Source organism: Heterocephalus glaber, unplaced genomic scaffold, assembly GCF_053883595.1.
Source record: "Heterocephalus glaber isolate CG9 unplaced genomic scaffold, H.glaber_assembly_v1.0 deba00000122, whole genome shotgun sequence".
In the NCBI taxonomy this organism is placed as follows: Eukaryota; Metazoa; Chordata; class Mammalia; order Rodentia; family Bathyergidae; genus Heterocephalus; species Heterocephalus glaber.
The window spans coordinates 15582677-15654765 of record NW_028258138.1 but is presented as its reverse complement, the minus strand read 5'-3'; the positions used below and the strand labels follow the sequence as shown (position 1 = coordinate 15654765).

The following is a 72089-nucleotide window of genomic DNA, read 5'->3' as shown; positions in this document are numbered from 1 at the left end:
TATGACAGTCCTAGAAGCAGACAGGAGAAATGCTTCAAGAACTTGGAATGGTCAACAATTTTTTGGAGGTGACCCCACAAGCATAGGAAATAAACAGAAAAGTAGAAAGGATTAGATAGGATTTTTTTTTTTTTTTTTTTTTTTTTGCAGAAACATGTACTTTAATATACATTTTCTGGAGTCTAATGGTACAGTAGCAAATTACTTGGAATTCTGTTCACAAAATCAAAGCTGCACCCATAGATGTTACTGAAATAGAATATGGATATATCTGTTGGGCTTTGATGCACCTAACTTGTCTTTTGGTGAGCAGCTATGGTTTCTGCAGGTACTTGAGTTTCTGAACTGCTGGGAGGCTTACTATGAACTGTGCTCAAGTTTTTGGTTTTTTTTTTCCAAATAAAAATGCCCTGCACAACAAATGAAACCATCAACAGGCTTCAGAGACAACCTACCTATGCAATGTGAGAAAATGTTTGCAAACTATGTATCAGATAAGGAGATAATACCCAAGATATGATGAAATCAAACAACTCAATAGCAGTCAAACATGATGTCATAAACCTGTGATCACAGCATTCTCAGAAGCTTAGGCAGGAGGATCACAGGCTTGAGACCACTGAGAAGTGTAGTGACTGAGATTGTGTCTCAAAATAAAAAAATAAAAAGGGTGAAATTAGAGACATTTATAGCTAAGTGGATGCACATTGAGGCCATACTCTTAAGTGAAATAAATAGGACACACATGTATAAATATCGAATAGTTTCTCTGGTGTGAGAAACTGAAAGTGTAAATAAGGACTAAAAGGTATAATAGGTAATGTGAAATAGGAAGAAAAGGGGCAAAGGGGAAGGAAGTGGGAGGGCTAGGGGAAAGGATAGAAGGGAATAGGATTAATATGAGAAAATGGAAAAATAGGAACAAAATCTTTGCAAGTAGAGAGGAATGGAGGGGTTGAAGAGAGGGCTGGGCAAGGGTGAAAAATAAGAACCAAGAGAGATTATGTAAAGGTGCAAATTTCCAATGATGAATGTCATTATATTGTATACCCAAAATGTACCGATGATTAGAATGAATAATCGATAATGCAAAATAGGAAGAAAAGGTCCAAAGGGGTAGGGGTAGTGGGAGGGGCAGGGGAAAGGAAAGAAGGCAAAGGAAAAATGATGAGAAATGAAAAAAGTGGAAATAAAGTCTTTGTAAATAGGGAAGGGTGGAGGGGGTGAAGGGAGGGCTAGGAACGGGAAAAAATAAGAACCAAGATGCATTATGTAAAGGTACAATTCCCAATGAGAAATGTAATTGTGTTGTATACCTACAATGCACCAATAAAAGAATTTAATAAAGTGCAAAAAAACATTCACTAGAAAATGGATAATGAACATAAAAAATAATTCACCAAAAGAGAGCACACAAATTTCTAATAGGTATAGTAAAACATACTTAGCATCACTAATCAACAAAGAAATGCCAATGAAAACCAAATTGTGAAACCACTTCATTCAGGTAGAAATGTTTATTATCAAAAAGACAAAACATGACAAATACTCCCATACTGTTGCTTGGAATGTGAATTAATATAATCATTTCAAAAAACAGTATGAATTTTCTTTAAAAAAATTAAAAATAAAACTACCATATCAGTCATCAGTTCTACTTTTAGGTATATACACAAAGGAAATGAAACCGATATGTCAAAGTTATATTTTTCTGTTTCTTTTCTTTGTCATTTCTATTGTTCAATTAAACTATTCAGTAAAATTTATTTTGATTACTATATTTTTTATTTATAAAATTTCCATTTGGATATTTATACTTTCTATTGCTTTTAAATTTTGTATTTGTTTCCAACTATATACATAATTGCTATTTGGAACATTTTTATGATACCTTCTTTAAAACCCTTGTCCATTAACTCTAACATTTATACCATATTGATATGAAATCCTACTGACTGTCATTTCTCATTTGATTTGAAATTTTCCAAGTCACTGCTATATAGTGACTTTGAACTATAACTTGAACATTTTAAGTGTTGTGTTGTGAGAGTAAACATCCTACTTAAATCTTTTATATAAGCAAGTTTTTTCTCTGTTTAGACTTAAAATATGTGTTCTCTCCTGCTTTTGTGAGCTGATGTCAAATTTCAACTCAGTTAATAAATTCCCTATAATACAGTCTGGTTTTTCCTAGCGTTCTATCAATGAATTACTCAAGTGACAGGATTCTTACTGTCTCCTCAGCATAGGCTGGTGAGAAAGAGAAATCATCACACTACCAGAGGGGCATGGTGGAATTCAAAGTATCCCCATGTCCAAGGGGAAAGGCACCTCGTCATTAGTACAGGTCAGTCATGGGTACCAGAATTCCTCCACAGACTCCAGCAAGTAGAAGTGCCTCTAGTTACTGCAAAGGAGTAAGTGATATTCTTCTGCCGGCTGCTGCTGAGTAGAGTAGGTGCCATCTCATTACTGTTGGGAAGCAGAATGGAAGTCAGAGTTCCACAGGGAGAGGGATGTCTTGGTGACTGCTGCAGGAGGCTGGAAGTCAGAGTTAATGGGGGGATGATGGCATCTCCTCTCTCTGAAAGGTGGATGGGTGTCAGAGCTCTCCCCACAGCTTCCAGGCTGACTCCACGCTGGCAGAAGAGGGTAAAAGACAAGATTCTACCCCCAGGCTGTTGCCATAGCAACTGCTGGGATCAGGAAGGATGTTACTTTTTCATGATATTAATCTCAAGGAATGACAAATATAGTTTAAAGGTTTCAGTTAAGTTGGCTTGTTCTTCTCCTGGTAATTCAGCTAGAGATATAATAAATTGGGGGGAGGGAGAGAGGGAGGGAGATAGAAAGAGAGAAGGAAAGAGAGAGAGAGAGAGAGAATTCTAAAGGAGAGTTGGATAGTGCCAGGTAATATCAGAGGAGATTAGTGATCAAGACCTACTTTTTACATTTACTGCATGGCATAAATGAAGATAGATAGGGGTTATTTCTAATAAAAAAAAAAAAAAACCTAACTGCTAATTGTGTACTACTACGTGGATAATTTTATCCTTAACATTACTGTTTAACTTTAAGGGGTTCTAAGTATATTTTTAAGAAGAGATTAATTAACATATTTCTCCCTAAGTTCATAGAATGGAGTACAATATCATTTAATAATTAAAGGATAATTTAAACTTTTTTATTAACTGCTTCTTTCAAATTATCTGAGGATGAAAATGGACATGGAATTTGGAACATTATTCAGGACTAATTAATGTGCTACATTTGTGCACTATATGGGCAATGGTAGGGAAATCTGAGGAGACATAAGTCATTAGAAAGGCACAGAATTCTTAGAGAGGTGTTTACAGAAGATAGATGTTGTTATTGTTCCACTTTTTCATTTTACTAGGATTGACCACTGGTCTGAATGTTTGCATCCTTCTAAATTCCTATGTTGAAATCTGATTTCCAAAAGTGACTGGGGTTTGAGAAGGTGATTAGGTTGTGAGATCTGTGCCTTCATAATGGGATCACCACCTTTAAAAGGGTCTAAATATACCAGAGCTCTTCCCTTCTGCCACATGAGGACACAGTGAGAAAGCAGTGGTGTGCACACCAACACAAAGACCTTACCAGAACTCCACCATGTTAGCACGTTGACCTTGAACTTCTACTCTCCAGAACTCTGAGAAATAAATTTCTATTACTTAAAAACCACTTAGTTTATGTTTTTTTGTTTCAGTAGCCCAAGCTATGACACCCATAAAGGCAAAATTGTCAGTTCTCTACTGGATGGCCTTGGAGTATTAAACAAATGATAAATAATGTGCTGAAGACCAAATAATGATAAATGATAATACCCAGCTCTAAATACTCATACTCCTCTTATAGTAACAGGAACTTTATCTGTACTCAGATACCATAAATGAATTCTGCATTCCAAACATTTGCAAGCCCATGTGGCTAAGTCTCAGATGTATTGTTGTGCCCAGATTGTGAAGTCCTCAAAGACCACCAAGGAGCCCATTCCAATGCAAACACACGAGGGTCGTTTATTCAAGCTCGAGCAGGGACTCTCAACCACTGTCGCCAATGCAGCGGGTCGGGATTGAGAGCCCTGAATTTCAAATCAGCAGGGTTTTTATCATGGTTACAGCAAGGTTTGGGGATTTTCCACTTAGTAGTTACATGATTGGTTGACATTTAGCAAGTATGGGGTGTACACTTTTGATTGGCCAGGCCCATCGGGCCAAGACCGCAAACGACTGGGCGGGGGGGGTTGGGGGCGGTTACATGTCGATCTTACGGGAAGAAGGAACAAAGGTTAGTGGTCGACTGTTACTTACTGATGGTCAGCAAACACACTGATAGATTATTTTACAGATAGTGGGCCCAGGAATGTTCATTTTCCGGGCAGAGGGTTGAGTAATTTACTTAGGAACTTTGTTTCGTGCCCAGATTTTATCTATTGACCTAGAGTGAGCACATTTTAACCATTAATTTATGAGTATAAGGGAGACTAGGGGAAGAATAGCTGATCTTAGTGGAATGGAGTTGCTCTGGTCCTATATTCCCCCCTTTTCATGAGGCTATAGAGGACCAATCATGGGCCTCTGGGGGTCAACTCTACTAGGTCTTCAGAAACTGGTTGATATTGGGACCAGAGCACCATCAGCTGTACTGTGCTGATGCGCTCTCTAATAAACGAGACCAATCTATTAAGAATGTATGGCCCAAAAGTCAATAAGAGCAACAAAATAAGCAAGGGACCCAAAAGAGTAGAGATTAGAGTGGTCAACCTGGGAGAGGAATTAAACCAGGACTCAAACCAATTTTGATTCTGTTCTCATTCTTGTTTTCACCTAGCAATACCCTCTCTGACTTTGGCCATAGATTCTTTGACCACTCCTGAGTGGTCTACATAAAAACAACATTCTTCACCTAAGGCAGCACAGAGCCCTTCTTGTTGCAGAAAAATTAAATCTAGGCCTCTTCGGTTCTGGAGAACTACTTCTGCCAGGGAGGTTAGTGACTCTTGTAGGTGGAAGATGGAGTTTTCTAGTCTTTCAATATCTATATCTAAGGCCACTCTCAAATCATTGTGATGTTTGTTTTGTAACACTAATGATGAGACCCCTGTTCCCGCCCCAGCTAATCCTAAACCTAGGAGAACTGTCAGAGTGATGGCTATTACAGGTTCTCATTTGACTCTACCTGGGGTCCTGATTAAGTAATTAAAAAATCTTCTTCTGGATGATATAATAGTCTAGGAACTAATTGTACTAGCACACAAAAGTCTCCAGTCTGGTTGAGCACCTTCCCATGTGCACAAGGGGTAAGCCCTGTGGAGCAAGCCCACCATCCATCAGAAGGGGGTATAAGGTATTTTTCTGAGCTAGACTGATAGGTTTGGCTGCAAAGGTGTTGATGAGTGGCTGGGACACTACCAACACAAACTCCCTGTCCAGTCACAGATTGTAGGGTTAGTCTAGCTGTCCCCTTCTGTTGCCATCTACATAACGTAGGACTGTCTGACTCAGTAAAGTTTTCTGGGAAAGCTATTCCCTCATAATAAGGGGGCTTAATGTCATAGCATAGCCAACAAGACTGGGTGAGGTCAGGTCTGGATGTATTTAGGGCTTTAAAAGTTCTAACCATAAGCTCCCAGAGAGGGTTGTCTGGGATTTGGCTTTGTCCTGAGTCTGTAGTAATTTTGGTGGTGTTCTGGGAAGGAGGTAGAGATGGGCTTAGTGTGTCCCAGGGAGAACTGGCAGGTTGAAGGGCTGGAGAGGCAGGTTTAGGGGCTGGATGGGCTAGTGCAGGGTTGGGTCCAATGGGACAAGTGGGCCCATTGGTGAGGGGTTCCATTTTTACCCTAGCATTGAACAAGAGGCCATTATCATAACCACTCTGGTATAGACGGAGTCCCCAAGTTTGGCCTGTCACCCATCCTGGGTATTTTTTCCCTCATCAGTAAATGAAAGACTCACTGGATTGCAAAGGAATCCCATGCAGGGTCCAGTAATCATAGAGCCCCTTGTATGTCCCCCTTGAAGGCCTGGTGGTGCCAGGACTCTTGCTAAAGAGATCAGATCAGTTTTGACAGGAAGGGTCCATGAAATGGTACCGGTGGATTCGCATCCCCAGTCCACACAATAGAATTTATCAGGACCTCCACATTTATTGGTCTGGGCTCGCTAGCGTCCTCCTCCTGGACAAAAGTAGAACAGGATGGTTCGTAAAGCAGCTCTCTGGAAGGGGTGACTGCACCTGGGGGCAGAGGAGGTTGATACTCTCATGTTACATCTATTGATACCCTCTCTGCATTCAGGTTTTCCTTTTGATTTTGTTTCCCAGTCTCCGATATCCCATGTTCCTGCTGCTAGTAAGCACAGGTCAAAGTTTATGGTAGGCCACCAGGTTAACGGGAGGGCGATTTTGGAAGAGCTATTTACAATTTCACCTGTGGAGGCACTAGTAATGATCCAAGTCATATTAAAGGGGATGTGTGGATTTTGTCCTCTTAACACCATTGGATAGAGAATCATTACCGTCATTAAGATGGTTGGTAACGTAATTTGAGTTTGAGGGGGTTGTCTCAGTCTCTGGACACTCGCCATGGTGGGGTGAAGTCATCTCGAACTGCGAAGGGGTCCGCTGGTCAAACATGTGTGTAGTGTACCCAAGTGGCTATCCCACTGACTTTAAGAGCTGTGGGCGTGGTCAGAATTATAACATATGGTCCTTTCCAGTGAGGCTCAAGGTTCTCTTGTCGATGTCTCCAAACATAGACCCAGTCCCCTAGTCGGTAGCGATGGGGCTCACACAGAGGTCCAGACTCGTACAGGGCTTTCAATTTAGGCCAGACATCCTCATGAACACGCTGGAGGCTTTTTAAGGAAAATAAGTTTTTGGTCATCAAATTCAGCAAGCACTTTTGACTGGATGTTAGGAACAATAGGAAGAAGTATCCCAAACATGATCTCGAAGGGAGTCAGTCCCATCTTATAGGGTGAATTGCATACCCTATAGAGGGCAAAGGGAAGGAGAGCCACCCAGTCGCTGCCAGTCTCTAAGGCTAATTTAGTTGAGGTCTCTTTTAAGGTCCTGTTCATTCTCTCTACCTGCCCTGAACTCTGGGGTCTGTATGCACAATGTAATTTCCAGTCTGCCCCCAGTACCTGCGCTAAACTTTGACTCACCTTGGAAATGAAGGCGGGTCCATTGTCTGATCCTAACATTACTGGGAAACCATACCTTGGCAAGATGTCTTCTAGCAGCTTTTTGGCCACAATCTGTGCTGTCTCATGTTTGGTAGGAAAAGCTTCTGTCCATCCTGAAAAAGTGTCTACAAAGAGTAGCAGGTATCTGTAACCATATCTTCCAGGTCTTACCTCAGTAAAGTCTAGCTCCCACTACATGCCAGGTCAGTCTCCTCTCAATCTGCTGCCAGGGTTAGCCTTATTTGAGGTAGCATTGGTCAGTTGGCAGGCCTTGCAAGCAGCAACAATGTGTTCTATTTTGGTTCTGGCATCTCGAATCTTGATTTCAGCGTGTCTTAGGAGGTCCTGCATCTTGCAGACACCCATGTGGGTGGATCGGTGCATTTTGGAGAGAACTTGTTCTCCCAAGGCCTCAGGTAGAATGATTGCAGTCAGATGATTTCCATCATCCTTTGAGGCATTGAGTCATGGGCAGTTGTTTTATCCATTTTAAGTCCGCCTCAATGTACTGAGGTTTTTTTGGCAAAGCAGCACCCCCTGGATTGGGCAGTTGAGTGGTCAGCACCAGATCAGCCTCTAGGGCTATTTTTCAAGCTGTCTGGTCAGTCAAATTATTTCCTTCGGCAATCGGAGTGTCGTTTTTTTGGTGCCCCTGACAGTGGACAATAGCCAATTTCTTTGGCAGCCATAGGGCCACCAATAGGGCGAGAATTTCCTTTTTGTTTTTAATAGTCTTTCCTTCAGCCATTAACAGTCCTCTTTCCCCGTATATGGCCCCATGTATGTGAGCGGTGGCAAAAGCATACCTGCTGTCTGTGTATATATTTAGCTTTTGGCCCTTTCCCAGAGTCAGTGCCTTGGTTAGTGCTATGAGCTCTGCTCACTGTGCTGACATTCCAGTGGGCAAGGGTTCAGCCCAAACGACCTCAGCCTCAGTGACCACAGCCACCCCAGCATACCTTCAGCCATCCTGAATAAAACTGCTCCCATCGGTGTACCAGATGTCTTCAGCATCTGGCCATGGTTGATCTTTCAGATCCTCTCGGGTCCTGTGTACCTGAGCCAAGATGTCAGTGCAGTCATGCAGCGGGGCCTCCAAGTCTGGATCAGGCAATAATGTAGCCAGGTTTAGGGCAGCTGGGGTCTGGAAGACAACTCGGGTTGGGTTTAAGAGTAGGCCCTGATAGTGGGTTAGGCGGGCATTGCTGAGCCATCTATCTGGAGGCTGTTTTAGAACCCCTTTAATGGCGTGGGGGGTGGTCACATACAGTTCTTGGCCTAAGGTCAACTTATCAGCATCTTTGACCATCAGGGCCACTGCAGTGATCATCCTCAGGCATGGGGGCCATCCAGCTGCAACAGGATCAAGTTTTTTGGACAGGTATGCTACTGGTCGGCACCATGGGCCCAGATATTGGACTAGGATGCCCTTGGCAACTCCTTTGTTTTCATCAATGTAAAGGTAGAAGGGCTTAGTGACATCAGGCAAGCCCAAGGCTGGCGCTGACAACAAGGCAGCTTTAATTTGATCAAAGGACTTTTGTAGTTTTTCTGTCCATTAAAAGGCCTGATTTTCTTTAGTTGTCTCATAAAGGGGCCTCGCAAGTTCTGCGAACCCCAGTATCCATAAGCGGCAGAAGCCAGCCAATCCCAAGAATTCTCTAACCTTTCAAGGGGAATCTGGTGAGGGTATCTTGAGAACTGTCTCTTTTCTAGCGTCAGACTGCCACTTCTGCCCTTCTTTGAGTATGTATCCTAGGTAGCTTACCTCAGGTTTACAGATTTGGGCCTTGTTGGCAGACGCCCTGTACCCCAGTTCCTCTATGACCATCAAGAGTTTCTTGGTTCCATCTAGGCAGGCCTCCCACATCTTAGCTGCTATAAGGAGATCATCTACATATTGTAACAGAGTCAGTTGGGGGTTTTGGAGGCAGAACTCACCCAGGTCTTCATGTAGGACCTCATCAAAGATGGTGGGGGAGTTTTTGAAGCCCTGAGGTAATCGGGTCCAGGTCAACTGTCTGTTGAGGCCTTGTTCTGGGTCACTCCATTCAAATGTGAAGATATGCTGGCTCTTGGGTGCCAGCGGAAAGCTAAAGAAAGCATCCTTGAGATCCAAGACCATGTACCATTGATGGCTCAGGGGAACTGAGCTCAGAAGGGTGTATGGGTTAGGCACCGTAGGGTGGATATCTATGACCCTTCTGTTTACCTCATGGAGGTCTTGCACTGGTCAATAGTCATTTGAGTGGGGTTTCCATACCGGCAACAAGGGGGTGTTCCAGGCCGATTGACAAGGCCTTAGAATACCCTGAGCAAGTAACCTCCTGATGTGTGGAGTTATTCCTTTGCGGGCCTCCAGGGACATGGGATATTGGCGAACTCATACAGGGTCCGCTCCTGGGTTTATTTCTATGAACACAGGTGTCCTGTGTGCAGCCAGCCCCATGCCCCCTGTCTCTGCCCATGCTTGCAGGAACATGGCAAGCCATTGTTCCACGTCAGGATTGGGGTGGGGGGGCTGCCCCTGGTGTAGCAGATACTCGTCCTCAAGGCTCATAGTTAACACTTGGATGGGTTTTCCCTCCTGGTTAAGGACCTCCGTGCCCCCGGGCTGAAAATGGATTTGGGTTCCTAACTTAGTGAGCAAGTCTCTTCCAAGTAGAGGATAGGGGCAATCAGGTATAATCATAAATTAGTGGGTTACCCAGCCCACTCCCAAGTCCACCATTCTTTGGGTAGTCCATGAATACATTTTCATGCCTGTGGCTCCTTGGACCCAGGAAGTTTTGTCAGATATATGGCCATGTGGTTTAAGCAGAACTGAATGTTGAGCTCTGGTGTCTACTAGGAACTCAATAGGTTTCCCCTCCACTTTAAGGGTTACCCTGGGCTCAGGGAGGGGTGTCGAGCCCCATCCCCCCAATCACTTATTTCATCCATGGCCAGGATGGGGGCCTTTGAGTGGCCTCCCTGCCTCTTTTGGGTCATTCCTTAGCCCAGTGACCTTCCTTTTTGCAGTAGACACATTGATTTTTCCCCAACCAGGGGCACTCCCTGTGTTCCTCCTTACCTTCTCCTTCTGCCGCAATTTTTCTCAGATGACGTTCATGTTCTCTCGGCTCTCCTGCAGTGGTAGCCAGAAGGATCTGAGGCAGGTTTTGGGTCTGGCAGCTGTCAGCCTTTACCTGTCTTTCCTCTGTGGTTTCCCTGTTGTTATACACTCTCTCTGCCACTGCCACTAAGTCCTGAATACTCTTTTCTCCTAATCTGTCTACTTTCTGTAACTTTCTTCTAATATCTGGTACCTCCTGGTTGACAAAATGCATTATTACAGCTGCCTTTGTCTGAGTTGCTTCTGGGTCCATAGGAGTATACCTATGGAAGGCTTCCTGAATTCTTTCTAGAAAGGCTGCAGGGCTTTCATTCGGTCCCTGTTGTACATCCCCTACCTTGACCAAATTGGTGGGCTTTCAATCAGCCGCTTTGAGACCTCCCAACAGAGCCTGGCGGTAAACCCAGAGCCTCTCCTTACCTTCTGCTGTGTTGAAGTCCCAGTTGGGCTGGGACAAAGGAAAAGAAGTGTTGATAGTGTCAACATTGGTGGTGGGTTGACCATTGTCACCAGGAACCAATTTCCTGGCTTCATTTTGGAATCTCTCTCGCTCCTCTGTGGTAAATAGGATCTGGAGGAGCTGTTGACAATCATCCCAGGTGGGCTGATGAGTGAACAAAACAGTTTCTAATAGGTTAGTTAAATCCCTAGGGTTGTCTGAGAATTTGGTGTGTTGAGTACGCCAGTTATAAAGGTCACTGGTGGTGAAGGGCCAGTAGTGATGAGGTTGGTTACCATGCTCATCAGGAGGCCCTGTCACTCTCAGCGGGAGAATAGTACAGTCTGCCGGTCCTGCCGGCGAGGCAGCATGCTGGTGGCGAGTGTTCTGGGCGGGGCCATCCCCACTGCCAGCGCCCGGGGCCGGCCCTCCCTGTCCAGCTCCGGCTGGGGCCGGGACTTCTCTCCCTGCCTGCTGTCATGGGGGAGTATAGAGAGAGTGGTAAGGGGGGGGAAAGAAGCTCTTCCTTGGTTCCTCTTTGGAAGACCAGGTAAAGCGGCGTGGTCGGCTTGGTTTTGGTTTGCCTTTTTCCATCGCATTCTCTGGGAATCTTTTCACAGGCTGTCAGGATTACCTCCGGTTGGTGTTTCTTTGGAGGCAAAAAGGGCTTGACCCATGAAGGGGGGTCACATATTAGATTTTCCCAAGTGACAATATAGGGAACCTGGTCAGGGTGTCTTCCTGGACTCTCCTCGTGGTCCCTAGATCAAAGATCCCCTTGGGTGCCCACCCTACTCCAAAGGTGGGCCACTCCAAGCTACAGAGGGTGATGAATTTAGTCTTTTTAATTTCTAGACTTAGGTTATGAGTGCGCTCCCTAACTTTTTTAAAATGGTCTGTCATGAGGGACAGGGGTGTGGTAGCAGTCTGTCCCATCGTCTCGGTCCAAGTCAAGTGATGAAAATACATGATAGACAGACAGACAAACACGACAGAAAAACAAAAAGCAAGACAAAACAGTCCTCCACCCGATCGGAGGCAAAACTGAAAGTGGGAGGATGGCCTCACGCTGTGCCGCGGGAGCGACCCGCACCATCCTTCCAGAAGTCTCAGAGACTCGCGAAGCACTCCATCCCCTCCAGAGGGGTCCAGAGCATCTTCCAGGACCCCAGGTCGGCGGTCCTCCAGCGTGTCCACCTAGACCATCTGCCGACCTGCTCAGAAAAAAATGGGCCCCAGACTTCACAGACATAGAGACACTTACTGGCCGGTGTCAACCCTCCGGTACGGGGATCCTGTTGGTCTTGGGGACCCCAAATGTTGTGCCCAGATCACGAAGTCCCCAAAGACCACCAAGGAGCCCATTCTGATGCAAACACACGAGGGTCGTTTATTCAAGCTCGAGCAGGGACTCTCAACCACCGTCGCAGATGCAGTGGGTCTGGATTGAGAGCCCCGTATTTCAAATCAACAGGTTTTTTATCATGGTTACAGCAATGTTTGGGGATTTTCCACTTAGTAGTTACATGATTGGTTGACATTTAGCAAGTATGGCGTGTACACTTTTGATTGGCCAGGCCCATTGGGCCAAGACTGCAAACGACTGGGGGGTGGTTTGGGGGCGGTTACATGTCGATCTTACAGGAAGAAGGAACAAAGGTTAGTGATCGACTGTCACTTACTGATGGTCAGCAGACACAATGATAGATTATTTTACAGATAGTGAGCCCAGGAATGTTCATTTTCTGGGCAGAGGGTTGAGTAATTTACTTAGGAACTTTGTTTCGTGCCCAGATTTTTATCTATTGACCTAGAGTGAGCACATTTTAACCATTAATTTATGAGTATAAGGGAGACTAGGGGAAGAATAGCTGATCTTAGAGAAATGGAGTCACTCTGGTCCTATAGTATCAGGACATGAGGGAAAGTTCAGCAGCCACCTTAGGAGAGGAACCCTTAGAGGAAAAAGTGTGCCATCTTCTTTCCCTCTTCTCTTCTTATCTGTTCACATTGAAGCCTAAAGGGAAGTACAACATTCTAGGAAGCATTAGGATCACTTTATAAAAGAACAAAGGAAACTTGGATTCCTTTTGTTTTTGCAGGATAGAGCTACCTGAACTGCTTAGCATTTCACAAAAGAGAGGAATACAAACTTTTATTATGCTAACTCCAGTCCTATTTGAAATTTTTTATGCCCTTTATCTAGATGCCCCCCCAAAGCTTCATAGATTCATAGGTGGGGCTTTTTGGAGGTGAGGATGTAGAGTCTGTGAATATGGATTAAGGTTGTGAGGCTGGGATAAGGCTGTATGGACTAGTCCACTGATTGAAATTAGCATGGGTCTGAGTGGCACCATCCAAAAGACCATGTAATATGGATAGAATAGAAAGAGAGGCAGGTTAGCTGCTGCTGTTTCTGTTGTTTTGCAGCTGCTTTGCTACTTTGCTACTTCTGCCTGCCCTGCCATGCTATGAACTGTTTCTCCTCTACAATGCCCCTCTGCCATACCTCTGTGCCTTGTAGCCATCCAGCTATGGACTGCAACCTTTACAAATAGTGAGCTAAATAAACTTTTTTTCCTTGAAGTGGGTGTCAAGTATTTTATCCCAGCATTGAGAAAAGTAACTAAGACTGGCTCCTATCCTGAACTGCTTGACATTTTGCAAAAGAGAGAAATATAAACTTCTATTGTGTAAAGTCCAGTCATATTTGTCATAGTCCAGCTAATGTCCATGTTAATAGAAAAAAGAAGCCACAGTGAGGTTTAACATTTCCTATAGCTTTAGCATAAACTTTCTATCAGGCAGTAATTCTCAGTCAAGTAGTTGGTTGAATCATTTCATAACAAGTCACAAAAGAAATAATGGAAAATGCTTTGCAATTGTTGTACACAATAACACTTTTCTTATTTTTCAAGTAATTAAGAAATATGTCCACATAATTTGATCCAACAATATACATGAAATGATAACTACACAATCAAAATTTGAAATTTATCATTTGCTTCTTCCTTTCATGATCTTATGAGAAAAGTGTAATGTTTCTCAAGATAACTCTATGTGAGTGAACTGATGCAAAAGACAATCTGTTTATAAACTAAGCAAGGAATAGCCCTAATGTGCTACCATATGTGCTGCCGAAGCGAGCATGAGCCCTAATGTGATAGCTATCTGTCACCACATCCATCCAGGGTGTACTCTTCATACAGATAAAAAGCTCCTATATAGACCCTAGTCTACCTTAAGCTCTCAAGTACTATTGAAAGAATTAATGAATAAACTCATCATTGAATGAATTTTGTAACAAATAAAGGAAGTAATTGTATACGATTGCTTGCTAAGGGGAACTCCACATGAAATTATCTGATGCCTAGCCTATGTTTATGTAATCAATAAAAATCAGAGGTATCCATGGCCATGCTTTTTTAAAAGCTCCTGAAATAAACTTTAAAAAATCTAAATCTCAGAACCATAAATTTAAAGTTTAGTTCTAAGTATTTTAATGGCACCATAGTGTTACAATCATTTGATTTTTATCAAGTTTGAAAATTTAACATAGATATATTTAGAGTAAATTGTTTCTAAGAGGTGTCATATTTAAAAAGTCATAATTGTAATTATTTCTTATTTTTCATAGTACATATTATATGCATATTTTGTATGTTTGAAACTAGTATTTAATAATGAAATGCATTTTTATGCTTGTCTTTGTTTTTTTACTCTTTTGTTTTTCTTTTTCATGGCACCAGAGATTGAAACCAGGGTCTTCATAGTGAGCTATGTCCTCAGTCCCTTTGTTTGTTTGTTTGAGTTTTGAAACAGAATCTTGTTACCTAGCTCCCCAGGTGGCGCTTGAATTTGCAATTCTATTTAAGCCTCCCAGAATGTTAGGATTAGAGGCATGCACTATGGGTCCTGGTGTGAATATTGTATAATAGGTCAAAGCATCTGTCAAGATTCCAGGCAAAGAAACACAGATTCCTTATATCAAAGAAATATAGTCATTTCTAATTCATTATGTCCTATAAGCCAAGTTTCAGATATGAAGAAGTTCGATATATTCATACATTAGAAAGTGGAAAAATAAAAGGGCTTTCAAACTAAAATCTTCCTCTCAATTTTTAAAAATTTTGATTAAAAATTCGGGAAGCTGTACATAGATTTCAAAGAAAATGCTGAGTATATGGCTTAAATAATCTACTCCCACCAAAGTATCTTAAAAAGTAAAAATAGTACAGGAGTTACTAAGAGAACAATAAAAACATTGAATAAGATTGCCATTCATGCAATTCTTTCTTTCTTTATTCATTCATTCAACAAATATTTCCTGATGTCTCTGTGACCCTTGGGATTTTGTTAAGCAAAGAAGCTACAACAATGAAGAGACAAATATTGTTTTCTTTCCTTCATCGTGTTTACAATTTAATATTGCTAATTATTCCCCCTCTAAGGATCATTCAACTGGAGTTTTGAAAATGAGGAACAGCAACAGTCTTTGTATAATCTGTAAATGAGGAACTTTATTTGAAAAAAAATTAACATAACATAAAACAATCAAACACAATGGCAGGGATGCATTCAGTTATTAAATAAAATAAGTGTAACTAAAGGCTCTGTTATATCCCCAGTTCATACCAAGTCCTTATGCTAATGCATAGACAATGTTTTAATACAAACAGATGCTTCCCAGCACATAGGACAGTTCCATCTGCTCTGGAACTCCACATGGGAGTGTCTTCTCAACGCTTACCAGTTCATCCCTAGTTCCAAGAAAACATGAGCCTCTTAAAACAAAGTTGAAAATCTAGTTGCTTGCAAGTCAGCTGGCAGTGTTTCTGCATTTTTAAGCAGGCTTGGATAAGGGGGAGGGGTTGTGTTCACTCTGTAACTGACCTCTCTGAGCCAAGTTCAGAGTGGTGTGAGTTATCAAACCTGACAGCCTGTTGGCAAGTCTTTGAAGGCTCTCTGGCCAGGCTGCCTTCCAAGCTCAGCTGGGATCAATTAGCATAAATACTAGGTCTTGCAATAGCTAGTTCCTTTTAAAAAGTATTTAGTATATAGTAATGCAATGTATGGCTTACCTGTGCTACACCATCTATTCAAAAGAAAATAAAGCAGAACAATATAGCGGGAGAAAAATTACCAGAGAGGTGCTGTGAATATCCTTCACTTTCCAAATTTATCTAAGATATAATTAAACATATATTCAAAACTATAGTATTTTCTCCAAACCTGAATTCCTAAACCAAAAGAGATATTTTGAAAATCTAGGTAGAAGTCAGGGAGCCTATGTACATGTGCGTAGACACACACAGGCATACACACACACACAAACACAGAGTCCAGGATCTTTGACTGACTTCAGCAACCTAAAGGATTTGGTAGTATTTAACACAAATTTTTTACTTCTAGGACAAAAATCAAACTCAAATACAGGTTACTGATGAAGAACAACTGGAAAGTATGAGCTAGAAGTCAGTAGGGCAATAGCAAATGATAATTTTCTACTACAAGAGTAGGGGTGCATTTAATAATGCTAAATTTCTGGTTTTCTATGAACAAACTTTTGCTTTTATTGGGTGTTTCTTTTCATGTGGCCTGAGGATAAAGACTTGCAACTATCTCATGGCCAAAGTTCAAAACCTGGCTCTGAGCAAGAATTTTATTTTTTGACCTTATTATTTCCTACTAGAATCATTAAACTATCCCAGCACCTATTTAATGACTGTATAGAGATTTCACATTCTTTCCTTGTATTTTTAACAAGAAAGATTTATTGTTAATAAGAATATTTGGGTTTCTGCTTCTTTTTTCATTCTGTGCTTAAATGTTATTTAAAGTCTTTTCTAAAGAAGCTTTTGTATAGATAGCAAGGAGTGGGTTGTGTGGATTTTTTTCCAGGTAATTTTTATCCATTATAAGCATATCTATTCTGACTTAGAGTCACAGTCAAAATGTGTGAATATTGTGAGGGAAAAAATTGAATAATTACTTAAAAACATCTGAACCGCCCCTTGAATACAATCGATTTTATTTTTTGGGGGGGGGTAGCAGGGATCAAACTCAGGACCCTGCAAGCAAGGCAGGTGGCAGAACCACTGAGCTAAATCTCTGGCCCAAATACAATTGATTATTGCTCATTATATCCTTTAGTATACTCATTCAACATTGGCCTGGCCAAGTGCTAAAGATACAGTGATGTTTAGAAATATTGTGTGCTCTCCCAGAGTTACTGCTAATCCTTGAGGACTTATGTCCTCTCTTCAGTTCAATCTTTAAATTTATGGAGTCATTGGAGATGGGATTGAATTCTTAAGAACTACTAGGAGATATTAGTATTTTGGTAAGTATTTAAAAGGCAGTACTTTTTGTTTGACATAGTTTAAAATGGTCATGATATATGAATTAAGTAATGCATAGAATGTACTTCAGCATTTTTCAAGTCAGAGAATCTGACTGTGTGAGTGGAAGCATATGCATACAATCTTCAGTATGTGAATCTTTGAAGGCTTAGCATCACATTATATGATCAAATTAGTTTTCAGATCTTTTTTCTTTACTAAATTATGGGAAAACATAATGTGAAAACTGGAAGAAATATACTGTCAAAACTTGGGTAACAAAGATAAATGACAAAATTTAGATTATATTCTGCTTAATTTAAAAGATACAGTCTTAAAATATGCTGGCAGTATTTGAAGTACAAAAGACACAGGGATTAAGAAACCTGATGAGAAGATTGCAATAGAAATATAACAAAGAAGTAACAGTATGAGATGGATGAACTTACAGAGAATGGTCTAACAGCAGTTGCCAGGGCTGTGAAGACTGATAATAGACCACTTGAGAGCTCAGACACTATGAGCAAGAGCTAAGAGGTGGGATCAACAAAGTCCCAAGGAAAACTAATTCATCATAGGAAAATCACTGATTATGTTCACTTGTTTGCCTATGCATTTTGTCTCATATTTATTTCAAAAGAAATCAAATTTACATTTAGAAAGAGTTTATTTTGTGTTTCTGTGTCTGTTTTGCAGAAATTTCAAAGATGACCACCTGCCTAAGCTCATCTGCCCTGCACAGGTAGGTGCAATACTTTGCTTTACAAGTGTTCATCTTTTTTTACTCAGACTGTTTCAATTTTATGAAATTATATGTCTTAAGGGTGCTTCCTTTCTTCTTCATATTATTGACTATTTTTTGACATTTTAAAGGAGGACAGCTAAAAATCGTTAAAGAATAACTATGTCATTCAGTTATATGTTCTTTCTGTTGGAGAGGATGTTTAGCAATTTGAAATTTTCTATGTTCCTGTTGGAATCATTTTAGAAAATAGTTTGACAGTTTTTCTAATTAAAAATATGCATGTCAAAGGAGTAAATAGTACCATTCTGAAGTGCCTAGTTAAAAGAATTAAAAATGTAACCCTCAAAAGCTCTGTGTAAAAATATGCATTGTCTTTATTCATCTTATCCCCAAACTGGAAACAGCTTAACTATTTATTAATAGTTTCATAGATAAATAAAATATATACAACTTTTGTCTAAATGCATCATAAAATACTATGCTAAGCAATAGAAACAAAATATAAAATAGACAAAATTGAATGACTCCAAGTACATAAAATTCTAGAACAGAAGAAATAAATCTTTAGCAATAAAATTATGCACATGAATATGTTATTTTTAATTACATAAATGTGGAGTAATCAGGATGTGCTACAGTTGGTGAATGGCTGAATAATTCATTGTACGGATTTACATGAAAATGTCCAGCACTAAAATAAAATGAGCTACAAATCATGAAAAGAGGAGGAAACTAAAATCCACAGAAATCAATCTGAAAATATTGTATAGTATATTATTCCAACTATAGTGTTGTTATTCTGAACAAGGAGATGTTTTAAACCCTATGGAGGAATCGCCACATTTATTTGCACAGTGGTTGGACCAGTCTACACTCCACCAGCAGTAGAGAAGGGTTCCCTTTTCCCCACAGCCCTATCAGCATTTGTTATTGGTTAATTTCTTGATAGCAGCCATTCTTTCTGGGGTGGGGTGATTTCTCAGCATTATTTTCATTGGCATCTCTCAAATGACCAGTGATGTTGAACATTTTTTCATATGTTTATTTGCTGCTTCTACTTCTGCTTTTTTTTGGTATTAGGGATCGAACTCAGGTCCTTGCGCTTGCTAGGCAGGTGGCAGAACCACTAAGCCAAATCCCTGGGCCTGCTGCTTCTACTTCATCAGAGAAATGTCTGTTCATTTCAGATGCCTATTTTTGGACTGGGTCTTTAAATTTGGGAGGTCTGATTATTTTTAAGTTCTTTGTATATTCTAGACAGTACACCTTTGTCTGAGGAACAGCTGGTAAATTTTTTTTCCCACACTGAGTTGTCTCTTTTTTCTGTTGGTGGTTTCTCTTGCTGTGCAGAAACTTTTTAATAATATGAGATCCTAGTTGTTGATTATTTGTGCTAGTTTTCATGCGGCTAAAGTTCTGTCCATGAAGTCTTTTCCTATGCCAATGTCTTCAAGAGTTCTACCTGACCTATCTTCCAGCAGGTTTAGTGTTTCTGTTTTAATATTTTGATCTTTGATCCATTTCGATTTTAGTTTAGTGCATGGTGTTAGGTATGATTAGAAGTACCATTTGACCCAGCTATTCCCCTGCTGGGAATCTTCCCAAAAGAATAAAAAATATCATACCACATCAATATATGCATGCCCAGGTTTATAGTAGCCCACTTTGTAATTGCTAAATCTTGGAAACAACCCAAATGCCCATCAACTATTGACTGAATAAAGATGTGGGTTTCTTTTCTATAAAATGCACTACTACTGAGCCATAAACAATGAGAAACTAGAGACATTTACAGCTAAATGGTTGCACACTGAGGCCATACCCTTAAATGAAATAATCAGTACAGTTATGTGTAAGTGGGAAATAGTTCCTCTTGTGTGAGAAACTGAAAGTGTAAATGATGACTAAAATGTATAATAGGCAATGTGAAATAGGAAGAAAATGTCCAAAGGAGAAGAGGAAGTAGGGAGAGTAGGTGGGGTAAAGGCAAGTGGGGAAAGAAAAAATATGAGAAAATAAGGAAAAAACAGAAGCAAAGTGGTAGTAAATAGAGAAGGGTGGAGGGGTTGAAGGGAGGGCAGGGGAATGGGGAAAAAACAAGAACCAAGATATATAATGTACAGGTATAAATTCTCATTGATGGATGTGATCATAATGTATACCTAAAATGTACCAATAAATTTATGGGGAAATAAAACCCTATGGAGACAAAACCTATGGAGACATTTTAGAAATCAATGGCTGCCAGAGAAAAGGAGGAGAAATTAATTACTATTGGAAGCACAGAGCATATGCGGGGCAGTGAAACTGCCCTTTGTAGTACAATGGTTGAACCATTGATTATCTTATATATCAGTCAAAACCTTTAGAGTGCTCACCAGCAGAAGTAATGTAACTAGTACAGACTTTGGATTATAATGGTATATCAAGGTTGCTCCACCCATTACAACAAATATAACACAATGGTGGAGGATACTAATAGTGCAGGAGGCTAATTAAAATGGGGCAGAAAGCATATGGGAAACTTTACACTTTGTTAAATTTTGCTACGAATATACAACTGATCTAAATAATGAAATCATTTCAAGTTTGCCTAATCTAGGGCATTGGTCATTTCTACAAAGAACCAAGAATAAATTTTCCAGGATTATGGAAATATTTTACAACTTAATTCATGATTTGATTTCTTCAAAATCCAGGCAACTGTGCACTCAAATTGGACTGATTTTGTTGTGTTTAACTTATATTCCAATAAAATTGATTAGAAATATTTTAAAAATGTACTTCATTGAGGGGTGGTGAGGCAGACTTGCTGGTTGTTGACTTAGAAAAAAATGTATAGGAAAATATCAAGGACATGAAGTACGCAAGGTGTTTGTTCCAAACTGGTTGCATTTATAGGCTCAGTTAATGGCCCTTTATGCATCATCCTAGATTACATGTTTGTAGTGCTCCTCCTCATTAATTCTGGACCTGAAATGGTTCCCAGAGCCTCAAGTGCTTGGAAGATGCTTAGATTATGGGGCATTGTGACTGACTTGCTATTGGTGGAATCTGCTCAGAAGAGGCAGGTCTATTTGATCATGACCTGGAAGGGCATATTTTCCTCCTCAGCTTCTCCTTTCACTGTCTGCTTCCTGATCTCCTTGACATAAACATCTTTTCCTCCACCATGCCCTTCTGACATGCTCTTTCTTCTTTAGACCAAGCCAACCATAGACTTCATTGTGCACTGAAATAAATCTTACCTTTTAAGTTGTGGGGGTCAGAAATTCTGTGCCAGTGATGAAAAAGCAATTAAGACAGATTTTGGTGCCAGAGAAGTGAGGTGATACTGGACCATGTTGTCCCGGCCCGCGGGTAAGTCAACGGAGACCCTAGAGGGGGAGCGAGGATGAGAGGGGACAGGGGACACGAGAGATGGAGACAAGACAGGTTTCTGATCAAGTCTCGTTTATTGCAGAAGCTGTTACAACATATATACCGTAGGGCTAGAGGGGAGGAGCAAGAGGAGGGTACTGGGGCTACTTCCTTGTTGCCGGGTAGATTTGTAGCAGGCCCGGATATGTCCGTAAAAGGCACTCAAGATTTCCAGCGGGGGGGGGCAGGGCCCCCTACAGGTCCTCCCTTTTAAAATTATTTTTTAGAAAAGCGTCAGGAGAATCAAGCCTGCGGGGGCTGAGCCTGTCTTGGGTCAGAGCAACATACGTGTCTGCACCGTGCACCTTACCCGTCATTGGTTAACCAGAGAATCAAGGCTCTGGCACCTGTCTTAGGCGGCACACGAGGGCTCTCTCATTGCATGGCACGCTTGCTCAGTTGCCCGTCATTGGCTTGCCAGCCCGCTCACCAGGTGGGGCGAGAATTTTGCGCCGTGGCAGAGATGGAATCGGCCCATGTAGCGTATGTCCAGCCAACATCCTGACAGTAATTTACCGCTGATTTTGACGTACATCTTTGTCTCCACTATAGCTCCAGGGGAAATCACAACCTTACAAAATCAGAACTATCCGAGGACATTTTAGTTACTAAGATTAACATAGGTTAAAATACAAAGGGGAATACAAGGCTTTTGAATCATATCAGCCTGAACCTTTTATCTAAAAATCAAAGCGATTTCTACGTATAAGCATTGGTATCCATTGTATGCAGCAGCATGACAATAACAGACAAACACATACAATTGCAATGGCAAGAAACAATTGTTTTACCCACTGTAGGTTGGGTAGCCATGAGGTCAACCATTTAAATAGGTCTCCGCCATCCTCATTGTGCACCTTATTAGCCAGGTCTTTCAATTGTTTTATTGTATCATCGATTTTTTCTCCATTGTCAGTCAAATTAAAACAACACATATTTTTTATTTTTTCACAGCCCTGGTGATGAAAAAGCAACAAATAATCTATTGCTGCTCGATTATCCAAAATAGCTTGTCTTTGTTCCTGTAATTCTTGATTAATCAACGCCAGGGCGGTGGAGGTGGCATTCAATCCTTTTACCACTTTACAGGCTAATCTTCGTACTGCCGCTTCCGCGTGCACCCCGATGGACGGCAGAGCAACAAAAGACCCTATCATGACTAACACTTCTGCATCAGTCAATAGACCCACATCATCATTACATCCCGGGGCGGTATACGGCGACCACCGTCTAATTCGATTAGGTACAATCAAATCAGTTCTGTCTGGTAATATCACAGCCAACCGACTCAAGCAACAACGAGTGTCACTCAAGTTGGCCGGAATGTAATTAAAAGTTTCCCTTTCACAAGTGTAAAACCAACCCATTGGCAAAGAGACATGGCAATTACTATACATAATTTCTTGTTCAACACGGCAGGACATGTTTTCCAAACGTTTAACTTGCAGACATTTAGTTGTACAATTTCTGTATACAGCACATTCGGTCTTATTAGACATAATTACCTTAGGTGAATATAATTTGACAGCATTCTTGGGCCTGTGACAAGTAGCAGATCCCCAATTGTAACTATCTGCATATGTGAGATTTTTTCCTGGGATATCTTTAAACAGAGTATAAGGCCGCAATGATTCCAATGGGGTACATACAGGAACGAGGCAACTTCCCAACATATAATGAAAGTTTACATCAGCACTTAGACAAAACTCAGACAAGTTGAGCGAGCCTGCCAACTGAATCCATATATTTTTCATGTGGTCTAACCCTTCTGAAGGCGACACCACCCATACCCTGGTCAGCAACATCAGGGGAACTAGGCATTTCCAGCTCATCCTATTCTTGTTTTCGGATCGTTCATTCAGCCAGATGTCCTTCATGAGTTCCCTCTTCATTGTGCGCCGGAGGTCCAAACTTTAAGTGATGACGATGTTCCCTAAGATCACATGATATAAATTTCACTAAGGAGTCCCTTTGAGGAATTAAGACCAGAACAATATTTTCTGGGTGGCCACTTCTATATTCATCAAAGGGAGTTCCCATCTAAAAATCACTTTAATCTAATAAATTCCAGTGATACCTTGATCCAAGAGAAAAGCATATCTTTAACAAAATAACATCATCAATGTAACAATGGGTGAACATCCCTTAAAGAGAAAAGAACATTTTGAGCTCAATTACATGACCACAAACAACAAACACTAGACAAACATGTAAGACAGTGTAGAACATCAGGGTGCACCCAAACATTACTAGATAAGCTGAATTATATCCTTGCTCATTTTAAATTGAAATTGTGGGCGCCATTGTTAACTGATCAGGATTGGACAACGTCAGGTCATCGGCATCATCAGCACGCCCATCAACTTGTTTTACTAGGCGTTCTGGGAGCCATCTGGCTGACTTCATTTCCTTGGAATAAATACACACCGATCCTCGGCCCCAGATAAGTACAGGATCGGGCCCGTGCCATGAGTGGTCCAGGGGGTCTTTCCACATCACCGAAGCAAATTGTCGTTGCGTCTCTGGTTGCCAGAAACGATTGGCTGCAGATGAACCTTTGGCATCCAAATTTAAGAAGTTAAGAATAAATAGTGCATGTGATATCAGGTTTCTAGGAGACCCCTTGGTAGGGTACCATTCCCCCTTTTTTATTTTGTCTAAAGTAATTTTGAGTGTGAGATTAGCCCTTTCTATAATGCCTTGTCCTTGAGGATTATATGGGATTCCCGTTATATGTGTTATTTCAAATTGTTTGCAAAAGTTGGAGAAGCCAGAGCTGGTATAGCCGGGACCATTGTCTGTTTTAATTTGTTGTGGACATCCAAGTACTGAGAAGGCAATGAGGAGATGAGCGATGACATGTTTAGTAGCTTCCCCGGACTGCAGGGTGGCAAATATGAATCCACTATAGGTATCAATGTTGACATGTATATATTTAAGATTTCCAAATTCAGGGTAATGCGTGATGTCCATTTGCCAGAGGGCATTTGGAATCAAGCCACGAGGATTAACTCCCAGATGAGGTGTAGGAAGGTGTAGAGTGCACGTAGGGCAGGCCTTAACAATTTGTCTAGCTTGTTCTCTAGTAAGCTTATACATAAGGCGAAGCGTGTGAGCATTAAGATGATGCAGTTGGTGTGCCTTTTGTGCCTGGTCAATTGGAATGGGGGCATCAGTATTTATTGAACAGGCCAAAACTTGAGGTCTTGTAGCTAGGTCTGCTAAGCGGTTGCCCTGTGTGAGTGGGCCAGGTAAGTTAGAGTGGGCACGAAGGTGTCCAATGAAAAAGGATTCGGATCTCTTTCTGATTAAATCTTGTAATTGGAGGAAGAGACCACCAGTCTGAGAAGCAAGTTTGATCAATCCACATGTTTCCAATAAGGGGACAGATTGAGCAATATAAGCACTGTCAGTAAAAAGATTAAAAGCTCGGGCGGGGAATGTAGAAAAGACCGCTATAACTGCCTGCAGCTCGGTTAATTGGGCCGAAGAGTGGGCGGTTTGGAACTGGGCAATGTTATCGTCCCACACATAGGCAGCCATCCCAGTGGAAGAGCCATCTGTAAAAACGGATAGGGCTTCTGGCAGAGGAGAACAAGAAGTGACCTTTGGGAAAATGAAGTCATGTCTGTTAGCAAAGTCAATGAGTTTGTTGGGAGGATAGTGATTGTCCAATAATCCTGAATAAGAAGCGAGAGCAATTGGCCAGGAATCGGTAGTCTGCATAAGCCAATCGATTTGATCTTTAAGGTAGGGTTGGATAATGACATCAGGTTCCTTTCCAAAGTACATCTTTCCATGGTCTCTACCTAGAACAATCAGGTCTGCAACTGCAACATAATAAGGGTAAAAGGCCCGCTTAGGGGAAACTGGGAGATGAACCCATAAAAGGGGAGCGGTTTGCCAAAAGACAGCGGTGGGGGAGAGAGAGGTTCTGCAAACGATATATTGTAAAGGAGAGTTATAATCTACAAAGGTAATTGTCTGATTTTGAATGGCTTGTTCTACCGTGCTAATGGCTTTGCGCCCCTCAGCAGTGAGCTCCCGAGGCGAAGTGGGGTGGCTATCACCTTGCAGGGTATCGTAGAGAGGCTTCAGGTCATGTTTAGTGAGCTTTAAATAGGGCATAAGCCAATTAATATCTCCGAGCAGTTTTTGGAAGTCATTCAGAGTTTTAAGACCGTCCAGCCGCAAGGTGAGCTTCTGGGAGGAAATATGACGTCCCTTCATCTGAAATCCGAGGTAACTGTAAGGGTCTTTTAGTTGAACCTTATCAGGGGCAATCTGGAGGCCACAAGATTCAAGGGCCCGCCGAAGGTCAGCATAACAAGCCAAAACCTCACTTCCCAATTGTCCCGCCACGAGAATATCATCCATGTAATGGATAATATACATTTGAGGCCAATTGTCTCGGGTGGATTGAAGTGCTGTGGCTACAAATGACTGGCACAGGGTGGGACTATTGGCCATGCCTTGGGGTAGCACTAGCCATTGAAAGCGCTGCATTGGGGCGCAGAAATTGGTCGCCGGGAGGCTAAAAGCGAAGCGTTTTTGATCTGCAGGATGTAAGGGAATGGTGAAAAAACAATCCTTTAAATCAATAATAACCTTATAATATCCAAGGGGGATGGCTACCGGTGAGGGAAGACCAGGTTGTAAAGCTCCCATGAGTACCATAGTTTTATTAACTGCTCTGAGATCTTGCAAGAGCCTCCATTTTCCCGACCGTTTTTTAATGACAAAAATGGGAGTATTCCAAGGGGAGTGGCTAGGAATGATATGGCCAGCATGAAGCTGCTCCTGCACCAGCTGTTGAGCTGCTAACAACTTCTCCTTGGAGAGGGGCCACTGATCGACCCACACTGGATCATCCGAGAGCCAGGTGATCTTTTCAGCATGGACCGCAGGAGTGTCAGCGACCCCTATGGAAAATGGCCCAACCCTGCTCGAGGGGGCCGAGGGACAGGCTCAATGGGGTGAGTAAGGCTAGTAGGGTGTTTTCCCAGCCCTGTTCCTGGAATGTACCCATTTTTAAACATCTGCATAGTGACAATTTCATTGGGGCTGGAAATAATTATCCCCATTTGTGATAATAGGTCTCTCCCCCATAAATTAATGGGTAACCCTGAGATGATATAAGGTTGAATGGTGCCCTGATTACCATCTTGGTCCCTCCAGGTCAGATCTTTGGCACTTTGTTTAGGATTTTGACTCTGCCCTATACCCTTGAGATGGGTGAGGGTGTCCTTCAATGGCCACGCCTGAGGCCAATCCTCTCCCTTTATGATAGTTACATCGGCACCAGTGTCGACCAACCCAGAAAACTGTCTCCCATCTAACCACAAGGTCATGAGAGGCTTTTGTGCTGAAAGTACCTCCGACCAGTAGACATCAGATGAGCCGAAACCCTGGCTGCCTCGGGCGTTTTTAAGAGCCTTATTAGAGGTGGAGAGAAGGGGAAGGAGTAACAATTGGGCAAACCTTTGGTCTGATTGAATGGTATTAATAACTTTGGGGAAGAAACCATAACTTTAATTTCCCCAGAGTAGTCACTATCAATCACTCCTGGGTAAACCAGCAGTCCATTCATGGTACTGCTGCTTCGGCCTATTACGAGGCCAAAGGTCTCCTTAGGTAAGGGTCCAAAGACTCCCGTAGCAAGGGCCTGAACTCCCATTTCTGGGGTTAATACTGTGTGGGTGGTGGCACTGAGGTCCAATCCGGCACTTCCTTTTGTGGCTCTGACGAGGTCCGAAATGGATTGCTGTTTATTGGAGCAAAATTGAGCGCCCCGTAAATTTGTTTGGAATTGGGGGCCCGGGGCTGGCCCCCTTTCCCGTTTCCCGAATTCAAACCCTGGAGAGGGGGGAGGGGTCGACCCTGGGCATCAGTCTTGGATCGGCACTCACTCGCCCAATGCTTCCCCCGATTGCATCGGGGGCAGGGCCCTGGGGCGGAGCGTCGGGGCCCTGCATTTTAGCGGTCGGGCATTCTCTAGCAAAATGGCCGATGGCCCCACACCGGAAGCATTTATTGCCGATGTGGCGTTGTAAGAATTGTTTGACTGTGAAGCCTTGCATGGCGGCCGCCATGGCAAGGCCCTGTTGGTAGGCGGCCCCAATCTCAGAACAAAGGCGAATGTAGCCGGAAAGGTCAGTTTTCTTTTTATAGGGGCGGATAGCGGCCTGACAGGCGGCATTGGCGTTCTCAAAAGCAAGCTGTTTAACAAAATCTGTCCCTGTCTCCGCGCTCCCAAAAATCCGGCCTGCCGCCGTGAGAAGGCGGTGGACAAAGTCCGCAAACGGCTCGTCCGGCCCCTGCCGGATATTAGTGAGGGAGGCACTCACGTCTCCTTTGGAAGGGAGTTTCCTCCAGGCCCTAGTGGCTGCGGTCTGAATCTGGGCATACAACCCCACGTCAAATTGCATTTGCTGGTCGTTAGCGGCGTAGGCCCCCTCCCCAAGAAGCATGTCAAGCACCCAACCATTCCCCGCCTGAGCATTGCGTCTAGCGGTCTCTCGACAATTCTCAACATACTCAGATTTCCATAATAAGTAGTCACCTCCTGCAAGGGTGGCACGGGCCAGAGTCTGCCAATCAATTGGGGTGAGCCAATTTTCTGCCACCGATTCTAGAATAGCCATGGTGTAAGGTGCAGTGGCCCCGTACTGAGCCGCAGCCGTTTTAAGCTCTTTAATAACCTTAAAATCAAAGCCGCCATGGTGTCTCCATGCCTGACCCTGTGCGTCAACAGTCTCAGTGACAGGGAAGGCTTCCACGGGCTCAAGTTCTAGGGGTACCCTTGACCCGGACGGCACCCTGGGGGTCGCCCCTCTAATGGGGGGTCGTGGCTTATGGGTGTCCTCTCTAGGGACATTTCCATGAGCCTTGCCTGTTCTTAAGCCCTCAAGCTGGGTAATAAGTTCTTGATGTTCCTTTTCTAACCTTATCTGTTCTTTTAGAAAGTCTATTTTGTCCCGGAGTTCCTTTTGGGGATCAACAACAGGATAGGCCAAAGCGGGAGTGCTGGGGCCTGGACGGATATAAGGAGGGGGGCACCCAGAGCCGCCCCGCAATGCTTCCCCTGCAGACTCGTCAGTTCCGGAGTCCTTTTGGGGTGGATCTGGTGGCGGAGGCAAGCAGCGATAGGCTTGAAGGGAGGGATATAGGGGCGGAACCTCCCGCGAGGGTGGGGTTGCCTTAGAGGCAGTGATGGAAGAAGAGGAAGCGGGGGTCCGGCAAGGCTTTGCCTTATAGGGCTTGGCAGGGATCGCGGCCGTTTGGGATTGGTCCGAGGGAACGTTATGTCCGTCGGGGGCGGGATCATCATCACTGTCAAAGGACATCAAGTCCTCTTCCTCGTCTGGCGAGGAAGGCGTGGCCTTAACTGGCCTGGGTCCCGGCGCCATATTGGCGTCCCGGGGAACTGCGTCAGTGTCACCAGCGGGTGTCAGCTCCTCACCACTACGGAGGGCTACCTCCCCAACCTGTATAGCCTGAGCTACCAGTGGATCCCTTGCTTTTTGGGAAATAATATCATTAATCAAATTCCAATATGAGAACGCCGCAATCGGGACCTTCCCGGGTCCGCAAGTGGCATAATAATCCTGGAGAGCCTCCCCCACCTTTTTCCATCTCTCTTCGTCAATGGTTCCCTCAGCAGGGAACCAGGGACAGAGATGTTTAATAAAATCAAAAAATTTCAGCAATTGTTTGACTGTAACCTTTACCCCTCGTGCCTGTAATGTCTTCTTGAGACCTTGCACAAACAGTTCGTGCTGACTAATGCCCTGTCCCATAATCGCTGCTCAACTTACCGAGGTGCAAAAAGACGGCAGGTCCACGTCAATCGCAAGCCTCTTCTATGTCGAGTATGCTCTTTGTTCCTCAATCTTAATCTTAGGGCCCCTGAGCAGCGTCCTTCACTGGATCCCCCGTTCTCTGGCCCCACGTTGGGCGCCACTTGTCCCGGCCCGCGGGTAAGTCAACGGAGACCCTAGAGGGGGAGCGAGGATGAGAGGGGACAGGGGACACGAGAGATGGAGACAAGACAGGTTTCTGATCAAGTCTCGTTTATTGCAGAAGCTGTTACAACATATATACCGTAGGGCTAGAGGGGAGGAGCAAGAGGAGGGTACTGGGGCTACTTCCTTGTTGCCGGGTAGATTTGTAGCAGGCCCGGATATGTCCGTAAAAGGCACTCAAGATTTCCAGCGGGGGGGGGCAGGGCCCCCTACACCATGTGATTCAAAGGACTTTAGACTTGGTTTGGAAAGTTTGGAGATACTGGCTAGAGAAGCCCTAGAATGTTGTAAGCTAATCTTAATAAGAAATTCTGATGAGAACTCAGAAAACAAAACTGCTTATAAAAAGACAAATGGTAAAGTCTAAGATCAGGAGGTTGCAGTTGGGAACAAAGACTTCACTGGAAGTCCACAGTTGGACTCCCAACCATGTGTGTTTTGCTGTGGCAGAAAATCTGTCCACATTATGGTCATGAGACTTTGAAGGAGACCCAGGAAATATTGGTGAGATAATTAACATGGTGGAGGAAATTTCAAGGCGAGCCAGAGTTCAGGTTGTGGTATAGGTGCTGTAGGGGATTATAGCCAGCTCTAAATTTACAATCAAGGATAGATGGCACAATTGAGTGATTTAAAAGTTTTGTTTCACCAGAAAAGAAGCTCCTATAAAGTTAGAGCAGAGAAGAGATTGGTTGCTGAAAGGATTAGTAGTAAAAAGAAGCCAAGTACTTTACATCATGACAATAGCAAAAGTGTCTTGAGAACATGTGATGAATCAGCATAACTCCTGCCTTGACAAGATCAAGGATGCAAATATGAAAGATGCCCTACTCAGAAAGGGCTATCTAAAAAATATATTCCACTGGACTCTTTCAGCAACTCCAGTGCATCAGGCCTCTGCAGCCGTGATTCGAAGGGGCCTGGGTACCGCTCAAGCTTGTGGCAGACCTTGTTGGCATTCACATGGTTTTTATGAGCATCCAGAATGAAAGAGTTGTGAGGCCACTGAGGCTTTCACCCAGATTTCAGGAGAAGGGATGAGAGGCCAAGCAATGTATCCCTGAGGGAGTTAGTGCATATAACTGTGAGAGTGATGCCAAAAGTTCAGTGGAGACCACAGGATGTTGGGGATGCCAGAAACATGAGGAATGCCAGGAATGTCTGAAAAAAGCCACAAGAAGTAAGCAAAGCTAGCTTGAGAGAAAAGTCATGAGTTTTATAACCATCCAATGCATATGGGCAGGGATGCACAAGCCCTTTGGACTTTACATCTCACCACAACTTGCCACAGGTGTTGCATATGGAGTTACAAATTTTAATATTTGCCCCACTGGGTTTCAGTCTTGCTTTAGTCTCATTGATTTCTATCCCTCTATTCCTTCTTTTGGAATGCGAATGTCATTGTATGTCTTCAGTATATAACTTCTTTTTGATATTTGACATTGGGGTGCAAAGCTAAGAGTTCAAGTCTCATAGGAGACTTTAAACTTGGACTTTTCAACAATGTTGGAACTGTTAAAACTTTTGTGACTCATAGAGATAGGCTAAATTCATTTTGCATAAAGAGATGTACATTAGTCTTTTGGGGGTCAGGAGTGGAATGCTCTGGTTTAGATCTAAAATGGCCCTCAGAACCTCCTGTGTTTGGAGGTGATGGAATTATGAGGGCGTTATAGCTGACTTTCTGTTAGGAGGTGGAGTCCAGTCAGAAGAGGCAGGTTACCTGGAAGAGTACATCTCCATTCCTATCTCCTCCTTTGACTCTCTGCTTCCAGGTGGTCATTAGGTGAGCAGCTCTACTCTTCTAAGGCCTTTCCACCATGATTTCTTGCCTTGGAACCAGCTATCTAAAAACTAAAAACCTGACCCAAAATACATTCATCCTCTTTTAAGTTGTGAGTGTTGGGCATTGTGTCTCAGTGTTGAGAAAGTGACTAAGAAAATCAACCCAGCTTGAGTAAGAACCACCTACAAGATTAGTAAAGCTCTGGATGTATCTGTGGAAGACTGACATGTAGAAAACAAACTGTGGATGGAAGACTCACCCTTAATGTGGGTGGCATAAACCAATAGGCTTATAGCCTGGACAGAGCAAAAAGGAAAAGAAAAAAAGAAGCCTGTCTCATTTCTGTGGAGGAGCTACAGACTTTGCCATTGCCTTTGGTTGTTGATATCCAGTTCCATCAAGCTTTCTGCAGACTCTTCAACCTTCCTTCACAGACTCTGGCTCTCCAACACAGACTTACACCAGTGACTCTGCAGTGAGCTTCCAGGTCTTCCACCTTCTGCTGCTACTGGATTCTCTGGATCTCAAGTGTGGAAATGGCTATTTTGGATTCTTCCACCTATGACTGTGCAGAGAGCCACTGGGACTCCTCCTCTTCTGAACCTTTAAGCCTACCTAATAAATTCCTTGTATAATTATATGTATACCACATATAATACTGATTCTGTTCCACTATTGAGCCCTAATACAATTCCAACATTCATATTTATGCAAAAATTGCTATTTGTGTCTTATAGGTACAATTTAACTTGTCCAAGACTCAGCTTTTCCCATGAGCCTATCAGAAAAAATGTTACCATACTGCAAAGTCTCATGCAATCTAATTTCAGCATGGTGATTAAGTCAGCCAGCTCTGATCTAGTCCTCTGATCTGAACTAGTCCTAATCATGCTAAAGATGGCCTGACAAAGTTGAAAACCTATCAAATTGCTACTAGAGGAGGCAGGTTCTTCAGTAGTCATGCAGCTCAGAAGATCCACATCCAAGATCAGAACTTGTGACCCTGAGAGTGGTATCCTACCATGCTAGACCTTTGAAGCACTGTAATGAATGGACAGATTGTGAGCTTTCCCCAGTGAATGCTGCACTCACAGCCTAGGAAGAAAGGAGGCACAACATGAACATTGCCTGACTTGCAATGTAATTTGCATCGTGTACTTCTGATTTTCATTTATTTTACAATATCAAGATTATCTTGGGATTTATAATCTTTCCATTCTTTTCACTTTCTATTATTTTCTACTCAGAATTTTTAATCTTATCTTGTACTTGTAAGTTATTTTTATGTTTTTTATTAATACATGTTTGCAATACATGATGTTTATATTCCTTGTGGAAAATTGGTACATGTATATAACATATTGTTATATAATATATACAATTGTATATAATATATAATTACTTTTACTCATCTCCTTTTCCTTCCTTCTTTCTACCTTCCCTCCATCTCTTGAATCACTTCTTTTTTTGTATATGTTTGCAATATATGATGTTTATATTCCTGTGTGGAGTTAGTATATGTGCATTTTGAAAAAAGTAAGAATAGATGAGAGGAAATTACACATATTATAAGTTTCTATTAATAAAAATATATATTATTAATTTCATGTTATTATTCCATTATAGTTTTAAAATCAACAACTTCTCATAGCATCTGAAATTTATCAGAAATATAAAGACAGAAAATATAGAGTACAAATAGTTTTGATGTTTAATTTATTATTCCAAATATCCATGTTTGAACCTAAAAAATTTAATAAGAAATTTTCATATCTACTGTCAATGAGAAAGAAGTCATTCCTATACCTTGATAATATGGAAGCATTTCCATGTTATTTGACTTTTCCAGAAAAGTGTAAACAGTGATTCTCAAGTCATATATCAAAAGCTCATAAAGGTAAATTGCTTGAATACTACCAAATACAGTTTAAATACATATTTTACATTGCTTTTATAATTGTAAAAAATCCAAAAGTATCCCATTTAAATACATTTTTTTCAGAAATATGAATCACTATATTAAAGCATACACTTATATACCTTTGACATTGCCTTCCTCCATTTCTACTGTTATGCCTTTCTTTCATTGACTAATATGTAGACCTTGGATGCTGTTCTCTAAGCATCAGTATCCATGTATTGTTATACTTTGATGTTGACACGGGTTTATTACATGTTCAGGTTGTGCTTCTACTATCAAGTCTTCTGGAATATCAGTTTCCATGACTAACTTTTGATTAAAGTATTATTGGGTTTTAAGTATAATGTTAGAGAATAAATTTGAGACAATTTTCACATCAAAATATCTACTTCATGTTAAAAGTGGAAGATATTGGCTGTATCTATGCCTTATTGATAGTGGTGACCAATCATAAACAATGTGGGGGACAAGTTATAGCACCTCTTCCATTATGAACCTTCATGTTACTAGAAAAGACATAATAAAAAAGGTATTTAATGGAAAGTGATATAGCATGGGCCTAAAGTGTGTTTGATCTCCTTATTTTATAATGGAAAAAAGGAAATTCATATTGCTAGGTTAGTTTTTAGAAATGCAAATTTAACTAACAAAAGAAAATTATTTATATACTCATAAAATAACATTAGTTGTTTACATCTGATCAGAAATTTGTAACACTACTAATAATACTTGCTCCATGCACTGATATCCTCCCTCAACTTTGAAAGCCTCAGTTTTGTTTAAAATTTGAAGGCATGTTTTTGGTTTTGTTATAAGTTCTGGGCTGCTTTCTCTTGCTGTAACCAAATATCTGAGAAAAATAGATTAAAGAAAAAAAGGGTTGTTTTGTCTCATGGTTTCAGAGGCTTCAATTCATGCTTTCATTACTTTGTGATAGAGAGAAAAGTTTAACAATGTCAGCCAGAGCACATGGAGGAGGCAGCTGCTCAACTCATGGAAGCCAGTATTCAAAGAGAAGAAGAAAAGAGCCAAAGAAGAAGAGGACAGAGGCAAGATATAGTCCCCAAAAGGATGTTCTCATGACTGACCCACTTTTTTTCAACTAGATTCCACCTCCTGTGTTTCTATCACCTGCCAATGATCCACCAAATTATAAACCCATCAATAAGTTAATACATTGATGATGTCAGAGCGTTCAAAATCAGAGTTGTTTCCCCAAAACCCCAACTCTGCAGATTGCTGCCAACTCAGGGACCAAGTCTGTAAGACATGAGCCTTTCTAGAACATTTAAGATTTAAATCATAACATTACCTTTACAACAGTTAGAAAACTGTAAACATTTATTTCATAGGGAAAAGTAGATTTTGCCAGTCTTTGTCTAGAGATAACCACAGGGCTCAAAACTAAGAATAAATAAAATTTTACAGTTGTGTTTTTATTGAAGGAGTTCTGGTTTTCAATCAATAAATTCTTAAAGTTTTAGTAATCACATTCATAAACTCAATACTTATAAAGGTTATAAAATATTGCATTTAAAATTGTTCTGAGGCCATATTTTAAGTTTGGTTGGAACCTACATTTCATTTCTCCATAAAATAATAATTGATAACTGACATAACTGCTACATATAAGATATACTTGAAAATGCCTGTGTTAAAGAAATAGAAGACATCTACAATCATGTTTTGGCTAAAATTAAATTCTTGGTTATAATTTTTTAGAGGAAAGAATAAGTTCATTTGAATTCTTAATTAATATGATGGTTGTTCTATCTATGATTGACATTAAAACAGCAGAAATTTGAATTAGTAAGAACTAGAATATTAGGATCACTTGAATAAAATATAATTCAATGATGCCATATATATAAGACATTGCTTTAATTATATCAATAGCAGAACTCCTATAAATATCATTGAATAACATTTTGATTCTTACTGATGGCATGCTAGAGGTTGCATGCAAAACTTTAAATTCCTCTGTTAATTTCCTTTCCCTAAAGATTTAAGGCATAAGAAATGTAATATAGTATACATTTACTGAAATGCCTTGAAAATTCAAAATGGATAATATGCAGTTCAACTATTAAAGTGCATTTTATGTACATACTCATTCTCAAAATCAACAGAAATATATAGAATAATTTTTCCATCTGATAAGTATATTCTTTATTTACAGCATATCTATTCTTTATCTTATCTGTCAATTCTTCATAACCATTCTATATACTGTCCTTCACACCTTGCCCTGTTTGGGGGAAAAAAGCACGTCTGCTAGACTTATAGTCTAATTTTATAGGATATGTTAGGTAGTATGGTAGAGACAAAGAGCACCTCGTGTCATCTTTTATAGACCAATATAAAGAAAGAACTGCACATGTTACAGCCAGCTCAGTGATCTTGGCAAACATATTTGTCCTATCTTGCCTGAGTTACTTTGATTGTAAAATGAAGATTTTTAAACTAGGTCTCCAATATCCTCTCTGCAACATAAAATTTTTATTTTTTTCCATTAAGTTTATTGGAACATTTTAGGTATAAAATACAGTTACATTCATCATTGGGATCTTGTACCTTTACATGACGGACCTTGGTTCTTATTTTTTTCCCAATTTCCCTGCCCTCCCTTCAGCTCCTCCACCCTTCCCTATTTACAAAGACTTTCTTTCCATTTTTTTACTTTCCTCATATTTTTTCTTTTCCCTTCTTTCCTTTCTCCTACCCCTCCAACTTCTCCTACTCCTTTAGACCTTTTCTTCATATTACACAATATTAATTATACATTTTTTAAATTTACAATATCAAGATTTAGAGGACATTACCAGAGATTTTACAGAATTTAAAAAGATATAGAAAGCATATTACAAAATCTTTTTTGAAATAAATTTGACAACTTCTATGAAGTACCTTGGAAGACAAATTAATGAAATTGACTCTGGAAGAAATATAAAATTTGAATAGCACCTATTAAAGAAAATATATTCCTATCTTAAAAACCTAGCTATGACAACAGGCTCATATACATTTTAACTGATGAATTATATCAAACATTTAAAGCAGAAAAAAGAAGGAACACGTCTCCCCTCATTTAGGAAGTAAACATTGTGCTAATCCTAAAACTGGATAAAGATAATAGAAGAAAAAAGGATGAACATAGATAGGAATTTGTTTAACAAAACAAACTATTAGAAGTCAGATCTGGCAGTATGTAGAAAGTGGTTTTGTTATAGGGATGGCAGTGTTGGTTCAGCATTGGAAGATCCACCCCCAAAAGTCATCATTTTAACAGAGGAAAGGAAAAAGCCATATGATCCTGTCACTAGTTGGAGAAAAAGTATTGGACTAAATTCTACAGCTGTTCATGGTAAAAGCTATCAGGAGACTAGAAGTAGAACAGAACCTTATCAACAGATCAAAGACATGTACTTCATACTTCCATCAAAAATGCGTTATATGGATGGAAAAGATACAATGCTTTCTCCTAAGGTGGGGAACAAGGGCAGATATGCTTACTCTTCATCTGTCCATTAAACTTTGAAACACAGGCCCAAACTAAAATAGTCTGGTGATAAAAGGAAACAAATAGCATAGAATTGACAAGGTAGAAGTAAAATCTTTATAAGTAGATGAAATGATCATCTATAGAGAAAATACTAAGAAATCTCTAGGAGCCCCTAGAACTTGTATTTGAATTTAGTAGGATTAGAAAACACAAGGTATATAGGTCTATGTATACTTGCTATAAATGAAGAATTGGATATTGAAATTTAAAAATTATGTAGGAGTACAAAGGACCTGGAAAAGTAAAAAGAAAAAAAATAAGTGTTGGAAGACATTTATTACCTAATTTTAAGACTTCCTCTAAAGCTACAGTAATCAAGGCAATGTTGGCATAAGCAAAGACATATAGATCAATGGAGTAAAACAAAGAATGTAAAAATAGAATCACACATATATGGTTCACTGATTTTTGAAAGACTATTTAACATTAACATTTTATAGAACACAGCAACTGCTAGATTGATATCTCATGGTCCTTTAGTATTTTAAAGAAATTTTTCTTTTCCTGGTCACTAATTGCAAGCTTATCTTCTATATCTGAAATTCTGTCCTCACATTGGCTCATTCTGGTGTGTAAACTTTCAGTAGAGTTTTTAATCTCCTGGAAATCTGTTTGCATATGTTTTATGGATTCCATTTGTTTCCTATGTTGGGATTCCATCATGTCCTTCAGTGCCTCTATTTTTTTAATCTGTCTCCACTCTAGATTTATTCATCATGTCTTGCACTATGGGCATAATCTCTGCTGTTATCTGAGAAATTATTTCTGATTTCATTTTTTCCAGATCCTCTTGTTGCCAGTTCAGGGAGTCCAGGTGATTGAGTATTTCCATCTCGCTTTCCCTTTGAGGTTGTCTTAGGTGATCTGAAAGTCTGGTTTTGAGACTTGTTTATGTGTCTTCTCATTTCAACAGATGCAGCCTGCTGTTCCTTTGTTGAGGCAACTTTTTGCTCACCCAGTGGTCTTCAATTCTCAGCTGCCTTTTCTCTGCTGCTCACCAGTACATTAATTCCTGGGTTCAGAAAGGTGGGCTTCTGGCTGGGGCCTGTTCACACTTGGGGTGGTATCTAGGTGTGCCTCTCACTAGGGGCCCTATGTAGCTGTTGTCTGGGAGGGCCTTTGGCTGGAGCTGTGCACCCCAGTTCCTGTTGTGTGAGCAAGCTTTTGGCTAGGGTCTCGTGTACTTACTGATGGTATTGGGCTGAACCTCTGGCTGTTGCTTGTGTGTCTGTGCAGCTCTCTTCCAGTGGGTCCTTGGCTTGGGCCAGTGTGCCCAACCTCTGGGGTCAGGGTGGAGCCCTGGCTGGGATTTCCTTTTAGCTACACTGCTCTGGTCCACACTGATGTTCCTCCAACTAAGGTGGCCTGGTGTGCCTTTATGGCAGAGATTTTCTTCACTTTTCTGGTGGGCTTTAATTTTCATCAAGGAGCCTCAGTGAGGCGCTCTTTCTGTTTTTCACTTGTGCTCTCTCTTCTGGAGCTCAGAACAATGTCCTTTATGGCCCCTGCAACTCTTCAGTGTGAATCCAGGTAATGGTTCAGCACAGCCATGGGAAGGGGGGGTGCTGGTGCCCATGCAGCTCACCTCCTTGTCCCTGGAGGGGGGACTCTGCTCCCTGAACACTGTGGCAGTCAACATAAAATTTTATGATGCAAGCATCAATCAAAATTAATATTTATTATCAAAACAATGACTGCAGAAGCAAAGCATTAATTTGAATGTTCTGCTAATGATTGTAAGCTAAAAAGTAGCATAAACAAGCATCATGCACTTTGAGAGTGCATCTGATAACAGTCACCTTTGCAAATGGTTTTGCTATTTAGATTATGCTATTTACTTTGCCAATTCTCTCATGCTGGAACTCCATTTATACACCCAATCTAGCACATCCAATAACAGAAAAATGTTGTTCAGTTGTTGAACTACCCAATCCCCACATAAATTTTTGCCAAAGTAGCATTTTTAAAAGTGATTGACCCACCCTCATTGATTTCTTTTTCAAGTATTTCCTTCATTGGGCCCATATACAGCAACCAGCCAGTGGAAACTTTTGCAAAACTCTTGGCATTCTCTACCAACCTAATAGCAGATGGATATTTCCCCACTACAGATGAAACAAATGTTTCTCTTTGGATAAGTTTTCCTATTAAACAAACTTTAGCCATTGAAATCTATGTTTAGATTTGAACTGTTGGGACATCACCAAGTTAAATAGATGGTTGCTGAAATGTCTCATTTTATTTTGCTGATTCAGAAACATGTTAATTATTCTGTGAATTTAATAACAATCATCAAGTATTATTTTAAAATAATTACTTTGTCAAAAGGTGGTACTTCTAATGTTTGATAGTTTTGGCTTGTAAAGTAGACTTCAATCTTATGAAAATTACTTAGGCTATCTGCATTTCTTTTTCTTGAAAATGAATGAATCTTTTCAACTTTTTGGTGACAGTCACAACTACAGTGTGCTGAAATCTGTCCAAAGAGAGCTCCAAGACCAGCAAAATGCATAACAATTGCTTAATGGAGAAGCAAAAGAAAAAATGATTTTTTAAGAGTTCATACCTGAGTTTATTTTGGGCAATTTGTTCCTTTTTGACCTCAGTTTCCTGTATGTAAAATGATGAGTTTCCATTAGATGATTTCCAAAATTTCTCTAGCTCTATATTTTTAAGACACCATAACCCCATTTTTCAAGCCTCACTAAGTTGCTTTTCTGCAGAAGTAATTGTTTGCAAATATTAGTGCCAATAAATATCAGCATTGGGAAACAGCTAATAAGCTAAATGTTTTTGATGGTGCAAGCAGAGATTGATATAAATGAAAGCAGTTAGGTTCTCATTAAATAAAACTGATTTTAAGCCATCCTTTCTATTACCTAAACATAAAGTTGGAATTCTCACCCAAGTCCAATGTATTATGTCTGCTCTCTTTCCCACTCTCTATTATTTATCACCCATCATGTTCTGCAGATTCAAAGAGAGTGAGTTGAAATACACAACCACTTTAGGGGAGTCATATTTTTTCTTCTCTAAGCCCTGTATCCACCCTCCTCAGATGCCCCACACATGACTAGAAGGCAATGCTCTTAGAGTCTGATGTGGTTACAAGATAAGAATAAAATGACTCATGACTAGTATCACTCTTTTAGTTTCACCATATCAAACCCTGATATTCTTTTATTAATGTTTCATTAAGTAACAATATTTCCTGTCTCATAAAAGTAACATAAGTTAATTAAAACAAGACTTTGACTTTACACAACAAAGGAATAAATTTGCCAGTCTCTCTTGCTCTATGATCCAGTTATGGACAATGAGAATATAAGGCAAGCTTACTGGAGAATTTTTGGGCCAACTTAAGCTTTCCTATTAAAGGTAATCATAATAAATAATACCACCACTTCTACCTTTTCTTCATTTTGATGCTTAGAGTTGGACCACCATTTCCTATCATAAAGAAAAACCAAGACGAATACTAACATACCCAAGAACTGATGGCATTGAATGGTTGGACCAAATCTTAGGCAATAATTAATATCCAGATGCCTTGTCATATGAGAGAAAATCAAAGTGTTTGTGGTAGTTGTCACGCTATGCTGACTGGATCTCCTCTTTAAAATTGATTTATTTATTCTATAAGTTCCTAAGAAGATCTTTTGTGAGCTCCATCTCTTAGCTATAAAGCCCTCCTGCAGAATTCCACCAGCTAAAGAAAACTTCCTCACCCAAAGTTATTTCCTCTTTCTAGGAAAACTAGCATCCACTGACTGGCTGATGTGAAAGTACAAAAACTAGAGTGTCTCTTCTCAAAAACACTAACTTTGAAGAACGATCTGAATCTGCAGGGCTTCTAACAACCTTGACAAAGTCCTTTTTATAAACAAAACAAAACAAAACTCAGCCTAACTCTCCCTCTACCCAGAGTACTGCTTCTGTTGCTTCTCCTAAAGTGATGTATCTAAGAACACTTCCAATGAAAACTTGGGAGCGTAGTTTGTCTCAAATGAACTTGTGGCAGAAATCAGCTTATGATATTGTTTAATCCATTGTTTGATTTTCTGATACAGTAGTTTGCTTTATCTATGGACCATACATTGCAACACTCCCATTGGATTTGTCAAACCACCTAGTGTATTGAACCCTGTAATTTAATGCCTTTCTATATTAATTAAGGGTTTGACCACTGTGGATGTAACTTTCATGGCCAGAGGTATGACAACAGAACTAGCAAAAACTTCTTTCTCCTTCACAATTTCTTGAGTAAAAGATTCATTCTTAACCACAAATCTTAGCAACTTCATCATACCATTTGTTCCCTTTTCTTGTTAAATCAAAATTTTTCCTTTTTTTACTTAAAATAACTTTATGTCTTCTCTTTGGCATATCTGAATTGCCAGCATTACTTCACTTGCACTTTGAGTCTATTATTATTTAAAATAAGGGTTATTTCAACAAAGAACTTGAACAGCACCATAGCTTATCTGATAAAGGCACCAGCTATCAAGTGATTAACAAACAGATGGCATATGGAGCCTGGATGTACAGGGCAGTGATAATTCACATCCTAAGTGTGAGGGAACAGGATGATACAAGGTTCATTACACAACTCAGAAAAGTATACAATTTAAAACTTGGATTGATTATTTCTTGAATTTGCCACTTAACCTTTTTGGATCATAGTTGAATGTGAGTAAGAGTTTGAAACTACAGAAAGTGAAAACATGGGTGAAGTGGAGTATTGTTTTTATGGCCAAAATCATTCCTAAATTATATGTGAATATATGGGTGATGTGCTTTTCAAATAGAAACCACTGCTAATAGCAACTCCAAATAATGAAAAGATGGTATAGTCTGATGAGTGCTAGGTTCAAATCTAGCCTTTATGCCTTACCAGTAGGATGAGTTTAAGGGAAATATTTTTTTTCTTGGTACCAGGGATGGAACTAAGGACATTGGACTTGTGAGGTAGCCATGGTGCCACTGAGCTAAATCCCAGGCCCTTTAAGGGAAATATTTGAAGTGCCCTTTGTAAGTTGCATTTTTGTCAAATGCTAAATGAATAAAGAATACTTACCTTCCTTATTATTTTATTATTTTTGGTGACTAATAAAAAGACATGTCAAATATCCAGCACATATAATAATTCGTTGATATTTTTCTGAGGATTCAGCAAAGTAACTCATGAATAACATCTAATATATATGTTCTCCATTCTATAAATAGTACTTATCACTAGTATATTGTTTAGAATAATTTTTCCTGAAATAACAAAAGTACCAAATTATATTCCCATTTTGAGCATCTGAAAGTCTGTTTTGTATAAAACAATCACTTTGTACATGCTACGTTTCCCATTTCACTTTTATTTTAAAATAAGTACATGAGATCCCCAAGATTCCCAAGGGGATTTTCGGAAAAGGCAAGAGAGAAAAGCTCTGCGGATCTAGAAAGTGGAGGTGGTGAGCATTCAGACTTGCATCTGGGCATCCACAGAGGAGGTTTTCGGAGCACAACTCTGCTGTGATGGATTCACAGTGGGCTTGAGCCAGGATCCAGGAAAGCTTCAGAGAATAGGGCATACATGCGGCTTCCATTTAAAAGGATGAGGAATTGAGACCTTTCTAGAGTGACTTCTGCCTCAAGTTTGATAAACACTTGTTCTCTTGTGTATGATTTTTTTCTTGGCAGACATTGCTTACAACATGCATGCCATCTTCTCGATCTGTAGCTTTTGGGCACTTAGTGTGTGCTCAGGAATTATTTACTAACCTTGAAGCAACTCATCAATTTGTTTTACTTACCATCATGTTGCTCCTTTAAAACAAAGAATTAGTGGTTTTTCTTGCTAGTCAGAAGTATTACATAGTCATAAAATCCAAAATCATCCTTCATTTTTTTCATTAAGAAGTAAAATATTTGGCCTGGGTAAGTTTAACAATAGAAGGCTTCCACAAGAAATAATCCAATCAATACTCCACCTTACCCACGTTTTCACTTTCTGTAGTTTCAAACACTTATCCACATTCAACTGTAATATAACTTTTTTTATAACCAAAAAGGTCAAGTGGTAAATTCAAGAAATAATCAAACCATTCAATCTCCAGCTCTACAAACAAACAACAAATTAGCCACTTTTATGAGAGTCATCCCTCAGGAAAAGTAATGTAAGCAGTGCTATAGACCAAAAGCTGACAAAGAAGGAAAAATGGTGCTCCATCACATCAGTTGAAACACACTCAGTTGAAAGGCAAATTGCTTGTAAAACAAAGGAACTTTTTTTTTCTGAGTGTTTGTGGTCCAATAAGGAAGGTAATAATTAAAGTCGAGTGCGGTTGGCATCAGTCAGGGAGCATATTAGACCCATTCCATTGAGATCTGGACACACAAAAGTAGGATACACAGGAAAGTATAGCAAGATTCAATTTCTGCTTCAAGTCATAGGTCTTTGGGGAGCAGCTATTACTGGGCAGATTGCTACTATAGTTTGGCCCCAGCTCTATCTCTAGAATAGGTGTTGAAAATTGGCAACTCGTGGCCTGAACCTAGCCCATGATATGTTTTCTTTGGCTTATCTACTGTTTTATAAGATGTTACTAATATTTGAAACCTGGAAATTTCACATAAAAATCCATATTTCTGGCTTCTGCTGAAAAAAAATTGAAGGCCTGGCAGGAGTGGGCTGAATCCTCATATGACAACAGTTAGCTGGGTCTATAGAAATGCTTTCCAGCCAACAAAGAATTTTCTCTTCTCTTTACCACAGGCCTCACCACCACTCCACTCTTGCATACTCTCTGTGCCTCAGCCTGAGTATCAGTTGCCATTTAGGACCACACTCACCCTGTACTTTTGCAATATTTCTCTGTAGAAGACAATAGCTTTTTTAGAATCACAGAGAAATTCAGGCTGAAAAAAGAGCAAAAACTTTCTGATTCCATTGAATAATAATACACATTTAATCATATTTAATTCATATCTACTCAGACCTAAATCAGGGAGAAATCCTCATCTCTGTTTGATCTCTTCTGATGGTATGTTATTTCATGAAAAGAGTCTCTTTCTAACCACATTATATTGATCTTGAAATAGGACTTGACTCAGAGTAGGTGGTCAACCAGTTGGGGTATAGGTGAATTGATGAATAAATGGATGGATAGGACATGTCTCCAGACTTCATACTTGACCTTACCTTGCTCTTTTTTTGCAATCAGAAGCAAAAGATGACACTGATGATATGCTTATCAAATTTATAAACACATTTGGGGGCAGAACATCCAAGCTAGGTTCAGCATCCATGTCTTGAGTGTTATCCATATTAGAGGTTTAATTTATAGCTTCAGTCCACACCACAGACTGAGAAAAAGACAACATTACATAAAAGGGACACATTATGTTATAAAGGGAACATCTTTTCAGAAGTGTGGGAAAAGTTCAACAGGAGTTATTAGTGTTCTGTAACTACCAAAAAAAACCCTAAATTATTTTAAGGAATTAATTGAAATATAGAATTCTCATCACTCTACCCCCTGAACCTGTCAGGTCTTTTCTAGTTTTATGTCCATTTCTTAGTGTCACAAATGAGTATGTGCATGCACTACATGTGGATATACTGTAAGTACTGGGTGCGTACATATGTGCATTGTGTGTGGTAGTGTTTCTGTGTATTAGTAACATGTATATCTATAATGTGTGTGCATAGTGAGTACAGTGGGGGGTGTGTATGTACATTATGTGATGATGTGTGTGTGTGTGTATGTGCATGTGCTGTGAACCTGTATGTGTGTGGTGTGCATGGTAGGTATACTGTGTGCATTGGGGATTGTATTTGTGTTGTGTGCAGTAGTGTGTATGTGTGTAGTGTGTGCATTTTTGTGAGAGAGTGAAGGCAAGAGTAGTGGAGACAAGAAGAAAGTCAAGACCATACCATATGAAGAATGACTGCATACACTAGAACATACTATATTGTAAATATGATATAAAAGTAATACATATATTCAATTTAAAGGGTTGATTGGGTCTAGGGTAATAACTTCTGATTCCTGAGCCTTCTGGGCCACTGTACCACCACCTCCAGCACTGAGGAGCAGAGCTGCCCCAAGCACTGAGGAGGAGCCTTCCAGGCTAACAAACAACCACAACCCAGAAGTGACGCGATGAGCTGAGTGGGCCAGCAACACACCCCCACACCCATTGAAATGAGAAGACACATAAACAAATATCAAAACCAGACTTCCAAATCACCTAAAGCAACCACAAAAGGAAATGAAATGGAGCAATCTGATAATCAGTGACCTGCACTCCCTGAACTGGCAACAAAGGAGGATCTGGAAAAAATGAAAATAGAAATAAAATTCTCAGATAACAGCAGAGATTGTAGCCCATAGTGAAAAACTTAATTAATAAATCTACAGTGGACATAGATTTATAAAAAGGAGGAGCTGAGGAACATGAGGAATCCCAACATAGGAAACAAATGGAATCCATAAAAAAGATGCAAATAGATTTCCAAGAGTTTAAAAACTACACTGAAAGTTTACTTAGCAGAATGAACCAATATGAGGGCAGGATTTCAGATACAGAAGATTGTAATTAGTGATCAGAAAAAGAAAAATTTCTTTAAAATTGTAAGTGACCACAAGAAATCAATCCAGCAGCTGCTAGACAATGTGAAGAAGAGTAACATAAGACTGATCGGAATCAATTAACAAACAGGAGAAAGTGCAGATGACATAAAAAATCTGCTCACAAAAGTGATGGCAGAAAACTTCCCAAGCAGGGGAAAAGAACTTCACATACAGATAAGGGAGGCATATAGGACTCCAAGTAGCCTTGATTAAAAAGAAAATCTACACATAGGGATATAATAGTTGATTCCAGAAACCAAACAGAAGAACAAAATTCTACAAGCAGTTAGAGAAAAGAAAAAATCACATACAAAGTAAAGAGCAACAGAATCACAGTGCAAATCCTCAAAGTAAGAAGAGTTTGGAGCAAAGTGTTTTAAGCTGTAAGGGAAAACAGCCTCCAATCCAGATTGATGTACCTTGCAAAACTATATTTCAAATTTGATGGAGAAATAAGATACTTTCATGACAAACAGCACCTTAGGAATTTCATGAATACCAAACCAGCATTCCAAAGAATTTTAGACAATATCCTAGGAAAAAATGATGAGGATCACAACCCCAGGAAGTCCAGCAGAATGAACCCACCAGGCGCGACAAGAAATTAAACGCACAGGGGGAGAATCCAACAAAAAGAAAAAGTCGTGAAAATGATAAGTCAATACATATCAGTTATAACCATCAATGTTAATGGTCTCAATTCACCAATCCAAAGAAATAGGCAGAATGGGTCAAGAAACAAGATCCAACCATATGCTGCAAAGAAGAAATACACTTAATTCAAAAAGAAACTTATACACTGAAAGTTACAGGGTGGAAAATAATACTCCATGCAACAGGAACCTGAAAAAAATCAGGAGTACCTATCCTCTTCCAGATCAAGTGGATTTTAAACCAACACCAATTAAGAGAAACAAAGAAGGACACTACATACTTGTAAAGGGAAAATTCCAAGAGGAAGAGATGACAACCATAAATACACATGCACCAAACACTAGGGCACCCAACTATTTAAAACAAATACTAATGGACATGAAAAATCCAATAAGCACTAATACAATAGTAGTGGGGGACTTTAATACCCCATTGTCACAAATAGATAGATCAACTAGACAGAAAATAAGCAACCAAATGCTAGAACTCAATCAGACTCTTCAACAAAAAACTTAACAGATGTTTACAGAGTGTTCCACCCCACAAAATCAGAATACACATTCTTTTCAGTGACACATAGATTGTTCTCCAAAATAGACCAGATACTCCCTCATAGAACATGTTTAAGTAAGTACAAAGAAATTGAAGTTATTCCCCATATGTTATCAGACCACAGTGTGATGAAATTGGAGATCAATAGCAAAAGAAACTGGAAAAATTTCATAAACACATGGAAATTGAACAACAAACTTCTGAATAACCAATGGGTCACAGAGCAAATTAAAGAAGAAATCAGATAGTAACTACAACTAAATGACAATGACAATACAACATATAGTAATCTATGGGACACAATGTAAGCAGTCTTATGAGAGAAATTCATAGCAATGAATACTCATATTAGGAAAACAGAGCAAGCCCAATTAAACAACCTGATGCTGAACCTCAAGCTTCTAGAAAAAGAAGAGCAGGACAAACCCAAAGCTCATACAAGGGTTGAAATTATAAAGATCAGAGCAGACATCACTGCAATGGAGACTAAGAGAATGATACAAAAAATCAATAAAGCCAAGAGTTGGCTCTTTGAGGGGCCAGGGATTTATCTCAGTGGTTCCACCGCCTGCCTTGCAAGTGCAAGGACCAGAGTTTGATCCCCAGTACCAAAAAAAAAAGAGCTGTCTCTTTGAAAGAATAAACAAAACTGACAAACCCTTAGCCAACCTTATCAGAAAAAGGAAAGAAAAGGCCCAAATCTATGCACTTAGGAATGAAAAGGGTGAAATTACAATGGACCCAGAAGAAATCCAGAGTATCATCAATACCTACTTTGAGAACCTATATGCCAATAAGATGGAAAACACAGAAGAAATGGACAGATTACTAGATAAGTATGTATTACCAAAGTTGAATGAAGAAGACATAAAAATTTCAAACAACCCTATATCAGTCAGTGAAATTGAAAGTGTAATTAAAAACTTGCCAACTAAGAAAAGCCCAGGTCCTGATGGCTTCACTGCTGAATTCTACAAGACATTTAGAGATGAATTATTGCCACTGCCGTTTAAACTCTTCAATGAAATTGAAAGGGAAGCAATACTCCCAAATTATTTCCTGGAAGCAAGTATCACCTTGACCCCCAAAGCAGAGAAAGACCTCACTGAAAAAAAGAATTATAGGCCAATGTCACTAATGAACATAGATGCAAAAGTCCTTAATAGGATACTGGCAAATAGAATGCAGAAGACTATCAAAGGATCATACACCCTTACCAAGTGGGATTCATCCCAGGGATGCAGGGATGGTTCAACATATGCAAAGCAATAAATGTAGTACACTATGTAAATAGACACAAGGACAAAAACCATACCATCATCTCAATAGATGCAGAAAAAGTATTCAAGAAAATCCAACATGCATTCATGATAAAAACCCTACAAAAAATTGGAATAGACTGTCTCTATCTCAATCTGATAAAAGCCATCTATGAAAAACCAACAGCCAATATCATACTAAATGGTTAAAAACTGAAATCCTTCACACAAAATCAGTAGCAAGACAAGGGTATCCACTATCACATCTCCTGTTCAGTACAAATTTGGAAACATTAGCCACAGCAATTAGACAAGAGAAAGAAATAAAAGGAATAAAGACAGAACATGAAGAAATGGAATTATCCTTATTTGAAGATGACATGATACTCTATATAGAAGTCCCCAAGAACTCTACAAAAAGTCTTCTAGACTTAATATCCAAATTCAGTAAAGTACCTGGATAAAAGATCAACACACAAAAAACAATAGCTTTCCTCTACATGAACAGCAGAGTCATGGAGAGAGAAATACGGCAAAACATTCCTTTTACAATAGCATGCTAACAGCCACCACACCACCTCTGAGCTCTTGGCTGTGCAGCTACCAGGTTCCACACTACAGAGGCACAGGGGGACATGAAGGCAATTGTCCTGAGTTGTAGAAGTGAACAGCGGGGAGAGGGCCTCTCTCAGGCTCCCTGATGAAAACTGAAGCCCACTGGAAAAGTAAAGAGAATCTCTGCAATATAGGCCCACCAGACCACCATACTTGGTAAGTTGGAGGGATCATCACCTCTCATTTGAACCTGGACTATTTTCAGGGCAAAGACAGCTGGATCCTGTAATAGAATCTTGCAGAGTTCAACCCTGCAGGAGGACAGGGAACTCAATTTGGGAATTGCAGCCAGAAATCTGCTTGAATCTCATGGGTGTGTGACTGGCTTACTGAGACTCACTGACTTATAACTGACAGTACCAAAAACAAAAATGAGAAGACATTTAAGCAAGTCACAAACTCAGACTTCCACCCCCACAAAAGGCAAGGGTAGCAATTTTATTTGCAGACAAAGTTGATTTCAAACCAAAACTAATTAAGAGAGACAAAGATGGTCATCACATCCTTGTGAAGGGAACAGTCCAAGAGGAGGAGATGACAATCATAAATATATATGCACCAAATACAAATGCCCCCAACTATACAAAAGAAATATTAATGGACATGAAAAACCAAATAAGCTCTAATACAATTGTAGTGGGGGAATCTCAATACCCCATTATCTCAATTAGATAGATCATCTAGACAAAAAATTAACAATGAATTTCTAGAACTGAACCAACCTGTTGAACAAATGGACTTAATATATGTTTACAGAGTATTCCACCCCACAAATCAGAACACACATTCTTTTCAGCTGCACATGGGTCATTCTCCAAAATAGACCACATGCTAGCTCACAGGACATGTCTAAGTAAATGTAAAAGAATTGAAGTTATCCTCTGTATATTATCAGACCATAGTGCAATAAAATTGGAGATCAATGACATAAGAAACAGCAAAACTCCCACAAACACATGGAAATTAAATAACACCCTCCTGAACAACCAATGTGTTACAGAGGAAATTAAAGAAGAAATGAAACAGTTTCTACAAGTAAATGATAATGCCAGTACAATATACAGGAATCTATGGGACACAATGAAAGCAGTTCTATGTGGGAAATTCATACCAGTGAATGCCCATATCAGGAAAACAGAGAGAACTCAGTTAAATAACCTAATGCAGAACCTCAAGCTCCTAGAAAAAGAAGAACATAACAAACCCAAAGCTCATACAAAAGAGAAAATTATAAAGATCAGAGCAAAAATCAATGCAATGGAGAATAAGAGAACAATACAAAAAATAATGAATCAAAGAGTTGGTTTTTTGAGAGAATAAATAAAATTGATAAACCCTTAGCCAAACTTAACAAAAAAAGGAAAGAAAAGGTTCAAATCCATGCAATCAAGAATGAAAAAGTTGAACACACAAGAGATCGATCCAGCAGAAATCCAAAGCATCATCAATACCTACTTCAAGAACCTGTACTCTCAAGAAATGGAAAACAAGAAGAAATGGACAGATTCCTGGATACATATGAATTACCAAAGTTAAATGAAGAAGATATAGAAATTCTAAACACTTCAATTACAATGAGTGAAATTGAAAATGTAATAAAAGTTTACCAACAAAGAAAAGCCCAGGTTCTGATGGCTTCACAGCTGAATTTTATAAGACATTTAAAGAAGAGCTATTATCGTTTCTCCTTAAACTCATCAACAAAATTGAAAAGGAAGAAAACCTTCCAAATTCATTCCTGAAAGTATTACTTTGATTCCAAAACCAGGGAAAGACACAACCCAAAAAGAGTACTACAGGCCAAGCTCCCTAATGAATATTGATGCAAAAATCCTCAACAAGATACTGGGAAATAGAGTACAAAAGGTTCTCAAGAAGATTATACAACCTGACCAAGTAGGATTTATCCCAGGGATGCAAGGATGGTTCAACATATGTAAATCGATAAATGTAATACACTATATTAACAGAGTCAAGGACAAAAACCATATGATTATCTCAATAGATGCAGAAAAGGCATTCGACAAAATCCAACACCCATGCCTGATAAAAAAAACTTATAGAAAATTGCAATGGAAAGTCTTTATCTCAACTTGATTAAGGCTATCAATGAAAAACCAACAGTCAACAGCATACTAAATGGTCAAAAACTGAAAACTTTCATGCTAAAATCAGGAAAAAGACAAGGATGCCCACTATCACCACTCCTGTTCAATATACTTCTGGAAACATTAGCCACAGCAAGTAGAATATTAAAAGAAATAAAAGGAATAAAGATAGGAAAGAAAGAAGTTAAACTGTCATTATTTGCTGATGATATGGTACTTTGCATAGAAGACCCAAAATACTCTGCCAAAAGACTTCTGGACTTAATTGACAGATTCAGTCGAGTAGCTGGATATAAGGTCAACACTCAAAATACAATAACCTTTTTGTATACAAATAATAGACTCACTGAGAGAGAAATTAGGAACACAATTCCTTTTACAATAGCATCCCCAAAAAGGAAATATCTAGGAGTCAATCGAATAAACAAAGCAAAAGACTTCTACACTGAAAACTATAGCACTCAGAAAAAGGAGATTGAGCAGGATATAAGAAAATGGAAAGAAATCCCTTGTTCCTGGATAGGAAGAACCAATATGGCGGAAATGGCCATACTTCCAAAACTATTATATAGGTTTAATGCAATGCCGATTGAAATTCCAACAGTATATTTCACAGAACTAGAGAAAACAATCCAAAAATTCATTTGGAACCAGAAGAGACCTAGAATGGCAAAAGAAATTGTAGGCAACAGAAATATGGCTGGGGGTATTACTATCCCAAACTTGAAACTATACTACAAAGCTACTGTGATAAAAACAGCATGGTACTGGCAAAGAAAACAGACCCAAGGATCAGTGGAATAGATTAGAAGATGCAGAAAAAACTACAGATATGCTCAGCCACCTCATCTTTGTCAAAAGAGCCAACCACCCTCATTGGAGGAAAGAAAATCTACTTAATAAATGGTGTTGGAAAAACTGGATTTCAACCTGTCAAAGATTAAAACTAGACCCATACCTATCACCATGCACTAAACTAAGATTGAAGTGGATTAAAGATCTAAATATTAAAACAGAAACACTAAACTTGCTGGAAGATGTTAGGTAGAACTTTTGAAGACATTGGTATAGGAAAATCTTTATGAACAAAAACTAAATGGCATGGGAACTTGTGCAAAGAATCAACAACTGGGATCTCATCATATTAAAAAGCTTCTGCACTGCAAGAGAAACCACCAACAGAGCTAAGAGATAACCTACAGTGTGGGAAAAAAATTTCAGCAACTGTCCCTTAGACAAAGGACTACTTTCTAGAATATATAAAGAACCGAAAAAAATCAGAACCCCCAAATTCAAAGACCCAATTCAAAAATGGGCATCTGAAATGAACAGACATTTCTCAGACAAACAAGTAAAACCAGCAAATAAATATATGAAAAAATGTCCAACATCTCTGGTTATTCGAGAGATGGAGATGAAAACAACACTGCGATTCCACCTCACTCCAGAAAGAATGGCTGCTATCAAGAAATCAACCAATAACAAATGCTGGCAGGGGTGTGGGGAGAAAGGAACCCTTCTCTATTGTGAGTGGGAGTGCAGACTGGTGCAACCACTGTGGAAATCAGTATGGAGATACCTCAAAGAACTAGGCTTAGAGTTCTCATTCAACCCAGCTATTCCCCTGCTGAGTATCTTCCCAAAAGAATTAAAAGAATCATACACAGCGATATATGTGCACCCATGTGTATAGCAGCACAGTTTGTCACAGCTAAATCTTGGAAGCAACCCAAGTGCCCATCAACTGGAGACTGGATAAAGAAGATATGTTTTTTTTTATAAAATGGAGTACTACTCAGCCATAAAGAATGAGAAACTAGAGACATTTATAGCTAAAAGGATGCATATAGAGGCCATACTCTTAAGTGAAATAAATAGGACACATATGTGTAAATACTGAATAGTTTCTCTAGTGTGAGAAACTGAAAGTGTAATTAAGGATACACACGGATGAAATGGCCTAATAACATATTTTTTGGACTGTGTCATCACGTGTCATATGACTGTATCGAAATTTAAATTAGGGAGAAGTTTGGCTTATGTGGAGTCTGCTAGCTAACTGGAGTTTTTTGTCCAGACCACTATTTGTTCAATATTGGTTATGAGTTGTTTTCTGAAACAAATCACATCCTCTGGTGTCTTGTTGGTGCTTGAAATATTTTTTTTTAAGTTACATGGAAAAATGTTTAAGTGCTTTTCAGTTTTGTTTTTGTTGAGTTCTACTGTATTTGAATATTATTGTAGTTTTATTCCCTTGTATTGTTCTTCTTTGAATGGTTTTAATTTCTGTATGTGTGTGTTTGATAATAAAGTTATTTTTAAATTTTAAAAAAATAAAAATAAATAAAAACAGCATGGCACTGGCAAAGAAACAGACCTGAGGACCAGTGGAACAGATTAGAAGATGCAAAAACAATTCCAGACACACTCAGCCACCTCATCTTTGACAAAGGAGCCAAACACCTTCACTGGAGGAAAGATGGCCTCTTCATAAATGGTTCTGGAAAAACTGTGCTTCAACTTGCCAAATATTAAAACTAGACCTATATCTCTCACCATGCACTAAACTAAAATGGGTTAAAGGCCTAAATATTAAAACAGAAGTACTGGACCATCTGTAACTGAGGTTAGGTAGAAGTCTTGAAGACATCAGTGTAGGAAAAGATTTTATGAACAAAATCTCAGTTTCCCATGAACTAGCTCAAACAATCAACAAGTGGGATCTCTTCTTATTAAAAAGCTTCTGCACAACAAGAGAAACCATCAGCAGTGTGAAGAGACAACCTAGAACGTGGGAAAAAATTTTCACCTCAGATAAAGGTCTACTATCTAGAATCTATAAAGAATTTTAAAAAATCAGACCTTCCAAATTTAAAGACCCAATCCAAAAATGGGCTTCTGAAATGAACAGACATTTCTCAGACAAAGAAGTAGAAATAGCAAATAAACATATGAAAAAATGTTCAACATCACTAGTCATTTAAGAGATGCAAATGAAAACAATGCTAAGATTCCACCTCACCCCAGAAAGTATGACTGGTATCAGGAAATCAACCAGTAACAAATGCTGGCAGGGCTATGGGGAAAGAGGAACCCTGCTCCACTGCTGGTGGGAATGTCACCTGATGCAACCACTGTGGAAGTCAGTATGGAGATGCCTCCAAGAACTAGGACTGGAAGTCCCATTTGACCCAGCTATCCCCCTGCTGGGTATCTTCCCCAAAGAATTTTTAAAAATCATACTACAGTGATATATGTGCACCCAGGTTTGTACCAGCACAGTTTTTGATAGCTAAAACTTGGAAACAGCCCAAATGCCCATCAACTGGAGACTGGATAAAGAAAATATGTTTTTTAAAAAATAAAATGGAGTACTACTCAGCCACAAAGAATGAGAAACTAGAGACATTAATAGCTAAATGGATGCACATTGAAGCGATACTCCTAAGTGAAATAAATAAGACACACATGTGTATGAATAGTTTCTCTACTGTGAGAAACTGGATGTGTAAATGAGGATTAAAAAGTATAATAGATAATGTGAAATAGGAAGAAAAGGGGCAAAGGGGAATGGGAAGTCAGAGGGGTAGGGGAAAGGGAAGAAGGCAATGTAATTAATATGAGAAAAATGAAAAAATGGAAACAAAGTCTTTGTAACTAGGGAAGGATGGAGGGATTTTAGGGAGGACAGGGGAAGGGGGAAAAAATAAGAACCAAGAGAGATTATGTAAAGGTGCAAATTTCCAATGATGAATGTCATTATATTGTATACCTAAAATGTACCAATAAATTCATTTTTCAAAATCCCATCTTATTCCTGTATAGTAAAAGATTAAATAGTACTAAAGGTTAAAATTTCAACATTTAAAAATTTTTTCAGATTATGTATCTATCTTTTGTCACAATATTATTTTTGAATAGGATCCACTTGCTTACAAGTGCACTAAGTTTCTCTTTCTTCTTGTCATAGTAGTACTCCACTGTGTATAAATACATTTTCTTTATCCATTCATCTGTTGGCAGGCATGGTTTTTATTACATGAGAAATTCAGATACACACATATATATCGCATATGAAGGACAAAACAGAAAATAAATTCATATGAAGTAGCATGAAGTTCTGATGATTCTCCAAATCACCTATTCTGATGTTTCAAAAATATTATAACATATATGCTAATATGTTCAATTCACTCTATTAGAATCTCTTAATTTATTGAAAAGAAAGTTTTGTGCTATTATCTATTTGTTACCACTTTGTAAGAGATAATATTTTTTGTCTATGTCATTCTCTGAGTAATCATTCTGAAGATAAGGATACATAATATATTAGCTTCTGTGATTTTCTAGTTATTTTGTTATGATATTTTATTTTATATTTCATAAAATTAAACAAAGATTTTTCTCTCCAAATGTTCTGCTTCTCACCTAATAAATAATAAAATGAACCAAAATATCTTTATTACTCTTTATGCACACTCCTATGTTCAAATGAAGCTAAGAAAAATATCAAATTACATATTGAAGAGTCCTCCCATCACTGAGAGTTGGTCATTTTAAACAAAAAAATAAATAAATTTGGCCCCCAGCCTTTTAAGTCCAGACACTTGAAGGTTGTTATCACTTAATTACTGATTTACCTTGATTCAATTGACTGCTGTTATTTTCCTGGCTCCTCAGCATGCAAATAAACCCTCTACTTCTGAGATGCCCCTCCATCTCACCTCCTGACTTACTTGTCCACTCTAAGGCTCCTGCCTTGGTTGTTTAATTCAGAAAAGGGAGCACAGAGGCTATGAGCAGTTAAGCCCAGCCCAGTTGTGCCAGTGAGAATCTAAAGGACATGTCCTGTGTAGATTTCTTTCATCATTGACTGTTTCACGAGTCTGGTCCCTCCCTTCATAAAGATTTTGTGAGTATCTCTATTTGATGAGTAGCTCCTGCAAACCAGAGACAATTTCTGCTGCTTACAGGAAATAAATTATTCTGCATGAGTTACTCTCCTTCTCGGGAGAAGAGAGGTTACTGGAAATGTACTGATTTACAAGAAATAAAACTGCTAGGGATATGCTTAGATGGTCTATGTCTAGAATATTTTCTTGCAACAGAATTCTATACAGTAGTCTCCATCATACTCAGAAGATTTGGGGAACATGGAACCCATGAGAAGATTTTATATAAGACACACATGGTTAAGATTGATACCAAAGTCAAATATTAGAAGCCTGATGTATATTTCTTCTCATGTGCAGGACTTTAATGCTATCTATAGAGACAATGAAAAAGAGAAGAGATATTTTGATTTTTCTCTTAACTTCTAAAAATATTTTGATTGGTTATCAACTATTTTCTCTAATTCCTTTTCATCAATATTGCATGTTAATGCTTTTTGATTGGTACTTTTTAATGTAAAACTTTACCTTTGCTGCTTCTAAAGTGATACAAACCCACAAGAAGGTTCTCTAAAAATCCATTATCCATTATTTTCCCATAATTTAATTTTCAATACTACAACTTCTGTCTGAGTTCTCAGACTACCTTTGGTATATATTGGGCAGCATCTTTGGTTGATTATATGCTTTTATAAAGACTTCAAAAATAATCTTAATAATTATAATAATAAATCATGGCAATGAATTAAATATTTAGAAAAATGAAATTAAATGACCTTCCTCAACCACTCTTGATCTGAAATCTTTTTTCCACTTAGAATGATTTCTCCTTATCAAATATATTATATATTTCAACTGACCACACAAGAATGAGTCTCTTAAAATTAAGTATTCCTTCTTAGATGATCCTTATCTTTTAAGAAATTCAATGTAATGGTACAGAAAGTATGTGTATTAGTTATCAATTTATTCCAAAATCTTCATTAAATAAAGAGGCATAGGAGAGTGGGATGATAGAATCCTGACTAGTATGAACGAGGCAGTTTTGCTACTAACCTGTTCTCTGTCCTTGTGCAAGTCACCAAATACAGCTACAATTGAATGATGACTAAAAATTTACTCTTGTATAAAAACTGATCAAATGAGATTGTGTGTTTATAAAGAATAAGCCGAATATTTTATAAATAATAGTATTAATAGTTTACAGCATTATGATCAGTTACTACACAAGACATGCCTAGCTTTCCTAATATAAGTAAAACATTTTGGCTTTTTAAATATTTTATTTGTCAAAGCAAACTTTTCTTCACCAATTACCTGGTTGCTATCTGTCATGCTTTACCCACAAAGGATATCAGAACAGTGCCCATATAAAATCATTGTATCTGAGGAATAACAGAAGTTCTTGTCCTCAGCTAATTGCATTCTGAAGATAACTTGACATATGTCATTGTGATAGCCAACCAGACTCCATCTTGTGCCTCAACACCATTTTGTACCTGTGCTTGAACAAAGCACCCCAAACCCCCACATCCTGCTGGCAGTAAACCTGTGACGGCAGGATGTTTTGTAGCTCACCTAGCATGTGCGAAACTTCCTTGTACCTCCCACTAACTGGTCGTGGTTCTGGTTCTGTAAGATTCCACTTGCTCTCCTCTCAGCCCTCCCCAACTGAAAGCATGATTTAAAAGGAGAAATCAAACTGCTTCCCATTGCTGAGTAACCTTTCTGGGCTCCAGCCCCCCTCAGCCGCAGGCTATAAAAAATCAGGCTTGAATCTGGCACAGAGTGTGGTGCATCTCTATTGTTCAAACTCACTAGTCCATAACATTATGAAGATTAATGATGGGGCAGGACACAAGTCAAGTACCCCTGACTAGTGTAGTCATGAACATAGTGTGAATTCAAAGGTGAGAAAAACACTGTGATTCTGCTTCTACTTACTTCCACTGGAAAAGCTTCCCTCAGTGACGCTGACAGGATAAACTTCCTGACTGCCTCTGAGCCTGCGCATTGAGATTCTTCTCCCTGGCTAGAGCAGTGTGGACATTCGCGTCATTGACTATTTCTTCTACCACACTGCTTATATTTAATTTGAATTTCACTTCCAGTGTTATCACTTTTTCTTTCTCTGCTGAACCAGTACACACACACACACACACTATATATATATATATATATATTATATATATATATAATATTTGCTTATCTTCCTGTTATAAACTGGTACTAGGCTCCATCACTGAGGGATAAGGAGGAAACAATACATGCCTTCTTATATGTGGGTGAACTGAGTAATAGATCTCCACTGACCAGCCACACATAGACTTTGAGTGAAATGACATGATGTTGCCAGACATGATACACAGAGTGATTTGTGTATAGAAAACCTGACAGTGCAGTTTGTTCTTTATGCAGTGTCTCACAGTTAATCAACCTCTGTTGTTGACATTTGAATAGTTGTTATGGGGGGGTGCTGGTGATTTAATTCAAAAAAACTTGATAAATTGAAATTTATGCCTATTGGAATTATGCAAAGCTATTAAAGCCTAGCTTTAGAGAGAGTTATATCTACATAAATTCTGATAATTACATATTATATATGATAATTATATATTATAACATAACATGTAATTTTGTAATGGAATTCTCAATTTAAAAAAAAATTTGAAAAACATTGGTAAAGATTTCATTTGAATAAAACCATTGAGCTTTCATTTCTAGTTAAACACCCCAAATTTATCTTATATTCCAATTATATTCCTCAAAATTTCTCTACTTTCCTGAACATGCTTTTGGTTCTATGAAATTGCTCAAGCTGCTCCATTAAAAAAGATACTCATCTCTCTATGCATCCATCCTTTAGTCTTCTGTGTGATGCTCTTCAGTTTCTACTCAGCTGCATCACTGTGACTCTAATAAAGTGAAACATTTATGCAGCAAAGATATGTATCAAAGACATGTTAGTGTCCATATTTTTAAGAAGACGAAAGGTGTGAAAGAAGGTTGAATGTGTGTATTTTGTGTGCACACATGTTTTCACAGCAAAATCACAAGATTATGAATAATATTTTGAAATAATTAGGGAACTGGCTAAAAGACAAGTACACTAAAAGGAGAATTGAATCTTGGATGAAAAATATAAACAGTAGGATCCTCTAGGGGTAGGTATTGTGGCCAATTTTGTTACTATTTTAATTAAATGTTCTTTGGTGTTATTCCAAAACAGAGTACTTGGTGAGACAAGCCATTTCTTTGGCCCTGTATGCAATTTGTCAGGAAATCTTCATATGGGTTGGGCTGTAAACAGGAACTGATAGTAATTATTAATCATTTTCTCAGCTACAACCAGAGCAAGTAAGACTTTTATAAAAAATTCTATTATTAAAAGATGTGTCTGTGTGTAGAAATGGCTTTTAATGATCCAATCATACTGATTTTTCTGCTTTTTAAGTTAATGTGATTTACAGGAGTTGAGATGGACCCAGTCATCTTATTGACTATATTTTTAATCATTTTTCATTGTGCACCAAATACAGCGTCATGTTTCAAAGATATTGCTCAAATCTGAATGAGTGATATCATATACTTAATAGTCTGCAATACCTCCATCATTACAAGCACAAGAATTAAATTAATTTCTAGTCTTTTGTAGAATGTCTTAGTATTTGCTACCTCACCCACTTTTAGGAGAATGAAGGATTTTCATAAAATTATTTAAATAGATGAAAATTATTTGCTTGGAAGTTTCTGTTATCAAGCAGACAATATTACAATAAGGAAGAAGATTTTTGTTCCTATATCTTCTATAATAAATAAAAAATAAATATCTCGTCATTATCTGCATTATATAATTGATGAGTCATAGCAACATATTTTAATTCATACTGTGAGATACTTTTTGCATAAACATATCCCAGTAATATCTTGCTCAAGAGTTTACCACAAAAACAGTACCATAGGACAAAAAGATTTGAAAGTAATATTTATTTTTAAACAATTGCAAATCAGTAATCAGCCGAGGCATATTCTATATAAACAATATATTAAATATAATGACATATTAGTGCATTACTACTGTAGGAACAATCTTCTTAGTAGTGAGGGTGTTTTTTATCTACTCAGAATGATGTAAGAGAATACTGAAATCTAGGTAACTTGGAATCAGAAATTTATTTCTCACTTTGTCGAAGGTAGGAAAGCCAAGATATGGCACCAGTAGAGTCTATGTTTGTAGAGGGGACACTGCTGGGTTCAAAGATGGTGCCTTCTCACTGTGTCACATAATGGAAGGGATGAGAAAGTTCTTTGAGGTCTCTTTTATAAGGGCTCTAATCCCACTATGAGAGCCCCACCTTCATGATATAATTACCTCCCAAAGGCTCTGCCTCCACACACCACCACATTGGGGATTAAGTCTTGAGAATTTTGATGCAAGCATTTAATCTTGAGTGATGCTATGAGTTTTCTGGCATGGATGTCTCATGTTTTAGAAAGTATTAAAGCAAGATTGTGTACAAGTATATGTGTTATATTTTCTTACAAATATTCTATGATTTGTTTAGGTTTAGGAAGTTATATAGACAAGATGCAGTTTTACATACTATGAATACAAATTGAATTCTGAAGACCAACATTATGTATCCAATTATTTGTCCATAATTGACTCATCTGTGATACTGAGATAGCATTGGCATCCAGATCTTGTCATGTGCTCTAGAGCTAATTAATATAAATAGAACCAGAACAAAACTATATTTTACTATAGAGTGAATACATTTCTAAATTCAAAATATTTGAAAATATATTGGACCTAACTGAAGATTTTAATTGTTTTCCCTTTCATTTTATCCATTCTCTACCCTTCCATAATACCATGGAATTATGTACAACTCTGCAGTTGTGATTAAAATCACAGCATCATTTAAAGGATTACAGAGTAAACAGAAATCTATGTAAGCACTAAAGTTTTCTTACTCTTAATACAATAATTCTTGCTTTTTTATAATGCAAATGAAAAAGAAGAGAATGAACACTTATGCACTCCCCAAGGAGTTGAGCAATGCTTCTTTGTTGTGTCATACATTACAATTTCCTTCAATATAAAAAAATGACAAAACTGTTGCAGAAAATTAAAGGTAAGTTAGATTTAAAATGCTAAACTATAACATCAGACATTTCAAAGTTAAAAATGATCACCAATCTTAGATGATGACAATAATCCTAATCTTAGAATGGCAACAATGGGCAGACCACAATGATGGAACTAAAACAGATCACAGATGCTGAGAGATGAAGAGGGACTTGTGACAAGTTATTTTAGGGTATGGGTAGGAAGAACCAGGGCTTGCATATTTTATTTGCTTTCCAGTTCTCTCACACAGTCCTTGTCCTGAGACTGTTTTGTGTAAGAAAGGATGATATGAACATCTGGAAGTAAGATGCACATCAGAGCATGCTGTGTGGGCACATCTTCTGCACCAAATAATTCATATCAGCTCCAGAGGGAATGTTGTTTGAAACAGTATTATTCAGAAAGACAGTTTCTAACAATAGACTGTAAAAGTCCATGAACATACAACTACTAAATTTTAAAACAAGCCATTTCATATATGATGTTTAAATAATATTTTATACTTACCCCCAAAGTACAAAGTTTCTATTTAACCCATATTGTTTGAGTTCCTCATTCAATCATAAAACAAAAAAGTGATCAAACAACAAAAAATAAAAATAGAACATCCTTCACAATAAACAGTGACTTATTTTAATGGAAGATAGATCTAAACATGTATTTGTGTGTGTCCCCAAATTTTAGTTTAATTACATCTATCTTTTCCCTTTTGGGAAAAATAAAGCTAAAGATGCTGCTTTGTTTTACTCAACAGATACCTTGTCATTTTTAAAATTCATTCATGAATCAAATATTTTGAGAATCTATTAAGAGTAAAATTCAAGCTTAATGTTTTTGACTGATAAAGCTCTGGACCTTAAAGTTATAGAATTGTTAGGAAAGAATAACATAAACCCATATAATACAATATATATCTTTTATAAGATTTCTATTAAATAAATTTCTTATTATGCTGAATCAATTGCATGCTTCAATTGAGGTAGTGTTTCTCTCTAAGTTAGAAACTAATATGAACATACATACATAGAAGAAATAAATATATATGGAAACTTTATAAATAATTATTTTGCTTAAAATGAATTTTAGATTCATGCTGTTAGATTGTTTAGTTATAAAAAGTTATTATTCTAAACAATTTCCTCTAAAACTTTTTTCTTATCAAAGTCTAAAAAAGAAATTTTAAAGTAAACTGAAGTAAAATTTTCAAAAGGCACATACATAGAACACTGCCAAATCATAGTTTTCTTATGATTTTAAACAATCTACACATCCAAAAATAAAAGGAGTTCAGATATATATTTTATGAATAAAAATAAGGAAAATCTTATTGTCATGTATTTAAAGAGGAAGGATAACTTCACTCCCATGGTTACTTCTACTTACAGATTTGCCATAAAGTGTCAAATACTGCAGAAGATAGTTGAAATGTTTCTTCTCAGAGTTAATTCTGATTCCATCACTTGACTCAACAGTGGTTCATTATTTGAACTGTGTCCCCCTAAAGCAATACCTAAAGAACAGTGACTCAGAATACAACCTGAAATTGAGGTAAGGTCCCTACAGAGGTAAACAAGTTAAACATGAAATTATTATGGTATATCTTAATCTAATATTTCTGTTGCTTAAGCCAGGTGGTTTGTAACAACACTTGCAGCCTAACACATGATCCTTTCACTTTCCTAACGTACCCCCCACCCAGCCTGTTTTTAGAAACAACTCCAGCACATTGCGGCAAACGTGCTCTCTGTCTAGCCAGTCATAGCATGCATACTGATGACTCTTGCCCAGGGCATCTTTGTGACAGTCACCTCTTCCTGAGGTGTTTCTGTGCTGCACAAAGGACATATACATAGAGAAATTCAGAAGGAGGTCAACTCAGAGAGAGACATAGGAATGAGATAGAGGTCACAAGAACCCAGGTATTGTCAGTTACGTTGCTGCTAACTAGGTGTGAAGAACTACACCTGGACCACTTAGCAGTAAATTATTTTTGTCCCCCTCAGTTGAACTCTGTTGTGCTACAACTGTATTCTTTTAATTATACAGAGCTTGATGGCTCTAATAATTTATGATGTGCTATTTCTTTTCCCTATTTTTAAAGATACTTATACTTGCTTACACCTATGCACACTAGCCTACAATGATAATTTGGAGAGAGTGAATGCTGATGTCATTTTACTCTTGTTTTTGGATCTACCTCTTTTCATTTACTTATGCAATGTTAGGTGAACTCATTTTAAAACTAATACTATTGCTACTATTATTGTACTTCTCAGTGAAGCAGAAGTTGGTTATGTGACATGCTGCTTCACTAAATTTCAAAATATGGAGGCAGAGCGTGCTCTGTGATCTGAATGGGAGTGATTTGAGACCAGTGTAAAGGTCAAGCTCGCATGGAGGTCATAGTGAAAAGGAGGCGATGATAACCCACCTCTACACCACTGTGCTTGGTGAGGATTTAGCCAAACCCTCACCAGAGTAGGATTTCAGGGGAATTGGCCACCAAAAATGGTATATATATAGTGTGATGTGGAAATGTCTTGCTGAGATACCAGAAACAACAAACTCGCTAGACTCTATGTAGAATTTATAAAGTTAAACTGGGTGATAAATCCCCCCTTGTTTTTTATCAGAGAGAACTGAAATTGAGAGAAGAGTCCTTCAGTGTTCTGCCCACTCCAGGAGGACAGATGGAAGTAGATTTTTTTCTGCCTCAAGGTTGTTGAATCCCAAATGACATACTTTTATATGATTAGAGAAAGAAACAGAGAAGTAGCTTAACCCTCTCCTTATCTCAAGCCTAGAGAAAGGATGGCAGAGAGCTGGGATGTTGTTTCTTATACTTGACAGACAAGGTCAATTGATGTTAGCTTCTGCCTAAAAAGTCTAGAGTGCAAGAGACAGACAAGATTGGTGTTGCTAGGTGAACCAGCAGAGTAACGGTTGATCAAGGGATTTCTGCAACCCTAGTTAGTGCTGAAGATTGTATGTGCATGTATGTGCTCATGTGATTAAAATGTCAGCAGAAAGGGCAGAGACTTGAATAAAGAAAAATCACAAACCCTCTCAGATACACATGGGCTGAGAAAGAAGCAAATGATGAACCAGAAAAGGGAGCAATTCCCTTTTCAAGAGAAGGTAATGGAAGACAAAAAGGGTTCATAGGAGAAAAGGGATCATCTTTAAAGTGATTTTAAGATCAAAAGGACTTCAAATATAACTCTTCTCTAACTCTCAGCATGTCAACTTTTGTGGCCAAGAATAGAGAAAATGAGCAGAATTGCAAAGTAAAGAAAGAGAAAGATCAGCATGCACTTGAACTTGACTGCTGCTTCACTCTTTGTAGTGGTTTTTAACAAACACATTAGATAGGCCTTATTTTTGACTACTTTAACTTTCACATGGAATTGGAAATTTTAATGAGAAATTTTTATTTTAAAAAAGTAATTGTGTCATAGTACATATTTAATATCAGATAAAACTACATAAATATAAGGGAATAATGGGAGATCAAAAATAGACATAATTATTCCATCTACACAGGGAGAAGTATCTCTATCACTGATAGTATACTGTAGCTTTATATGTGGGCTCTATACAAAAATTAGTAAGAAGAAGGGTGTGTTAGTCAGCTTCTCCATCACAATAATCACAACTTTAAAAGGAAAGGTTTAATTTGTCTCATGGTTTCTAGGGGTTTAGTCCATGATAAGCTAGCTCCGAGGCAGAGCAAAGATGTTTAGTTCATGGAGGCCAGGAAACAGGCATAGAATTAGTGCCAGAGAGGATGGTTTGTTCCAGGAAGCAGATATAGCAACCTAGGCCACACCTCCATGACCCACCCAGAAGTGTGATTTACTAATCTCCTAGATCACTTCCATACCAATCAAGTTGATATGATTCAACTTAACCACCATAAAGGGAAATGTCTAAAAAAATGGCTGTTGAATGATTATGTATTCTAAATCCATGAATAGATGTTATGCCAGTTTTAGTCTTAAAAAATAACTATAACTATATATAAATATATATAAATATAATACATATATTATATATAAATTTATATAAATATATATGTATATATATTTACCTGGGATACTATATCTGGTTCTTGGAACAAATATTATTATTTTTTCAAATAAATTTCATATATTTTTTTTAAAAGATTCAATTATTTTTTCTCATTTTTCTCAATTTCAAGAAGTATCAATCTTTATGAAGAAAAATTATTATATATTATGTCACTTAATTACTTGGCATATTAATTACAAAGATTATTATAAAACTTAATTCTTTTGCAGATTCAATCTCCCTTTCAAGGCATAGTCAAAAAAGTTTTTTTAGAAAATAAAGTTTAACAAAGAAAATAGTGAAACTTTTCTCATTTGCGTGACATTTGGCCTTTTTTTAAACATGTACTCAATTTCTTCTTAAAAAATGGAGAATAATAATAATTACTTCATTAAGTTGCCCTGAAGATTAAGTGTTCAAAAGTGAAACATTTGGCATAGTGATTATCACACAAACAAGAGTGTTAGAGAAACATTCTCTAGCCTTATCAATAAAAGGCTTACTATGTATTTGTATGTTAAATTAAAAAGTAAATATTATAATAATGAATTGTGCTTAAATGTTATTATATTTTTAGTAGTAAAACTTTCACAAAGCATACTTCAAATTAATAATTCAAAGATTAAAATTGTTATTCTGCTATACTTACTTAGATTTAGTAAATACATCTTAAACCACTTACAAACTAAAACAAAAATTACAAAAGTGCTGCGTAACTCTATGACACCAGTTCAAATAAAATAGAATGTGTAGATTAAATAGCACAATAATGACACTGTTTGCCCAGTTTGTTAAGTGAGGATTGCAATGTAAGCAGAAGATTAAGTTATTTAATATTATGGAAGTAGAATTCTTTAAAATATGAAATAAATATCTGAAAATATATTTTACATATTAATTTTTAAAAATCATCAAAATAAACTTCCCTTGATAAAAAAATGTTCCTTTTTAAATTGTTCAAAAAGCCACAATGTAAGTTTAAAAGTTAGTACACATCCTGATTTTTTAACACTTAGAAGAGCTTAAGACACTCTGCTTTTGAAATTTAAATTGCATGCTTTGGTTTCTTTTTTAAAATACATGATTTTGATCATTTGTTTACAACTTACACTACACTTTGAAACATAATCTTTTAACCTGGTTATAATAGCAATAATTTTGATAGTATGATTCAGTTGTCAGATATTTGAATTAGAGTTCAGTTTTTATCCCTATGATCTAATTGTTATTTTATTTATTTTTTAATTCTTTTACTGGTATATTTTAGGTATACAACACAATTACATTTCTCATTGGGAACTTGTACCTTTACATGCATCTTCGTTCTTATTTTTTCCCATTCCTAGCCCTCCCTTCACCCCCTCCACCCTTCCATATTTACAAAGACTTTATTTTCATTTTTTCCATTTCTCATCATTTTTCCTTTCCCCTGCCCCTCCCACTACCCCTACCCCTTTGGAAATTTTCTTCCTATTTTGCATTATCGATTATTCATTCTAATCATTGGTACATTTTAGGTATACAATATAATGACATTAATCATTGAAAATTTGAACCTTTACATAATCTCTCTTGCTTATTTTTCACCATTTCACTCCCTATTTACAAAGATTTTGTTCCTATTTTTCCATTTTCTCATATTAATTCCATACCCTTCTTTCCTTTTGCCTATCCCTCCCACTTCCTTCCCCTTTGCCCCTTTTTTCCTATTTCACATTACCTATTATACATTTTAGTTCTTATTTACACTTTCAGTTTCTCACACCAGAGAAACTATTCCGTATTTACACATGTGTGTCCTATTTATTTCACTTAAGAGTATTGCCTCAATGTGTACCTATTTAGCTATAAATGTCTCTAATTTCTCATTTTTTATAGCTGAGTAGTACTCCATTTTATTAAAAAAAAAAACAACGCATTTTCTTTATCCAGTCTCCAGTTGATGGGCATTTGGGCTGCTTCCAAGTTTTAGCTATCAAAAACTGTGCTGCTACAAACATTGGTGCACATATATCACTGTGGTATGATTCTTTTAATTCTTTAGAGGAAGATCCCCAGCAGTGGAATAGCAGGGTCAAATGAGACTTCCAGTCCTAGTTCTTTGAGGTATCTCCATACTGATTTCCACAGTGGTTGCACCAGTCTACACTCCCACCAGCAGTGGAGCAGAGTTCCTCTTTCCCCACAGCCCCGCCAGCATTTATTGTTGGTTGATTTCATGATAGCAGCCAATCTTTCTGGGGTGAAGTGGAATCTCAGCATTGTTTTCATTTGCATCTCTCAAATGACCAGTGATGTTGAACAGTTTTTTATGTATTTATTTGCTATTTCTGCTTCCTTGTCTGAGAAATGTCTGTTCATTTCAGATGCCCATTTTTGGAATGGGTCTTTAAATTTGGGAGGTCTGATCTTTTTAAGTTCTTTATAGATTTGAGATAGTAGACCTTTGTCTGAAGAACAGCAGGTGAAGATTTTTTCCCACATTGTGGGTTATCTCTTCACACTGCTGGTGGTTTCTCTTGCTGTGCAGAAGCTTTTTAATAAGAAGAGATCCCACTTGTTGATTGTTTGTGCTAGTTCATGGGCAACTGAGGTTTTGTTCATAAAATCTTTTCCTACACTGATGTCTTCAAGAGTTCTACCTAACCTCTGTTCCAACTGGTTCAGAGTTTCTATTTTGATATTTAGATCTTTAATCCATTTCAATTTTAGTTCAGTACATGGCGAGAGATATAGGTCTAGTTTTAATCTTTGGCAAGTTGAAGCCCAATTTTTCCAGCACCATTTATTAAAGAGGCTATCTTTTCTCCAGTGAGGGTGTTTGGCTCTTTTATCGAAGATGAGATGGCTGAGTGTGTCTGGCATTGTTTCTGCATCTTCTAATCTGTTGCACTGGTCGTCAGGTCTGCTTCTTTGCCAATACCATGCTGTTTTTATCACAGTAGCTTTATAGTATAGTTGCAGGTTGGGGATTGTGATACCCCCTGCCATGTCTCTGTCACCTAGAATTGCTTTGCTATTCTGGGTCTCTTCTTGTTCCAAATGAATTTTTGGATTTTTTTTCTCAAGGTCCATGAACTATGCTCCTGGGATCTCAATTGGCATTGCATTGAATCTATATAGAAGTTTTGGAAATATGGCCATTTTCACCATATTAATCCTCCCTACCCAGGAGCAGGGGATGTCTGTCCATTTTCTGATATTATCTTCAATCTCTCTTTTCAGAGTGCTATAGTTTTCAGAGAAGAGGTCTTTGATTTCTTTCATTAGGATGATTCCTAGGTATTTCAGTTTTTTGGATGCTATTGTGAAAGAAATTGTTTGCCCAATTTCTGTCTCAGTGAGTCTGTTGTTCATATAGAGGCAAGCTATTGATTTTTGTGTGTTGACCTTGTAACCAGCTAATTTAATGAATTTTGTTATTAAGTCTAGAAGACTTTTGATGGAGTTCTTGGGGTCTTCTATATAGAGTATCATTTCATCTGCAAATAATGACAATTTGACTTCTTCATTTCCTATCTTTATTCTTTTTATTTCTTTCTCTTGTCTAATTGCCGTGGCTAATGTTTCCAGAACTATATTGAACAAGAGTGGTGATAGTGGACATCCTTGTCTTGTTCCTGATTTTAGTGTGAAAGACTTCAGTTTTTGACCATTTAGTATGATACTGGCTGTTGGTTTTTCATAGATGGCTTTTATCAGTTTGCGGTAGAGACCATCAATTCCAATTTTTCATAGAGTTTTTATCATAAATGCATGTTGGATTTTGTGAACTGCTTTTCCTACATCTATGGAGAGAATCATATGGTTTTTGTCCTTGACTCTATTGATATAGTGTATTTCATTGATTGATCTGCATATGTTGAACCTTCCCTGCATCTCTGGGATGAATCCCACTTGATCAGGGTATATGAGCTTCTTGATGATCTTCTGTATTCTATTTGCCAGTATCTTATTAAAGATTTTTGCATCTATGTTCATTAGTGAGATTGGCTTATAGTTCTCCTTTTCAATTGGGTCCTTCTCTGCTTTGGGGATCAAGGTGATGCTTGCTTCCAGAAATGAATTTGGGAGTATTGCTTCCCTTTCAATTTCATTGAAGATTTTAAACAGTGGTGGCAGTAGTTCCTCTCTAAATGTCTTGTAGAATTCAGCAGTGAAGCCATCAGGACCTGGGCTTTTCTTAGTTGATAAGTTTTAATTTACATTTTCAATTTCATTGATTGATATTGGGTTGTTTAGAATTTTTAGGTCTTCAGTAAACTTTTCTAATTCATATGTATCTAGGAATCTGTCCATTTCTTCTGTGTTGTCCATCTTATTGGCGTATAGGTTCTGGATGTAGGTATTGCTGATCCTCTGGATTTCTGCTGAGGCTATTGTTATTTCACTCTTTTCATTCCTAATTGCATGGATTTGGGCTTTTCTTTTGTTTTTCTGATAAGGTGGGCTAAGGGTTTCTCACTTTTGTTGATTCTTTCAAAGAACCAACTCTTGACTTCATTGATTTTTTTGTATCATTCTCTTAGTCTCCATTGCATTGATTTCTCCTCTGATCTTTATAATTTCCTCCCTTGTATGAGCTTTGGGTTTGTCCTGCTCTTCTTTTACTAGAGCTTGAGGTTCAGCATCAGGTTGTTTAATTTGGCTCATTCTGTTTTCCTAATATGCATATTCACTGCTATGAATTTCCCTTGTAAGACTGCTTTCATTGTTTCCCATAGATACTGATATGTTGTATTGTCGTTGTCATTTAATTGAAGGAGCTGTCTGATTTCTTCTTTAATTTCCTCTATGACCCATTGGTTCTTCAGAAGTGTGTTGTTCAATTTCCAGGTGTTTATGAAATTTTTCCAGTTTCTTTTGCTATGGATCTCCAATTTCATTGCCCTATGGTCTGATAATATCCAGGGGATAACTTCAATTCCTTTGTACTTACTTAAACATGTTCGATGTGTGAGTATGTGGTCTATTTTGGAGAATGACCCATGTGCAGCTGAGAAGAATGTGTATACTGATTTTGTGGGGTCGAACACTCTGTAAACATCTGTTAAATTCATTTGTTCAAGAGTTCGATTGAGTTCTAGTATTTCATTACTTATTTTTAGTCTAGTTGATCTATCTATTTGTGACAGTGGGGTGTTGAGGTCCTCCACTACAATTGTATTAGTGCATATATGACTTTTCATGTCCATTAGTATTTGTTTTATATAGTTGGGTGCACTAGTGTTTGGTGAATAGATATTTATGATTGTCATGTCTTCCTCTTGGATTGTTACCTTTGCAAGGATGTCGTATGTTTCTTTGTCTCTCTTAATGAGTGGTGGCTTGAAATCTACTTGATCTGCAAAGAGGATAGCCACTTCTGCTTTTTTTCAGGTTCCTGTTGCATGGAGTATTGTTTTCCACCCTTTAACTTTCAGTCTATGAGTTTCCTTTTGAATTAAATGTGTTTCTTGTATGCAGCATATTGGATTATGCTTCTTGACCCATTCTGGCAATCTGTTTCTTTTGATTGGTGAATTGAGACCATTAACACTGATGGTTATAACTGAAACATATTGACTTGTCATTGCCATGACTTTTTCTTTTTGTTGGGTTCTCCCTCTTTATGTTTAATTTCTTGTCATGCCAGATGGGTTCATTCTGGTTTGCTTCCTGGGGTTGTGATCCTCAATGTCTGTTCCTACGATATTGTGTAAAATTCTTTGGAGTGCTGGCTTGGTATTCATGAAGTTCCTAAGGTGCTCTTTGTCATGAAAGTATCTTATTTCTCCATCCATTTTGAAAGATAGTTTTGCAGGATACATCAATCTCGGTTAGAGGCTGTTTTCTTTTAGGGCTTGGAATATGTCACCCCAAGCTCTTCTTGCCTTGATGGTTTGTGTTGAGAAGTCTGCTGTGATTCTGATGGGCTTTCCTTTGTATGTGATTTGTTTCTTTTCTCTAACTGCTTGTAGAACTTTGTTCTTCTGTTGTGTTTCTGGAATCTTAACAATTATATGCCTATGTGTAGATTTTTTTTGATCAAGGCTATTTAGAATCCTATATGCCTCACTTATCTGTATGTGAAGTTCTTTTCCCCTGCTTGGGAAGTTTTCTGCCATTAATGCTGCAAGGAGTTTTTTTTTATGTCATCTCCACTCTCTCCTGTTTCTTCATTGACTCCAATCAGTCTTATGTTGTTCTTCTTTGCATCATCTAACAGCTGCTGGATCGATTTCTCATGTTCCCTTATAATTTTGAAACAATTTTTATTTTTCTTGTCATTATTTGCAATCTTATCGTCTATATCTGAAATTCTGTCCTCACATTGGCTCATTCTGCTGTGTAGACTTTCAATGGAGTTTTTCATCTCCTGGAAATCTATTTGCATCTGTTTTACGGATTCCATTTGTTTGGGATTCCATCATGTTCCTCAGCTCCTCTCTAGATTTATTAATCATGTCTTGTACTAGGGGCACAATTTCTCCTGTTATCTGAGAAATTATTTCTGATTTCATTTTTTCCAGATCCCCTTTTGTTGCCAGTTCAGTGGGTCCAGGTGGTTGAGTATCAGAGTGTTCCATCTCATTTCCCTTTGGGGTTTCTGTAGGTGATCTGGAAGTCTGGTTTTGAGACTTATTTAAGTGTTTTCTCATTTCGACTTGGGGGGGGGGTGCTGTTGGCACCCATGCAGCTCACCTCCTCTGAGCTGGGAGAGGTGGGCCAGAGGCCAGGAATAGCGGTAGGGATGGTGGCCCGAAAGCCCCTTCCTCTGGACCAGGGGCAGTGGGACGATGGCTCAGAAGCCCCTTCCTCTGGGCAGGAATTCTTTAAATGATGAGAACTTCAGTAGCTCCAGTACAGTGGTCTGGTAGTCCTGTATCCTCTGCATCTTTGTAGTGTGGAACAAGGTGGCTGTACAGAGAAGAGGCCAAAGGAGCATGGGCGGGGGGGGGGGGGTCCAGTGGATTGCTGCTGGGGCATGGGCTGATTCGATGTTTTCCATGCGACTGGCGACCTCGAGACAGCGTCCGCAGACCTGCCTGTCTGCAGCGGGCTGATTTGGTTATGATCTAACTTTTAAAATATGTGCAAGTACTCCAGACCTATAAAACACTCATGTTTAAGTTTAGGCATCTCTCTGTTCCAAGTTGAGAAAGAATTTAGGAATCCTTGTTTTAATAATCATCTTTATGAAACAGAATGATGTGGAAATCAAGTTTTGTTACCTTTGCATACATTCCAGTCCCTTCCATGAAGGTCATCTATCACAATACCCCACAGAAGGTAGCTATCATGACTCATTTTTCCACTGTCAAAGAGGATATAAAAGAGCAAGCATAACCTCTGAAACCTAAGCTAGCCCTGCTCTGATTAGTAAATTAGTGATAGAAGACAAACACAGTACGAATTGCTTACTAGGTCCTGCTGTCTCCATGTTTGTGTCCCCAAAACTCATAAATGGAAATCTTCTCAGCCACCTTCAAAGTAATGGTATTGGGAGAGTAGAGTTGTAGATAAACAGAAGTAGAAGGTCATTAAATACTCTTTCCTATGAATCTCTGAGGTTGCTGTCTACCCAGTAATCCTTTTCATTTCTTTTGGACCAATTACCCTATTTACTGAAA

The 72089-nt window shown here is 38.5% G+C and overlaps 1 protein-coding gene across 1 annotated transcript; it reads right to left on the bottom strand.

The window, feature by feature from the left end:
- Positions 1–21276: 21276 nt before the first annotated feature.
- Positions 21277–29490, bottom strand: LOC147830358 (uncharacterized). The gene is made up of 2 exons (XM_087213421.1): positions 29089–29490; positions 21277–23204 (listed from the first exon to the last, which is right to left on the bottom strand). The coding sequence occupies exon 2, from the start codon at positions 23161–23163 to the stop codon at positions 21952–21954; it is 1212 nt and encodes a 403-aa protein (XP_087069547.1). The 5' UTR covers positions 23164–23204; positions 29089–29490; the 3' UTR covers positions 21277–21951.
- Positions 29491–72089: the final 42599 nt, after the last annotated feature.

Excerpts from the sequence above, each read along its gene's own strand:
- LOC147830358 (XM_087213421.1), bottom strand. The coding sequence starts at position 23,163 with ATGAAGAGGGAACTCATGAAGGACATCTGGCTGAATGAACGATCCGAA.